Here is a 60,948-nt window from a genome sequence, read left to right as displayed (position 1 = left end):
GGAGGGAGGGAAAGAATTCATCAGTTTATACTTCCCTGCTTGCCTCAGGAATGTCTTTGGAGAGGCATTGATTTTTTTTTAAGCACTTTATTCTCCTGGAAGTGTGTCTTACAGTACAACTTGGCTTAAAAAAAGATCTCTGCATTTATCTGAGTCCCCAATGAACAAAAACCACACACATACTTTAGGGTTTTTCTTGAGAATGCTTAGCTGGCTGGGTCTTAAACAGGAAAGTACGACAGCCGTAATGAATATGAATACAAGGAATGTGTCCTGCAAACAGAACAAAAAAAAAAACATGACCACAGTTCTTTTATGTACGGTTCTTTTATTATTTATGGTGGATGTGTTAGTTAGTTGTCAAGACTTATGTTGCTGTTCAGGTTGAAAGGCTGTTTTGGTGGCTCTGGAGGACACAGTGAGGGGGAAGGCACCAGGTCAGTAGGGGAAGGGTGGAGGGTGATGGAGTGAGGTTGCCCCACATTGCTGATTTAAAGTTCAGTTTGCCACATGATGGTGACGTCAAGGAACAGAGTTGGACAAAAATGTAGCTAAACACAATTCCATATGTTACATGAGGCACACACAATTTAACTTTTGAATATGTTTGACCCCCTCAGATAGATTTTCTCTAATATTCTAACAAGACAGCTCATTAGCTATCTATCTAGCAAGATATCTCTGCAAGATGGCAGTGGTTTACTTTAAGCAAAATTAAGAGTTCCTTGTGTGTTTTTTCTTGTGTTCAACCAGCATGGTGAGTTTCTGTTTTTTTTAAAAATCCAGCTCTGTTCTCAAGAAGGCCAGGAACTAAAGCAAAGACAGCATTCAGAGGCAGCGTCACCCCCGAGAGAGAGAGAGAGCGGAGGTATCCTGTTGCTGAGCGTGAGTGGAGGCAGTGTGGCTGTGGAATCATGTGATCACAGTCGGGCCAGTGCGTCCAGTCCTCTCGTGAAGCTGAGAGATCTTAAGAGCGATGTCGACCAGAGGAGCCAGCATCACCTGGACGATGAGACGACACAAAGAACAAGAGCACGTATCACTTAAGGGCCCTGTGAGAATTCTTTGCATTGCACAATGTGAAAGTGAAAATATAGAGTAGCTCTGCTTTAAATCTCTCTCATATCTAGACATAACCTACTACACATGTAAATCAAACCTACCCGGCGTCGGCCAACTGAACCATTAACCCACTGGCCATTTATCTGTCAAGTTGAAATTCTGAAGCAGTATGTTTCTGTTTATCTATCCATTCATGGTGTCTGAGCGCTGAAGAGGATAAAGGGGCTCGAGTAGAACTTTTATTCACTTTCTTTTTTCTTGTACTACATCACCTCCCTGTCCACACCAGTCAACATGACTTTATGAAGTGTCTCACTGGAACTCACACTCTTTTATTTTCCCTCTGTGCTATATTTCCCTCTCTTCATACCGGCCTCGATAAGCTGCCATAACTCAAGATGTGGCCAAACATCTCCATCATCTCTCATGTTGAGTAAAAGCTCTGGAACTTGTTCTCGGAGAGCTCCACATAAGTGGGCCGTCCTGCACATTAACAGCCAGTTGGAAGGGTTTCTTTTGGGACCTATGTGAGCACACCATTGACTGTGGTCCCCTTGGCAGGTGATGGGGGTGACAAACTACATCATCCTTTTTAATTTAAATGATTTTACACATCCAGATGTACTTGTGAGAAAAGAGGAACTGCTGCTAAATGTTTATTTTCTTATCTGATGACTTCATTCCTTATTCCTCACTGGATCTATCTGGCTAGAATTACTCCTGATTGTCCTGACCTGTGGATCCTGGTAAATTTTCTGAGGGTCCTTCTCATAGCTGTCTATGTAGAGCCTGATGGTTGCTCCAGCACTTCCTGTGCCGCTGAGACGGAAAATGATACGAGAACCATCGGAGAAGATGATCCGGAGGCCCTGAGAGAGAGAAACAGAGAGAAAGACAGGGAAGATGGCGATGAATTTAAGTTTAGTACACTAGAGGTGAAAGATGTGAAGCTACAATATAATGTATGAGGCACAATAACTCCCAATGTTGCATGCCACACATGTTTTTCTGTATCACTATATACCTGGTTTTTGGACACGCTTCCATCCACAGGGTCCGTATAGGCAAAGTTGTCAGCAATAGCAACATCATAGGTCTTATCACCCGAGGAGAATTTCTTTCCTACAAAGGACGGGTCGAACATTGCTGTCTCCAGATCTTTTATCATCTTGTTGGCAGCATCTGAGTCAACCTCTTCATAGTCGTACCTGGATGGAAAGTACATTAACACAAAAATATCATCTGATGTCTAATTGAAATTTTTACTCCAAAAGTTTTTTAATATTTGGAAACACTTTTTGATTTTGTTGCAACAAATGCTGAAACTGTGAAAAAATGGTCTTGACACACTCGTGTGTCAACACACTAGTTTACACGTATGTAGTGCAGTTGTCATATTTACCACTAGATGGTGCCAGAATTCATTTGACCCCCATTATCCCATAGAATTTGTTCTAAAAACCAACCAAGCAAATACCTGCCCCGCCACAATGCTTAAAATGACACAAAACACTCCACGTTTGGCACACACACACACACACACACACACGGTCATGTTTCATCAAGTTTTCTGCAGGCATCATTCCTGACCTGGTGAAAAAGTTCCTGCCAAACTTCTGCCAGTGATCCTTCATGATCTCCTCCACGCTCAGTTTCCTGGTGGCTAAGATCGACAGCCACGCGAGCACGGCCCACAAGCCGTCCTTCTCACGGATGTGATCTGAGCCTGGTTGGTGAGCAGAGAGAAGTGGATGAGTGAAGTGAGTGTGTGAAGGGCACTGCTTTCTTTTACAGCTGAATAAATGTGATGAGTTGCACTCACCAGTGCCGAAGCTCTCCTCTCCACACAGTGAGAGTTTGCCAGCATCCATCAGATTCCCGAAGAACTTCCAGCCTGTTGGAGTCTCGTATAGCTGCATCTGCAGAGCTTTAGCCACACTGAAACAGAATGGCACACATCATAAACCGCATGGGAAAAACATAGATCGATGACTGATGGACCTTTTTTTTTTTTTAAATTTACCCAAGAAAGAAAAACTTTATATTAGCTGTTATGTTGTGTGGTTTTTACTTGTCCAGGGCTCCACTCGTTGGCATGCTGCGAGCCAGTCCTTTGACACCAGTCTTCTGGAAGTAAGGGATGCTGGTAATGTTGGCAGCAATTACAGCCACAGAGTCTGAGGGGTTCACAAAGAAGCCATGTTTACCCAGCACCATGTTGCGGTCCTAAAGTGGAGAAATAAATAAGACACCACAGAGAGATCAACAATCACAAAAGACATACAACACTAAAAGAATCAATTCCTAAGCTGTGGAAAATATTTTTCAGTATGGCGTCTGAGTTTGCCTCACTTAAACCCTTTGAATGAAAATGACCTGGATGACTGAGAATCTTTATTAACACTTTTCAGTATGGTGATTGGTGGCAGATCAGTTTAGTGCTGACCTGTGTGAGCGAAGGTAGCAGAGGAGTGACAAATTGTGCCTTAATAGGTTTTCTAAATGTGGTCTGCTCCTTTCACGAAACATGAGATAAGTGTCAGGGGAAAGCTAACAGCTAACTAAAAACATTCACTGTCCTCATTAAGTGTTGCCAAACTCAAAATGTCTCACCCTGAGACCCAGGCCGATTATTTTGATTACCGACTCTTGACTATTAAAGAGAAAAATAATACATTAAATTAAATTAAAAAACTAATCGGGCCAGACCTTATTAAATGCATTTTATTTGAGCTGACATCATAGACTCAAATCCAGACTCCAGACTCCACACCTCTGCTCTCACCTCTCCCCCAAATACACTGTCTGATTTAACAGCTGGAAAATAATCTTCTTACAAAAGTTACATCACTTACACCATCGCCATCAAAGGCGGCTCCAAAGTCATACTCTCCACCTTTCATGGTGTTGACCAGGTCGGCTGCGTACGTCAAGTTGGGGTCAGGGTGGTGGCCACCAAAGTCCTCCTGGGGGACGCAGTTGACTGCTGAGTTGGCTGGAGAACCCAGCTCTTCACACACAATCTTCTTCACATAGGGACCAACCACTAGAGGGAGGGCAAGAGCCATTAAAAGGGACAACACCATGTTGCTGGAGGCACTTCATCAACTAACATACCTCCGTGCATAGCATCCAGGCGGACATTAATGTGACTGGCTCCAGAGAGAAGCTCCTTCAGGGCGGCAAAGTCAAAGATGCCCCTTAGCATCTCAGCATAAGCCTCAACTGAGTCCACAATCTCCACTGTGACAAATCAGAAGGGAAAAAAACAAGACAGCAGTAGATGTCATGATAAAGAATTTGGACAAAAATGTTTACATTTGTTCTTACATTTTGAATAAAATACTCATCATATGTATTTAGGGTTATGGAAATTACAAGTGAATATTAAAAAGCAACATTAGTTTTAGTTCAAGACCACGCAGAATATGGCGATGTACCTGTGAAGGGCTTGAAAGTTTCCACATCAAATGTCTGCTTTCCGATCTTGGACAGATCCACTTTGAGCTCTGGGCAGATGTGATACTCCTGCAGGCCTTTACTGATCTCAAATATTTTGTTCGTGATGCCCTCTGGTGCAGGTCCTTGGGGGAAAAATGTAAATGTAATGAATATCCTGTATACAGATGAAAACGTTCCCATATAGTGTGAATGGAATGAATCCTAAAGTAACATTTTTCCAGTAAACCTCCTGAAGACGCCTCACCTCCACTGGAAATGTTGTACTTGATGCCAAAATCTCCACTGGGGCCTCCGGGGTTGTGGCTGGCTGTAAGAATAATACCACCCACTGCCTTAATTTTGCGGATCACACAGGAGACTGCTGGGGTGGACATGATGCCATTCTGACCAATAACAAGGTGATTTATCTGCAGGTACAAACACATGTATGGACACAGATGGAAAATGACACTTCAAAAATTTGATTCATGTTATTTAGGTGCTTTAATTTACACCAAGGACTTGAAACACTGTTAATCAATCAAAGTCAAAGACCCATATAGTGTCAGGCAGTACATTTTCAGTACAGATTCAGTATTTTCTAGTTACAGGGAGCATTTCGTAAGGACTTAACACTGACTTTATGTGTATCTTTCCTCCTTTTATAGTTTTGAAATCATGCCAAAATTCAAAAAACCAGGAACACTGTCTATTTGAGCAGGGACAGGTTTGCTTTATGTAAACATGTGAACAGCCGGGCCTCTGTTTCTGCAACATCTATGATACCATTTCCCCCCTGACAGCCCAGTTACCTAATATCAGCTGAAAATTGCAGCCCAGATCACACATCTTTTTATGCAACTGGCACCTCTGCTGAACTTTGCAGAAACGCTGCCTTGCAGATGCCACAACACAGACAGAAAGGACATCACAAGAGAGAGAAGGTCACAACAAACGCGGTCTAATTTTAATGCTTCGGAGCTATTTCATGCATTCACTTGCAAGTGACACTGGTGATGCCATCATTTCAAAATTTAAAGTAAAGCATAAGAGATGCACTGAAAATTCTATTCATGCATTCTGCACTTGACCCAGCAGCTTCCCTCTTATGCTCCAGACATATGCAGGGCAACGTGACTGGCTGCACGTTGCACATCACGCCCCCCAACTCGACTCAAACCGTTGCAGCATCATCAGAGTGAAGGCAGCCAGTGGCATCTCACCACCGCTTATTATGAAACAACACAATCTTTCTTCCTTTTACGCCACTAAAAACCTGTTTTTGCTCGTGTGTAGCGACGCACAGAGACCAGACCGGAGGTTGTTTGCGACATCTACACAAAAACAGTCGTTGATATCAAGGCTAAAAGCAAAGACAGTTCGTGTTAGTGTGTAAATGTCAAAGGTAATCGTTTGATATGCAAGTGCGCTCCTCATCCAAAAGATCACTGCGGTCAAGCAGGCTATCGGAGACCGTAGGAAAAACCCAGACGGCACCTGTTAGAGGGTTTCTGGATCGTTAAGCAGATTTCAATCTAAATGAAATCCTGTATGACAAGTAAAGGCAGGAATGTCATCCTCGCTCTAACAGTAGCAAAAAAGCGTGCAAGAGCATGCTATTAGCTGACAGTCATTCATTACATCACTTAGCATTAACGTCTTAAAATGAAGTGAATAACATTTGGACGCCTCGCTTTAAATTAAAATCACATTTTAGTATCATTTACAATGTAAAGAACAACTTCGCTGTCGGTATTTTTAACGCTTTCCTTTAAAATGGATTGTTGTTGATGTTAGCATTATGCTAGTAAAGTTAACCGACATCGCCTCATTGGCTAATGTTAAAGCTAGCCCACAAAAGTATTCATTTAATGGTTACTGAGGATACAGCTGACAGACTTGACAGCTAGCTTGGCTTAAACCTGCTAGCTAACATGCTATGTAACAGGAGTCTCAGGGTGCTATATTAGCTTAGCTACACACTCAGGAGGGGACTGGAAGGTGAACAATATTTCCTTTTTCTCACTGACCCCGTTGGCAGCTGCAATCTGAACGATCAGCTGAATCGCGTCTTTCATGAAAAACCTGCCGTCTCCTCCCACCACCAGAGTGGCCGCTTGGCGCTCAGCAGGCTCGATGACAGAGATAATGCTCTGGATGAAGTTTTCCGCATAGTGCTGGTTCTGCTGGAATACCGTCACCCTCTTCCTCAGACCGCTCGTCCCGGGCTTCTGGTCCGTGTACGGTTTGGTCTTCACTGTCGTGATTTTCACCATTTTTGACCCCCACTGAGCACCTATGGTTACCCCCCTGTGAGATCCGCAGTCTGGTCCGAGGAGAAGGCGACTGCAGTGTCAGAGCAGCCACGCGTACACACCGGACAACTCCCCCCTCCAAGGCACCCGCCTTCTGGAGTTATTAAAGGGCAAGCAGGGAGCATGGAGGAGCAACACAACGCATTCATATCATCTCACCATGTTTCTAACCCTCACTCTGTGCCTATAATAATATAAACTTATAACATCTATTCCATATTATTATCCTATTATTATTATTATTATTATTATCTTCATTTCATGTTGCTAACCCTCACTTTGTGTCTATATTAATATAAACTTCTAAGATCTATTCCATATATCATTATTATTATTATTATTATCTTCATTTCATGTTGCTTTTACTCTCTTAAATGGAATTCTGAATAATTTATTTGAAAATGTATAATTTTGTTGTCATAACTTTTTGGAATAAACCCATAAAATAAATAATATGTGTACATTTAAAAATAAGTTTTGGCATACTCAACATTCACAAAAACAAGAAAGAAAGAAAAATACTGACATATATTGATATAATATTCAAATGTTGTGTTTAGCATACAGCCATCGTATTCAGTTACAATGGCCTCATCCATGCAGAAATCCACCTGGACAGACTTTTGAACCTTTAAGGTCAAGTAATATGCACAGAAGGGTCAATGACTGCAGGGCTAACCCATACCTTTCTGTTACATAAAACAGATAATGCATAATTAATAAAACATTGAAACAATTCTCTGTGAAGAAAGACTGATTTTAATGTAACAGAGTTTCCTATAAATAGAGAAAGATGTTGCAGCAGTTTATTTCAGTGATCGGGTGCATTTAGCAGAGAGACGGTTGGGAAACGGTCCACTTTGGGTCACTGCTGTTTGCTTGTTGCATCACAGTGTGTTTGATCATCATAAGCAGAACAAAGTTTACCATCAGACCTACACAACAGTGGGGCGTGCATATGTGTGTGAGTGGAGGTTGTTTTTCAGTCATGATATGCATCTATATATAGTATACACATGCATACAATGTCTCTCTTTAGTCTTTAGGACAAGTGTCAAGAGCAGAGATCACTTATTCTCAGGGCTTGTAGTTCAGTTTTAGGTCTGAGCAGTCCAGTGATACTGAACCTCTGCGTTGGGAAAAGAAGAGCAGACAGAAGCTCAGGACATTAAATACATCTCACACTCCATGTGGCATTTAGTTAGTGGCCTCTACTGTTTCAGCAGAAAAAGTCAAAGGGCAAATAATGGCCTGGGAGATATATATAGGAGGTCAAGAGTGTAGTCAGCCAGAAAGGCCAAGGGCAAATAAAGTTTAGACCTGAGTGCAATGCAAAGGAATGCATTTCCTTGCCAGTGTTAAATCCCCACAGACCCATACAGTATTGAGAGTATAGAGACCAGCAGCTACACAGAGATTTTGTGCAGAGCTGACACAGCCTTTAAATACATTAAGAACTTTGTTTTTCACTTGCTAATTGTGGCTTTTAAATGGCTGCATCTCAATGTGAAGCTAGTGCATGTGAATGTGAAGCTTCCTCACATGTTCAACAACTGGTTGTCACCCGAATGTTTTCATATTGCTTTTATATGATCAAACAATGTCTAATTAAATGACAAAGGCACATTTAAGCAACAGAAAAATCAAAAGAAACTATAATAACAATAGAAAAAACAGACATCACTATGACTAATCTGAATTTACATTCATAATATAATGCTTTTGAATATGTATTTGGATAATGATGCTTACCATTGTAACTACGATTTCAGGTTCTAATATAGCTACCTTGCCACAGCTTCACATGCTGGGCAGTATGGTCTCTACACAGTTGTAAGTCCAGTCTTGTTTCTCACTGATGGGCAGGACATGTTGGCACACCTAGTGGAAAAGCACATACATGGTTAACACCACATATTCATTCAGTGTCACTGTAAATGTAGTCAAGAAGAAGAGGTAGTATATAGGAAGATGTCTTACGATCTTTGTCCTGGCTGGGACTTCTACAGCGAACACAGTCATGCCTCTGCTGCTACAGCAGTTCCTGCTCTGCTCATTGTTCACATGGACAGTCACTTTCTGGTTAGTCTGCAAAAAAACAAATGTGTTGGTAATCTGAGCATATGCACAAATTAGCATGAAAATAACAGGTAATTCCCAGTTCACCCCCAAATCAACCTCCACACATGATAACCAGGTACACCGTTTCCACTGTTCAGGAGTTCCTTTATGTCAGCGGGCCATTCTTTCAGAGTTGAGTGCTTGTTGCTATGAGAATGGATACCACTGCTGCATATCAATTACAAAAGGACTGAATGGTCTCTAACATCCAAAGACTGAAACAGTAGCCTGTATAGAAATTAACTGACTCTTATACAAACACCATGTGGTCATTTCATTTACTTATTGTTTATAATGTAAAATACTGTGTGCATTAATAAACATCTCTGTATTATTTATTCATTTAATGTTGGAAAATGCTCCCCCTAGTGACTGTGCTATTGTATTGCTCAATGAGTATCATACTCCATGCTTTAAACCTGTGATGCTACCTGTACAAACAGACAATTATGCTTACATGCACTATGAGGTTTACCTTGTTGGCTATGAGAGAGGAGATCCTGTGCTCTCCCCTGTAGGTGTAGATGAAGACATTGTCCTGTCCCCTCAGTGCTTTGGCCCCTGCCCTAGCTGTTATAGACCTCTGGAGGGCCTGGTTCAGGAGTTTAGGCCCCAAGTCCAGATTGAGAGGCTGGATGGATGGTTGACTGCTTTCACAGTGCACATGTATCTGAAATGGACAAGCCTGGACGACAAAGAAGAAGAAGAAGAAGAATTGAATCCATCAGTCTGTACTGGTTGTGTTTGGGTGTGTGTTTATAAATTCACCTCCACCAGCTCCAGCATACGATTGTAGCCCATAGCCTCCAGTGTGACCCACAAGTCTGTTGAGTCTCCATCTTTCTCTGTGGCCTCCATCAGATTCAGCTCCATGAACCCCTGTCGTGTCAGCTGGTTCTTTCTCATATCAAAGTTTTCTGCCCAAACAAATAACAAGATGGTGGACCTCTCCTTTCAAAACCATTCAACAATAACTTTTATCTGATAAGTACCTTTGCAGATGGCCCAGGCATCCTTGTCACATTTCTCCCCACTGGTCCTTAGCTCAAAGAAATTGTACTCCTCCAAGCTGAGCAATCCATTACCATCCAGGTCTATCACCTCAAAGATGTCAGACAGCACCTCCCTGTGTTAGAAATAGAGCATTACAGAGAAATGTGAACATGAGTGTTTATTTATCTGTCTTTTTCCACCGATAAGGTGTTTTTATTCTAGCAAAGACTGACTGAAGCAGGCTCACCTGAGCTCCCTAGAAAGGTCTAGCTCTCCAGTGTCTGTCCTGTAGACCAGCTCCACAGGTTTATTGGAAAGACTCTTTTTGCTCCTTTTCTTTAATCTGCAGCCACTTGTGAAGGGAAGCAGGTAGTACGTCCCAGCATTCAGTTCTCCTTTCCAAATAAACTTCTGCAGGAACAGGTACATAAATAAATATACATCAAAACAGTTTATTAATTGATGTAATAGTAAATGTACAAGCATACTTCTTTGTCCTTTGACTCTGTGAAACAGACAAAAGTTGAGTCCTCTTTGGTTTCCCCAGCTGTCATGACAAAGACAGCTGTGTCCACTGTCAACCACGATGAAGCCTTATCTGAAGAATACAGCCAGATTTGAACATTTCAGTGCTGATGACTGCCTTATACCATGTGTAATTTTACTCAATAAAAATGTACTCAGAACAATGGGACATCCTAAAACCTAGCTCCTGCTCCAGGTTTATGGAATGAATCTGCACCCTCTTTATAAATTATCTTCTACTGAGCTGATACATGTGGCTTGTTGATTCATGATGTAAAAGACAAGTCAAAAAACACTAAGGTACGCTAGTCAGTCACTTTTTTTTACCTTTAGAAACTAATCGCTAAAACAGTGAAGAAGGACAAATTAGAATCAAACCAGTTTCCATTGATAATAAATATAAAACAGTGCAAGTACCTACCAGGGCTGTGGCTGAGGCTGAGTGGTTGGATGGTTAGGTAGACACTGGTTGTCTGGGGAACATGGAGCTTGTACTGCAGAGAAGCGATGGTCCCATCCTCCTCTACAAAGAAACATCCCTTCATAGAACCGTTGTGCCATTCCTGGAAAAATGCAAAATATTTCTTTTTAACTTAGAGACTCAAAACATTAATGTAAACTGAGGATAATAAACAATGAGAATAACAATTTGTCAGACTTTTATAGAGGCAGTTGTTTACTATTTTAAGCCCGTTACAATACTTACACTATAATTTATGTGTATCCTAATATATTTATTTTATGTGCGGCTGCAACAAATGGATTTGCAATTTGACAACAAAATGCATTTATTCATTCAACAGAAACCAAAACTAATTTGCTGTTCCTATTAAAAAGGGGATTGATCTTGTGACAGGGGGGAAGCATATTTTGGGATGAAAAAGTGAATTAAGCAGTCAGTCGTAACAGCGAAGTGGCTCGCTTGATTAACACAAACTGCCATTGTGATAATTACAACTTCAATTTTCATGCGGCATATTTATTATCACAGTTTATGTCAGCTCGGAAAAACACATGTTGTACACACAGTGATCCAGAGGAGGGCAGAAGAGCCACGCTGTGCTTCTGCTGCAGGCTGAAGTGAATCTCCCTGTAGGACCTGATATGGCGAATTGGAGTCCATTTAACTTTGATAAATACAGCCTTTTCGATCTTGGGCGAGCGGTCATTCAAAACTATCAAGAGGCTACTTTGGCGATATTTATGTATCCTAATATTTCTCTCATTTTGAAATCCTGTTGTTCCTTTGTCTGGCAGCACAACTGAAATGAGGTAATAATTTGAAATTGAACAGGAACATCAACACGAGGAAGTTTTCATTCTGCTCATTGGAGACACATTAAATGAAAACACAGTTGGTGTGGACACACAGTAAGAGGACATTGAGGGCCATGCAAGTCTGGAATAGGCTATATATCCTTTTAGTGGACAAATAAATCACCAAGTTAAACAAAGAAAGTACCATAAAGACGGAGCATGTCACTCCTTTAGAGAAAAGCCATTTTCTCAAAGTATTTATCTTGGGCTGTGAGAGGCATAAAAGATCAAACCATAACACTTCAGTGGTTTGTCCAGACAATATTAAATGAGGGAAAGTGCCATGGGCAGCCATCCACTGCTTAAAGACATCAGAATTAATGCCCCCATAGAGAGAGGGTCAGCCTGCAGACTAATACAGGCACTGTCACCTGCTCCGGCCTCAGGTCTGATTTACTGTTTCACAGAGGGTCGCAGGAAAACCACCCAGCCGCAAACACAACCACACACTCCAACACACACATTTAACCTGCAACCTTGCCATTTTCTTCATTTATCCAACCTACACAATGGAATAATACTCACTGCACAGGTTACTATTCATAAAACACATATTTGCATTCCTCGAGGCCCACACACCGTTACAAAAACACGTCCTATCCTCCACCCACCACCCTCCCAATTATCAGCCTCTGGCAATATAGAAGCCAATACGTCGTGCAGAAGTTCCCCCTCAGAGGTAATCTCTGGACACACATTTTTTTTTTTCCACCACAATGATGTCTGGCCCTTTCCAATCTCAACACGGTGCCTGGACCTGAGAGATGGAGCAGGAGGCTGTTGTGTTTATTTATTTATTTACTCACTGCTGTAAAGAAAACCAGCCGAGGTTAAGCCTAAAAGAGTGAAAACATAGAGTGCGGGATCAATACAGTGTATATCTATCCACCCTGGGCTGAATTCGCCCATCAAAAAGTGCGCTGTGAGGTATGGAAAGTCCTCCTTATAACTCTGTCCCTCATAGGAGCCCACATACCACGACTTCCAGTAGGTTCAATGCAGCAGTTCAAGGCTTATAGAAGATGATAAGCATGCACTGTTAATCTTGTAAAATTAAATTTCCTAATTAAATTCCATTTTCTGTCATAAATTGCTATTAAAGACACATTGCACTGCTACTAAAGATGAGTTATAGATGGTCTTTGGAGCTGAGGCAATGTATCATATATTCAGTTCATCATCTGAAAATGAGCTGGCAACTATTTTGATAATCTGATAATTGTTGCAAAGTTTATTTAAATAAAAATGAAAAAAAAAGTTGTCTAGTCCCGAAAATGTGAAGACTTGATTTGTCTTTGTCTATTTACATGATTGTTTTAGGTTATCAAATAAAGAAAGGCTAGTTAAAGAAGCATCCAATGAAATTTAGCACATTTATTTTGCCTGAAGATTTAAATTCCCTCAGGACAGTCCTGGTTCACAAGAATGTGACTGACCAACAACCAGTAAACAGAAAGCCTCAGGCCAGAGTTGTCACTGCTGCAGAGGTGTACAAATAATGACAAATTAATCAATAATTAAGTAATAACTGGATGTAGCTAGGGGGTTACCTGTAAACCCAGGGGCTCTGGGATTTTGCTGGTCTTCGTGCTGCTGGATGTCATCATTGTGATTGAATTGGACAAAGACGACCGTCTGCTGCGAGCAGAGGAAGGACGAGAGGACGATCGAGTGTCTGAGGAGAAAAACACACACACCCTCGGTCAGAAGCAGGAATATTTAATTTGAAAAAACATACGCAAAAAATCCATGTAAAAATATTGTGGCAAAGCTTGATTTACTGACTGACAGATTAGGTACATCCCTCCCCTCCCACCAAACAGTAAACACACTTTAAAAAGAGAGATGAGGTGCACAACATAATTGACACTGTAATCTGTCTTCTCAGAAGTCCATTCCAAATTTCCAGGGATGCTGGCTGCGCTACATTTGGTTCTAAGAAAGTGTGATTTCAAGTTCAGGCTCCTTTGAATTAATTATGGAGGCTGTTTAAATCACAAATGGCATAACAGCCCCCTATCAAATCCATTATCTCGCACAACTTTTTTCTTCGAACACTAATTGAAGCCAGAAAATATCAATTTACTAATGAGGGGGCTGATTGTTTCCAAGCTTGGGAAATCAAGATGCAAAGCAATGTGATGGGCTTATCAGCAAATTACTGTCACATACAAATAAATAGACCTTCTGTCATGGTATTAGTCATGGATACATTTGGTACTGATGGCAGTATTTTAATCTACAAAGCCAAATGTGGACAAAGATGCACTGAAATGTGGCTTAACAAAAGCCTCAGTGTGAGTTTATATTGAATGCTTCTGTGGTGCTGGAAGTGATCAGAGAAACACAATTAAACAATGAGTTAAACAATCAAACACAATTACACAAGCATAATTACTATCATCAACAATCACAGTTAAAATATATGCATTTCACAGATTTTACTAGAACTATTTTATACTGACAAATGTGAGGCCAAATGAGCAGTCAAAACTGTGTTTGAGCTCCAAGAATAACACATTCACCACATGCGATCATGCGGCATCTCGTGTCAGAGCCTTGTTATAATGTAACGGATATAAATCAATACATGGGAGAAGCACAATAATGTGATAATCCCGACTACTATCTGGGAGCTCATTTGTTTTTGCAGTGGTGGTCGACTGGGCCTCCCCCTAATCCCTCATCATCTCCCCAGTGAGAAGTGGTGGAATCCTCCAAATCAATAACACGAACATGGACTGACCACTTAAATCAACCCCATCTATCTTCCCACCGTGGGCCTGTCCCTGGCTTCCTCATGCTGGATTCTTTTCTGCTTATCTTCACTGTAGTGATTCTAAAGTGAGAAAGAGTTTTACATCCCCTTAAAAAAAGGTAAGAGGAGGTACATATTACTCTATGTCTGTTGTCCAAGCAACAAAAACATATCACATGGAGCTTTAACTTCAAAGTGATAGTTGAAACGCAGTGTCCGTCTGTTAGACTAGACAGAGCTTTTGTCAATCCCTTAATGGCAGAAATGATTACCCAAATCAAAACCCTTTACACTCTCCTCCCTCCAAACAAGCTGCCCTAATTGTGTGGCTATTATGATGTATGGACGGCCTTAATGAGGTGATTTGTCATAGCAGGAGTGAAAAATCGATCAATAACAGAGTTATTATTTATTCATCAAAAATAATCTGTGAGGCGTATTGGGGCAATCGAGGTGCGTATGAGCGTGCATCCAAATATGAGAATCTGGAGAGGACTACCACTGTGCTGCTACCAAAGGCTTCTACCTTAGTTAGTGCAAGACAAGCTGTTATTTTTATTAAAAAAAGATGATGATTGCTAAAATTCAAATATTCTCATTTGTACTAGCTTAGTCTAAGAAGTCAAATGTTGCACCTTTTTTAAGTGTTGTGTCTGGATCTGCCTGTTGAGTTGCAGCAGAGACTTGTGCGGCTGCTGCTGAACTCTTTGGAGGGCTGTATGATTGACTGCCAAAGTTCTGTCTCTTCAGCTTGGCATCAGCCTCAAGCTTCTCCAAAGCCGCCATTTGACACTTCTCTACTGTCGACACAAGCAATCTGCAAAACTGACAGCAAAGAGGGAAAGCAGCAGTAAGAGGATGACACATGAGCAACAAAGAGGGGCACAAATGTTTATAATTTGGATGGATGTCACATTTTAACGTGAGATTATGGCCTTAAATAAAGAAAACTTTTGAAAAGGATGAATCCTAAATGATCAATATATTATCTTTACATAGACTTGATAAACTGTACATGTAGTAAATGGTATGTAAAGTAAAGCAGGAAGGATTAGCAGAAGTCACTTCATGCTCGTCTAAACTTACTTCTTCATAGTCCAGTTTGCCATCCTTGTTGACGTCAGCCATTGAGAAAATAGTGTTTACCTCCTCAGCGGTCATTTTCTCTCCTCTCTAAAAGACATGCTTCTTTTAATTTAAAGAAAGTATCAGGACAAAAATAACAACTTGATTCAACATCTGTAAAAAAAAAAAAACAAAGACAGAAAAAAAAATCTAAAGCAAAGAGAAATCTGTAGCCACACTGTTGCAGATCTGTCAAATACATGACGTTTAGGTTTTATGATGTCTACTTACAGTGGTTAGGGCCTTCTCCAGTTCACTGTGTGAGATGTAACCATCGCCATTTACGTCCATCTTTTTGAAAGCTCTCAGCAGATCACTTTCTTCAGTTTTCTTGTCATTCTTGAGAATCTCACAGAAGTCATCAAAGTTCAGTTTAGATGTTCTGTTGGTCCAGTATTTATTGAGAGTAGCATGAGATGGATTTCTACCAGCCTGCTGGAGAACTGAACAAAAAAAGAAGAAAAAAAACATTTTCTAGTTGCAAAAAGCAGACAGCATACACACGTTTGTCATTTGTTTATGGTGAGAAGTATTTGACTAAAATTGTCCCAAATATAGCACTTTACATATGATTTTATGAAAATGTATTTACCTACACGAACATTTAACATCAGACAGTAGCTTACCGCGACATAACTGCTGTTTCGAAGATATGTTTGTCAAACTAGATCTGAACACAGCCAGGTACGCGGCTCTGCACTGCATATAGAAAGCCTCCTCCTCGTCGGACGGACGGGGAGACTCCTGAAAAGACATCTTTGAAAGGTTTCCACTTGGTTACCGTTAGCTAGGTCTCTCCACCATTAAAAACGACGTCTGCCTCCTGTGGTAGCTAAAACGGGCTAAACTCTATGAGTTTATCGCAATTTTTGGACGGTTAAAATAATCTAAAAACATGCTAAATGTATTTTATTTCCTCAAACTCGCATTAGCAACAGCACTTGTCATCCACGGCTTGTCTGTTGCTAGGTAAATTAAAAAAACTCAACAGTGCGCATTGTAAAAGACACGACGGAAACAAAGGATCAGAACATAACAGTTCCGCTTACTACTATAACTATTGCAATGCTTTTTTTTTTAAAAAAAAAGTATCTATATTATATATACATAGAAAAAAAATATAAAAAATAGATATGTGGCTCATAAAATGTTTTTGTTGTATAGTTTTGATATGTTTTAGCAACCGGAACCTAGTACGTGACGGGACATATTTAGCACGGACTGTTTGAGTGTAGCAAAGGCGCTTGTTTCATAAAGTGGCAGAGAACCGACGGTGAGTTTCTGTTGCATTTTTAAAGTAAAATTACGTGACTATATTTGATTATTACAGCTAAACAGAGATGTCAAACAATTAATACGACTCCAGTGATGTTCACATTGTATGTCACAATGGGGGTACGTTTCCTGAAAGACTTTTACTGACCAGTAACATTAAGCTAGTATTTCGTTGCTCATTCAAACTTGGGGGAAATGCAGCGAGGGGGTCGATATTTTAATGCCCAAACAAGTTTGCAAAAGGGCATGTGTCAGTATAATTAGTAAATATGGTAATGCTAATGGGTTAGTGTTGAAGTGCACACAGATAGTCTCAAATGCCTACTAGCTAAAACAATCTATTAACTGTTTACTCTTGTTTTAACAGTGTCAGGAGACCTATCAACATTAACAATGGTCACAATGTACGGTAAGTAGATTCTACAGAGCCACGGTTATCCCACGGTGTTCCTGTAAAACAGGGTGAAATGTTTGTGTTTTCCCTCCACTTAGCATCCAGATGCTAAAATACCATTAGCTGCTGGAAACCTCCTCAACCTCTGACTGCAAGTTCTCAATCACTTGTGTTGATAAATTGCAGATCTCTGAAAAGATGACCAGTGCTAAGCATGAATCCTTTAAAGCATTAAAGTGGGAAAGACACATTTATTTAATCAACATGGGTAAAACACACTTGAAGCTGCAAAAGTTGCTGGTTGTATTTTTCTATTGGTTTTTCCCAGATAACCAGTTTCAGAAAGTCCAATTTAGTTAAGTTCTGTTTAATTGATATAGTTGTGTAACTTTATGATCATTTTCAATTTTGGGGACAGGGGTGGATGTGGTTCAGGTGGTAGAGTGGTTGACCTGATCCCCCCACCCTGGCTGAATGCTGATGTGTCCCTGGAAAAGACATTTAACCCAAAGTTGCTTGAGGTGCAAGTACTTTGAGTACGGTACCTTGTTTAAAGTGCTATATAAATGTACAGCTTTAGTTGTATAACTTTATGAAACTTAAGGTATATGTGACTGTGAGCCATGGGTTTGCAGACATATATGTTTGTTCTCAGTGACCTTATCTTTATGGGATAGATAATGTAAGCACATATGAACCTGAGACCTTTGCAAAAAAAATATTTTTCATCAGATTAGTTTTTTCTCTGCCGCTGTCAACACAAAAGGATCCAAAGTCTGAATAAAGCACAGAGTTGCTGAGATTTCCCTTTTTATGAGTTGCTATATTTCAATTGCCACACTTTCCTGATGGTCATGATGACATATCAGAATTTAACGACAGGAGACGCGGAATGGCGGGGATCCATCACTGGCCAAATTATCAGTGATTTACATAGCACTAAAAATAGTTGTATAAGAGTCACTTAACACAAGAACCATTTCCTTAGCCGAGGCAGACATTTGGAATCTGGGCCATCCATCAAGACAAGCATTAGTTTTTTAATTTTATAGGGCCTTCACTAATGTGTTACACGAGCTGAGGTTTACAGTACATTCATAACACTCACTTGATTATGTCATATTAAGGGTCATTTGGGGCACACCGGTTATTTCACTTATTACAAGTTCCATGATAAATGTCTTTTTTTGTGAGAAAAAGTGGAAGCCCACACTGCCACATTAAAACCAGATATCACTTGAATGTGCACACATTCTAGTTGTGCCAGTTCTCTGTCGCCTCTGATTGGGATTATATTGAACGGTCTTTCTTTTATTATTTTCCTTAAACTTATTTAAGTTCATCCAGTGATTTACAGTTTTCTATTGTCTCGACATGACAGCGAGTCATTTTTCATGTAGGGCACACTGTCAGACTTTGTTGTTCTGCTCTCGGCCACATTGGACTCCCTGCGATCTAAACTGGTACGATCTGTGAATGCATTTATCAGGGCCAGGAAAGAACTGAAGGAAATATTCTTGAGAAAGAGTCTTTCTCTGTTCCTAAATCTTTAGAACAGGCGGAAATGTCTCTATCTCCATCATAGCTTCAGACTGAGAGATGATGATTTTTATTACATTCTGAATATTCACATCTGACACAGACTCTCATTCTAGAACGGCTGCTGCTCAGAGGGTTGTGTTTTAGATCTTTTTCTTTATTTCCACTGATGCCTGTCTTTTTTTTTTTTTTTTTTAAACCTATTTCTTGTGTATTGCTTTTTTTATTTTCTGTATATTAATGAGTCAGCAGAGGGCAGCAGCGAACAAGGACATTTCTGCTCTTGATCATGCTGATTTGAAAGCTCAACAGACACAGAGGGCAGACAGTACACAAAGCGACTTTCACTGTTGGAAGCGATTGTCAGAAAAATCGGGGCAAAATTGAGGTTGAGTATTATTCGTTCCGATTAAGGATTGAGATTTATTTGTGGCAAAAATGGTAGTAAATAGAAAGCAAACACAGGGATAGCGAGAGGATATCCCCACTTTATAATGATTCTTATAACATTTTTGTCTAAGATGACATGAAACAGCTTTAAAAGACAACCTTTTAATTCTCTTTAAAAGAATTCTTCTTAAAAGAATTCATGGAAAGCAGTTTTGTGACCAATTGTTCAGTTGACTTTGGAATTAAAAAGGAAAACCAACGTTATCACGAGGCTGTTTGATTCCTGAGGACATCCCCATATGCCGCTATTTGATTTGCTTTTTCCTGCATCTTCTTTGCTACTTAACATTAGCTGCATCAATGGATGCTTGTTTAAGTTGTTCAGACAATTGTCTGCTGTGCGACCTTTGGAGAAAAACAACATTTTGTTCTGGTTACACAAACAAGTCAATGAGTAGATTTCCTAGGGAAAGAATTAATTTGATTATTTTAGGCACATATTGTGCCTGCAGCAGAGCAATTCTTGTGATTCAATCATACAATGGCGACTTGTGGAAAATGAATGGGGGTTATTGTCAGGAAGCAAGCTTGTTTTCCGATAAGGTTGTTAGAAATTATTTTAATTCGTTCCAGTAAGGCAGCCAAACATACATGATACATTGTGGATCCACACCCCAGGAATGTCACATTTTTTGTCACATGGTGGATCCGTGAAATTTATCAGTTTTGCATAAACGTCCTTACAACAACAGACTTCACAATGTCAAGGCAAATAGCTGAGAGAGAATTGGCCCTCTATGTGCATTGAGACACACATTTTAAGTAAACAAACTGTTATTCAAAGCTACTGAGGAGCCCTGGCCTATATCTGCTGGGAGTGTGAAATCCAGACAGATGATGTTGATGGTATCTTGAAGTGTGATCCTGCTCTAGTGTAAAATGTTTGTTCAGATAGGCTGATATCCATTTACGCTGTGTATCCATGTGCCAAGCTCAGGGTGCAAAGTGTACAGAATAGTGCTTTATGAGGATTATGTGCTGTCCTTTTCCCTAACTCTACATTATGAATAGAATACTTTCATCCATGTATTACTATATAATTTGTTTATGTGCAAAAATATTTATATTCTAAATATGGGTTTGACTAATTCCCTAGATAGTTTCCATTAAGGTTTATAATACTAATGAAAGTATAGATGCACTGAGGCATCACAGGGCATTTTAAAGTGAAAGTGTCATTGTAAGTAAGGCACAACAGTCCATTACCTGAGAAAAGCCGTTACAGCTGTAGGTCACATTATCATGTGTGAGAAGAGTCTGCATACTTATTGTCTGTTGTTTGTTTGCCTCCTTACCTCTGGACGGAGCAGGCAAACATGCATGTAAACAGACCACAGATGCATACAAATAGGCATACACAATGGTATCCTTTAGAGCATGACTACACTACTTTTTGTATAGCCACAACTGACATCTGTTTGATAATGGTGCATTTACAGACCACTTCTACCTCCACTCATCTGTGCAATAACTGTTAATATGTAAACTGTTTTTGATTCTATTCTATTCTATATTTTATCGGTAGTTTATTTTATAATGTATATATCTTTTCTTAACTTATCCTTTGCTGTCTGCATCTGCTGTTGCAAAAATGCAATTTCCCCATTGTGGGACTAATAAAGGTTTCTTAATCTTAATTTTAATTGTAAATTAAAGAGGGTCAAAGTTATCCACACTGACAACAAAACGTTTTAAAGAAACAAGGTTGTTGACTCATCCTGCTCTATAGGGTGTGTACTAAGTTTGGAGCCAATGAAATGGCCGTCCCACCACCATCTATCTCTTCTTCACCAGGAGCTCTGCCGGCTTTTTAGCCCTGTCACAGTCTGGAGAGAAGAGGTCCTCCATGACAGAGAACGGACTTGTTAAAATGCAAAGATGTCTAACATCAGCCAAGATTAGCTACAATAAGCTATATAGCCTAATATTATAGGTGTGCTTTACTACCCATAGCTCCACTCTTTAAGGTGCCAAGACAAGCCGTTGGCACCTCCACTATGGCAAGGTGGTCAAGTAAATCCTTCCAGACAGTTAAACCTTTAAGACCCTTCTTCCCTGGCCTTCTCTCCCTGTTCACCCTTTTTCCTGCCTTGTCATTCCCCCTTTCCACCTTCTGCTGTGATAGTTAAACCTACCTTTTTTTTTCCTTCGGAGTGAGAGTTCAGCGTTAAGAAGCGCTTACGACTGTCCTTTAAGGTTAACAAAAGTTTCAGTAAGCATTCTAAAGAAGTCACTTTCAGTGAGCAATCAGGCTTGGGGCGAGCATAAATCCTCTGGGTATCATCGCGGCATTACAAATACCCGCAGCGCCTGTATGTGCTGATGACTACAAAATTGAAAAAGAAAGGCCCTAATAATTCTGAGGCAAGTTTCCCTCAGCAGTAGGTATTGATTATTTGTGTGTGGTGAGAGATTTGGAAAATTCAATTAAAGGAGTTGTGCAAAGGATTCATAAATTCAGCCCCTCCAACCCGTATCGAGACATGGTTATGTTCTAAATCAATGCTGCACTTCACAATATATTTTCTTAGGAACATAAAAATAAATAACATTTAAACAGTTCTGCTTACTACAGAAACAAATTTTATTTTCTCTGAAGATTTTTAGCAACAGTCAAATACTGACTTGTGCACATCTTCAGAGGGGTAACGTATTTTTATTGCAGTTTTTCCCATAAGGAAATCCTATATAATATGAATTTTGAGATGACAAAATGAGGGGAAAGGGTACGGCTCAGCAGTGTAAAAATTGATCAGGCTATAGATGGGGCTACGTTGGAGGAAGATTTGTATGTCAGCAGTAATGGGCTGGATTAAAAAGAAGATTCCTTAAGATGTCATAAAAGTGATGGGGCTGTGTCACGGCAGGTCGCAGCCCGGCCAGCTCTGGCGCATCAATCGTAAGAGGACTCACGGACAGATGCCACCTACCCATTGGGAGAGTTTTATGCTTTCTGATTGAACACATGGTCGCAATTAAAGTGGGGAAGAGTTGTATATTAGACTGTTTTGGTCCAACTGAAGCCGGTGGCCTTCGATCGACACAGTGGACTGCAGCGTATGCACTCTTTGTAGATGTGATTTCTGATTTAGTAAACGTCATTGCATTTTATCCTACGGAGCAAAAAAAAATATACCTCAGTGTTCCTTTGAATTATTAGTGTGGAAAGTGTTCTTTCAGATAGAGTTCAGGGTCACAACAATAGTAATTGGCTTTAATTATTGGATGAAATTCTTTTAGAAGGTTTATCTGATATTTAGTGACTTACTCACCTAAACCTAAAGTCATGCATTTGTTATTTGTCTTGTATTTCTGGCATGTTTTTTTTTCAATATTCTATAAATCATGTTCATTCCTCACTTTTCTGACCCACAATCCTCTGCACCAATGAAGTTATGTCACATGACTGACTACAACAACAAGTGCAGCATTGTGAGCTTGGTAAACAATATCATATTGTGTTACACATAAGAGAAACATAACATCAACTGTTTTATCAATGATATTATGTAAGCAAGGCCAGTTAAATGTGCATAGTATGCACAAAAATGCTAATTTCACCTGTATGTATAGCACACAGAGGCCAAGACAGATCGTATGTGTAAATACAAACCTGCATAAGCAGACCGATCCATGGCTCTGAATGCAAATAGATGGATAGCTGTAGTGACTATTCTCACCCAGGTGTAAATAGACAGTCTGAAATGTTTGACTTTCATCCCCCACCAGGAGGAAAAAGAAAAAGCTCCCACAACTTTCTACAATCAGTTGTGGCCTCAGGTGCAATAATCCACTTCAGCTCTAATTTTGAGTATAATCTGAAAAATGACAGAAACCTACTTCTGTATGAACATTTATCTGTTAACAAAAAGCATCAGTTTATGCAAAACATGCCTCTCTCCTTTGAGTCTTGACAGTGTGTGTAATATCACTGGGTGCCAGAGGGGTTACAATCATGTTTTCCCCTCCCATATTCCCCAGGTTTTTGTTAGCGAGGCATCTGGTTGTTGACAGCTAATGGAATTGCTCTTCACCTCTTGTGCGTATGATCCCGCAGAGATAAGGAGGGAGATGAATGTGGAATCTGTGCTGTCAGTTGTGAGGCTGAGATGTCTTGGAAGCCGTCATTCATTTGTAGGCGAAGTGTCTGAAACGGTAGGAGCGAATCCCTCTGACATGTTAGACCCCCGTCTCACCGCCGGAGCCTCTGTCTGGCAGCTGACAAATGTTGATTCTACATTTACCACAATGCCGCCACGCTGTGCAAATAATGTTCTTTCAGATGGCAACCCTCATCCCCTTTATGGCTAAAACTATGCCATCCTCCCCACCTGCACAGTTTAACACCTTTGAAAAGTAAACCTGTGTGTGTGTGTGTGTGTGTGGGAGGAGGAGATGGGAGCAAACTGTCTTACACAACACAGTAGTCTCTTTATTTGGCAGCGCCTGGGAAGGCCGAGGCCTCTCGCTGCCCGAGTCGACCTAAGCAACAGCTGGTGTTCACAGCAACATTTCCTATTTCTGCCTAAGGTGGATCGTGTAACTCTCACTTTATCACCCTTAGAGGCCACGTGAAGGACAAAGCCAGCACGCCCATAAACAAAACTAATGTTTTGATACAGGCCTCTTTAGAGATTGATAAAGAGATCCATGCTGCTTTGAATACCCACAATCCACCACTGACACATTAAAGTCTCTCTGCTCCTTTACACTTAAAAATAACTTGTGATTTTCTTATTTTCCCAACGTTTTTAGTTGTAAAGATACAATATTTACTTATCGGCTGCTACCTACCACCAGGAGCCAGATTCACAGCAACATGATACAGAACATCCTGGGTGGATATGCAGAGGTTAGTTGGTCACATAGGCTTCATTTTTACCGCAGATGTTAAGTGGGAAATATCATATTTGTTTAAATATGTGGAAAAACAAGAATGGACACTTTTATCATAGAGTTAAATGTGGTATTTATGCATCACTTTTACAACTGCAAACATCTTTTCTATTTTTTAAATAACCTATTTTTTCTCAAAATACTAAAATTTGCACCATAAATTTCAAGTATTCAAAGTCTTTTCTTTGTCCGTCCAACAGAAAAATACACAACATTGTTGATATTATAATGATATAAATCACAAAGAAGCAGAAGTTTTATTGGAACCAAATGATGGTGCTTGATTAATAAATGATCAAAACTGTTATTTCTTTATCTCCACCATCTTCCATTAAGTGGTGTCCCCTGACATTTCGAAGCACTTTTTTGACCTCTCAAGCTCAATTTAATTTTATTAAACCAGAAACTGTCATTGCTTTGTTTACCTAATTAAATATAATTGTTGAAATATAAATTCACTCGCATCCATCCAAATGAATGGTCAGAATGCTAAATAAACGTGTAATAGAGGGTCAAGCCAATGCCTTTCACACAACCTCTAATTGGCCCCTTGTGTTTACGTCCCTTTGTAGCGAGAGTTAACTCAGATCTTGGGCTCTTATTTGTCCCCGTACCCTGTTATTGGCTGCTGGCCCGGAGCCTCAGATGCACAGGCAACCCTCGCTGACCTGATAACATTTATAGTTGTAATGGATTTTTTTATGCCCGTCATTAACTCGCAGAGAGATTGGAGAACGAAATTGCTTGTACCTTTTTCTGTGGTATTTCAACTTTATAGCATTATGTTCAGATATGTCACCTTCCATCATCTCTTTTTAAGGCCTCTCCCCTCACTGCTTTTGTTTTAAATGTACAGATCTTTTTTTTGTGCAGGACCTTTGTAGTCTCAAGGACTCGTAATGAATATTTAATGATGTTGAGTAAAAGCTTGGAAAGATATAATTTCTGTCCAATTATTGGCTCTGTCTCTGGCAGACCTTTAGGGGTGATTTAGCAGACTACTTGGTTAATGTAGACAGTTTATATGAAGCTGCTTTGAATCCAATCGTTTAACAATGTGGCAGTTAAACTCATGTTCACTTCAGGACATTTAGAAATTAGATTTATTTTCACAAAAAGTTTGTACAAAATAACTTTAATGATGAGTAAAAATATACAGTTTGGTAGAAAAGAGATGGAATGATCGACACTGTCAGACCTGAGTCCAGTCCATCAGGTGGAAGGTGTCCAATCACAAGTTTTCAAGGACATACTGAGGGTGGACAAAATAATAGGAACACCTTATCTTACAGCATTAAATCAAACGCCAGCCAAAATCAACCTCTCCGGTCCCCCAACAACACCTACAAATTACAGCATGTGTTCCTATTAATGTGGCCACTTACATACAGGCACATCGCTATTCAAGCATAAAAGCTGTCCAATGGCTGACTGTGAGAATAGTGTAATCATCCAAACAAAGACTAATCTGAGCCACTCTGAACTTTGATGACAGGGAAATAACATCCTGTCCATTTCACTGGACGTCTAAACTCCATTTTTGCATTTTCTAATCATTTTTAACTGACACTAGACCTTGGTTTCACAGCGGCACATGTGATAGGCTACGTCCCCCACAAGTGGCTCCATCTTTGGCTTCGATTTAGTTGTTCTTCTTCTGGCTCTTTCTGCTGGATGTCCCACTGAACTGAACAATGTTGAAATATATAAATGTTCCGAAGAACTGCAGGAAAGCAGCAACAGACACCAGGACGGGAAACAAGTCAGGTAGACGTGGTGGCGGGACCAGGACCGCGCTGGCGATGCTCAAACCAGCCATGACTGCAACGCTGATGTAGAACTGTAACAGAAGAAATTTAAATGACACCTAAATGTCAAAATGAGTGATTTATGTAAAATCTCTTCACAGATTGGCAGCCATATTAAAGGTGCGGCAATATCATGTTTAAAATTTTGCAACAGCATTTTAATGTGTGGTGAGACTTGGATTTCTCGGTGCCTTTTTGGACTTTGTGACCCAGAGTCTCTGAGTAACATGGAGGAAACACCCCATACCCACGCCCCCCCCCCCGCCACCCAAAACCCATGAAACCTTACCGCCATCATCGGGGCTCGCTATTTATGCTGCTTGTGTAAATAAATATATCTAGCCAAACCTGTGTTAATGACACGCTCTATAAAAAGACACCTTCTCTTAATCTCTGACACCCTACCGGTGCCCCTGACGCTAAGGGGTTGGCGGCGAAGCCACTTCAGACGCTGTGGAAACTTAAATAAGTGATAAATAATTCTTTGGCTGGCAGCGGCGTTCATCCCTGGACAGCTTACACAGCTTACAGCAGCACATGATATTTATTTATACAGTTGGGTATATCTTCTCACACGGTTGCAATTTAGGTCTAGTGCCACTTTGAAATTACAGGCCACCTGGGATCAGCACCCGTTTTATTATAAATGCATCAGCTGTACATCCTCCTCCACCCACGTACATAAGCAGACGTTAAGCTAATTTAATCAAGGAGCACGTGGCTTCCTTTGAAGAAAACTATAGGGTTTCCACTTTAAACAGGGAAAATGCAAGTATTTTTATCTGTACTATCCTGCAAACCTCTATTAATTAGTTTGATTACCGTTGCTAGGCAACCAAACTATTGTTCTTCACCCTCTTTCTTCTTCTTTTTTATTCTTCTGTATGTTTTTTGGCACAGCGTATCTTCAGCATACATTGACCGATTTCAGCCATTCAACTATCAAAATGTTCATCGCACAGAGGACATTCTGGGTCAACTTCAAGTTTTTTCCAAAAAATTATAGTTTTTCAAATATTAGGCAATTTTGATGTCATTTTTAACATGGCAGTCTATGAGAGAGCCCTTCAAATAGTGTTATCTTCTAAATGTATCTCCTACAAATACCAAGCTACAGACTCCATTTTAGTCTTAAAACGCTCATTAGATGCTGCTCTATCAAACTTGTATTCAGAATTTTCTAATTCCGAATCGTTTCCGCACGCCAGGCTCTCAAAGTTGGAGTGGTTTTTGAGGTCTTCCCCGCTGTTACCATGGTGACAGGCTGACATACAGAGGCATACAAAGCTCTGAATTGCTCTGATTCTCCAGCAATTCAGAGCAATCCTTCACATCAGCGTTCAAAGCAATGCTTCAGCTGCAGCAATCAAACTTGCATTTTCTTCAGGAAATGCCCTTTTCTAGTGTCTTAAGTAATTAGTTAAGAAATAAATTCAACGCACAATATAATAGTTTAGTAACTGCTACCAGTTACTTTCAGCTATACAATTTACTGCAAATCCACCTCTGATAACGGAAAAAAAAAATCATGCATCTGCAAATCAGTGCATTGTGGGAACAGTGTTACAGCAGCACACTGACCTTCCATCTCACCAAACAGCCCAGGTCCATTTTAGGGAGGCAGAAAAGCAGCTTGTTGTACGCTCCCAGTCTCAGCTCATCCTCTGAACAGCGATCCAGTGCAGACAGTAGATAGATGCTGAAGAAGAGGAAGGCCAAGGAGGTCACGATGTAAGGCACGAGCAGGCCGTCTTTCAGAAACAGAGGCAGCATGCTGCACAGATAAAAACACTTTCAGTTAGTCTTCCTGATGCAACAATTTAGAGACAATTTTGTGGATTTAATACTGAATTTTCATATATGTCTAGCGTTACATCATTGAGTTTAGTGTTATATTTGTAAGAGCAACATTAAACCTCACAGCTTTTATCCTGCAGGCCTGTACGAGCAGCCTGCGCCCTGGAGAGGGATGTCTCTGACATTCACGCAGAGCTTATCTTAGTTTAGCAGAGGGGCATAGGCAAGAACAACAGTTGACTCATAGTAAATCGCACATCACCCCAGCTTATAAAAACCCATCCACTCACAACAAACTGCTTATTCAGATTTTTTTACTCAAACAAAAAAAAGTCTTATTCAGCAGTTAAATGTTTAACATTTTAGAAATACATACTTCCTTCATTTAAACAGACTGGCAGCATTCAGTCCTCTTAAAATGTCCATGCCTATGCATTCATTCAGCCAATTATGCAGACAAAAGATGTATTTTTCTTTTAATGACAGGGTCTGTAGAGGATGCAGATAATGTGAAAGTCTAAGTCAGACTGTACTGGGAAGCAGCTACAGAATGACCTCCTGTCCCTTCACAACACACACTTAGACGGCAGGCATGCAGACTATGCTGTGTAATCCCCAGATATCCTTATACTAAACCACACGCACAACAATTAGTGCTGCCGGAAGAATTTAACAACAGCTGGTGAAAGTTAGATGGAGCATTTGCAGTTTGCACTACTTGTCTTTTCCATTCATGGTGCTCAGCTGACATGTACCGCATCGCTCTTTATTCTGATTTTCAGGAGTGTTTAAACATTGACATGACAGAGATAGAAATCACTGGGAGAAATATAGTGAGATGACACGTAGCAACGGAATGTGCCACAATGACCGAAAAGATCATTTTTTTAGAGCAAGATTTATTTTCTTTTGCCTTTTTGTGTGTAATTTGTGCTAACATTTGGTACTTAAAGTGACTGGGCATCCCAGAATAAGTAAGGCAACAGTGGTAAAACCTCTGCAGCTGCAAGAAGGGGGTTGTGTGATTTCTTCTCTCAGGAATAACAACATATGTTTAAATTATTATTAAGCCGCGTCTTTCTTTGCTTGATTGATCAGTCATGGCAAAAAATTAAAAAGGTGTAAATGCTAATTGACATAATTCTTAACAGAAAAAACAGCCCAGATACGTATTGTCAGATATATTTACTAAAGTGACAAAGCTAACTTGCTAGCCATTGTTCAGGCTGATGCATAATACTGCTAGAGGAGAGATGGGAAGTCCATCTCTCCTCTAGCTTGCCCCCAGAGAAGAAGATTTAGTGCTGCCCTAAGAGCTATGAACAGCAAGGCCGATTGACACTTGACGTGCTTCTAATTTCTTGCACAATGCTAATGTTGTCCCCTCCACCAACGTCAGATGGTGCTAAGGACAGGAAGTCTGGTTAGAGTTACCATTGATCATTGGTTCTTGGCTGACTGTCTTTACCTGAATGTGGAGGCCTGTAGGAACCATATGACCATCAAGGGGAGGTCGTTCAGCAGGAGACAGGCAGGTCTAGAAAAGATCAATGTTGGATACACTTCTTTTAGGACAGGAAGTAAAGTCATGTGATATTGTGCATGTAAAATATTAAAGCTATTGATCCACTGTGACTATATGAATTGATTATTGACAGTTGCTCACAAGGCAGTCAGAGTTTGTCATGCCACATTATTTTTATAGCAACACAGGCCTCTATGTTTCTGTTTAAAACTTAAAATAACTGTTGTAGGAAATTCAACTCCAAGTAGCTACAGTAATAAATTGATGACGGCATGTGTGCGTCGGTGGTACATTTGTGCATAAGCCTATTGTTAATTGAAACTGGTAGCCTGCACCAGTGGTAGTTGTTACACTCCGCTCCGAGGGGGGCACTTTCCATCGGTCCCTGAGCCCATAATTACAGTCAGTGCTCTTTGGCGATCCTGTTACAGCCCAATAATTGATCCTGCGCAAACAACACCCTGAGCTGCCGCCTGCCATTCTTTCCTAATCCCTGGACATGCATTACTGATTGATTCAGGGGGACAGGTGGGAGATATAACTCAATAGTTAATAAAGCAACAATCTACCCTAATCTAGATTAATAGATGAGCCCAGATCTAGGAACCAAATCCCTTACTGTCAAATCTATCCTGGGTTTTATCGCTGAACCTACAGCTTTATACATATACGTGGGTAAAGAATAATGAAGCGCACATGTTGATGCTTACAAACACTGTTAAAAATGACCCAACTGTGACGCAAGCAGCACCCAATGTGACAATGGGAGCTGCTGAGTGTGATGACAGAGGTGAATAACCTCCCGCTGGCAAGTCTGTATTTAAAAAGAGTCTTTACTTTGCAGGGGGTGCAGCAAGCAGATGATGCATACCACTTCATAACTATCTGAATTCAATTCGCTATCAACTAGTGAGAGAGATTTCAAGGCGTCGTCTTTACTTACAAGGCAGCCAACAAGATGGATTTCTCGTGGACTTGATAAGAGAAGAGGAAAAACGCCAGAGATGAATTGACCTAAAAGCAAAACAGTTTGACTTAACAGCAGTAGGAAGGGAACACGTGTATAACGGAGGTATTGCAATCGAATTATTTGATATAATGTTCTCATAAAAATATTAAATTATCTATATTATCTCTGAGCCAACATGGCTGACAAACAGACCTTGTCTCTCAATGTTCTGACATTAGCTGGATGCCAGAAAAACTTACCAAAGCCAGTCTGAAGTGCCAGAAAGTGGGCTTTGTCAGCAGTCTGATACAGGAAGGCAGAACTGCGAGCAGAGTGCAGGCAAGACTGAAAAACAAACGACAACGAGGAGGTGATCAGATAACAGATGATTTTCATGTCCACAGACTATCAATACATTAAACCAAAACTAATATGTCACTTTGTCAGTCTACTATATGGGAACCAAACTAATAATGGCCCCTTCTTAGGGTTACCAGGCATTAGTTTAACCCCTCAATTGTCACCTGCTGGGGGGGAAGAGGCACCAGAAGGGACTGACTATGTGCTGAGAAGTCAGGCAGCAAGATAGTTCAAGGTGTCAGGGCAACAATGTGTTCATGCTACAAATATATAAGAGAGTAGTGAATATATATGGATAGCCAGATGAATAGAGAGAGAAATATAGATGCTAGTAATGAAGGACCAGTAAGTGGGTATGAAAGCGGGTGCGTGTGTTATGCGTAGGGCAGGGTTTTGTGGTCCGGAAGGACATGGATCACTTTTCACAGCTGATTCATTTTATGTACACAGTACACCCACACCAGAGCATTTAGCAATCCACTCCCTGTGCCAAAAAGACAAGAGTGTTTTTCATTTGTTTGAAATGCACTACAGTAAAAGAAGTCCAACTTGATCCCTGGACTTAGCAGTCTGGCAGAAACGTGTCCATGCTGCGAACATAGGACCCCTAAATATAGCGTGCCGGGTTATTTCAGCAGGCTCCACCATGATACAACTGTTGCATCAAGTTTTTTAATGCTGTGACTGCACAGGACCTCAGCTTTAGAGATGTGTGGGGAAAAAAAACACATGATCTAATAAGGCACATGATCCATAATATTTGTGGAAGAATATCATGCTGTGAGATTGATTCACTCCGCTTCAATCTCTTTTTCAATCTCTCTTTTTTTTTTTTTTTTTTTTTAAAGAACTCATCCTCAGCTTTGTGGTTAGACGTTTACCATGAGATGTTTCCTTCAGGGATGATCAGTGTTTATTCCCAGGGCCTAAGCTTGGGTTGAACATAAAGTGACACTTGTTAAACAGATAGAGGGATTACCTGAGGTAGAGCTGAGTGTTGGCAGACAGAATGGATCTGATCTTTATCAGGGTGTTCAGGCTGCACCATGTGTTGGCCACCTTATCCTGCACACACACACACACATCACTTGGTTAAATGAGAAATGATGTCAGAAGAAACACATTTTCAGTTGCAACATAGGTTTTAGGGCCTGTGTAAGAAAACAACTCCGCTTTCCATTTTAAAGAGAAAGTAAATAAGTGGAATTGCTGTAGTAAAAGTAATTCATTCCTCACTGAAAAAAAGACACAAAAATACTTCTGAGGGATTCCAGAGGGACATTTGTACGTAACCCTGTGTTGTAGATTTACTTCCGTGTCAAAAAAAGCATGAGACTTATTTGTAAACTTGCAGACATAAGGTCAAGTGTCAGCTTGGAGTAGTTTCTGCACCACCAGCAGATAAAGACCAACCGCAGAGCACTGGTTAACTGACTCAGAACTGGACAGATTTATTGGGTCATTGAGCAAAAAAACAAATCTTTAAATTATTTTCTTAAAATAGTTTTAAGTATCAATTAAGCTGCATGATATTTATAAAATGTTAGAAAATATAAAAATAATATTTGGAATATGTGCTTCTCTAATTATGAAAATACAGCATGTACTTTCATCACTCTCCTAACTTTTTCCTCTTATGTTAGATGCGTGTGCTTCAGTAGATTTAAGTGCTTAAGCAGTTGTGCTGGGATATTGAGGCCAAAGCCGCTGTGATATCACCCAGCACAGAGACGGGATGTCTAGATCAGCATTATTATTCCACTGTGGAGGTTTTCAGTGTGCGGACCCTGTCTAGAACATCTATTTCTGACCCCATCTCTCTCTCTCCTCTGTGCTACAGCTGCTCGCTGCACAGCTGTGTGGATCTTGATGGCAGCCTAGTCAGCATGCTGTCCAGTGTTGTGTTATCTCAGCCCCATCCCTCTCTCTTTCCTCTTTACTTCCATTTCTCTAAATAACCACACTAAGGGAATGTTCCTGGACACCGTCTCAAGGCAACACATGACCAAGGAGGGGTGTGATGGTGGTAGTGTGGAGGAGGGTGGGTTCTAATCGGCAAATGTTAGTTAGGGAGTCTCCTTCCTTCACCTAAAAGCTAGATTGGAATTTCACAGGGAGAAGCATTTGGTGCCATTTTTGTGAGCAGGCAGCAATGTGAGACGCTAGAATGCAGCTCAGTGGGTAAACTTACAACTGCTCCCTCCCAGAAGCCACCAGGACCACCAGTCACCAGCCCTCTTCTTCCCCACCGCCCCCTTCTCGCCCCTGTCCCCTTGTCCAACGCGTGTGCTTACGTGCACAATTTCACAATTAGTTCAGGACGCCTCACCCCCCTCCCCCTGCAGCCTCTCATGCTTTCGTCATAGGCGAGTATAGTTTCTCTCACACCCTGTGTATTATGTTTGCATCATTTCGTTGAACAAATACTGCCGTGGTGCACGCTGCCATCCGCTCCCCTGGCAGAATTTTCAATTACTTCTCACATCCATGACACCTTGTGGAGGGTGCCACGTCGGGGACTAGGACAAGAGGGGGGGTTACAGGGTTTCAGAAATGAGAGCTGTGACACTCTGCTCCTGAGCTGTCAGTCACACAAACGCACACAGTTACTTTTACCTCTGCTGCTTCCATGACACCTTTCAACACTGCAAGAGTGCTTCAAGTACTCTTGTTCACTATCATCACTTTCCTTTTTTAATTAATATCATATTCCAATGACCACACTATAACTGAGTGACCACAGCAAACAAGAACGTATGTGTGTTCTTGTAAAACAGTCTAATGCACACGTATGTGTCTGTTTTCGAAAGATGTAGTCGGTAGCAGGCAGCAGTTGTCAGACGTGCTCTGATACGCCTGTAAGTGTAGAGTTGGCCCCACTCATCAGTCCATATGGCAAAAACATGGCTGTGCAATGAAGTGCTGAAAACGACCCGGCCATAAATTAGTGAGATTTACTGCATCTATATCCTTCTACTGTACATCCTGAACCCCGACACCTCCCAGAGATAGAGTGAAACTGATCTCTTGACCTTTCACCATTTTATTCCACTGTTTTCTTTGATCCTGCGGGGTATCCATTTCCTAAGCACTGGAGGCTGGAAGAGTATTTGCCATGCTGAGCGTATGCGACAGCATGAAGGGAACGAGGAGTGGCGCGCGGGCTGTGTTTATAAGGGCTGGGCCGTGCTATTAATCGTAGAGAACCATGAAGTTAGAACTGAAATTCTTGTCACCTCTAAGAAAACTAAAAAAATCACACTGCTTTTAATATCAGCCTACATGTCTCTTCTTTTTCTTTTTGAACACAAAACCTATATTAGATCTTGAAAACCCTTGATATGATCAATAATATTTAGCCCTTATTAAAATACATTTTGAAAAATATGTCAAAAATAAGAAGGGCCACTCTCCACACAAAGCTACATATATTAAATAACAATAAAATCTAGTGAGAGAAATGTGAGCATTAGGTGTGGATAATATCTATATACAATATACACTATATTTATAAATTCAGTTCTCAGCCATATCTCAGATTATAATATCATTAATACAAAATATATAAATTAACTACCCAGCGGCATCTAAAGGCATTCAATTTACCCTCCTTTTTATGGACTGCAACAGTAAATATAATGTAAACATAATTATAGCTATTGGTGTTCTAATAGATATTAAACTGGCATTATAGATCACCTGACTTTAAGCCTTTTTATCTGGTCCATTAAAGCTGCCACACACCAATGCCAAGATTCAGAAAGAGATTAAGTTATTGATACCCAACCTAGCTTTGGGGTACACAAACAGAACAGCAACTCTAATGGTGCATAACAGTACAAACAACAGTGTTATATATTTTATCTTAGAAGCGATTCAAAAATCCCTTAGAACATTTTTATTGTTTGTTATTAGTGGTTTTTGAAATTTTGCCGTATTTGATTACTATAAATTAAATTTCCCTGGGGCACACATTCCTAAGAGTTCAGAGGGGTGTTGAGAACTATCTGTGCTACCTCAAGGGCAACATGGACATGTGACTTGTATGGATCATCTAACTGCCGAGATGTTCAAAATCTGTCAGGAGGTGTTATTGTCAGTGTTCATCTCTGAAATTCTGAGAGGAACGCGGCTATTCTTAGAAGCCTGCATGACGAGAGCACAAAGGTTTTCTTGATAAGAGTTGGTCTCAAGGGAAGATGAATCCTCTCAAATGTGGTTTTTGATTTGAGAAACTCTACTGTACCTCAAACAGACCACGAGCCACGGGAAAGATCCTCCTGACCACCTGTAAGGCCTGGCCGGGGTCAGACAGGAAGGGCAACCAGCAGAGGGCAAAAGTCACCAACACTGTTGCAGCAATTCTCACCAGCAGGAAGAGCCTACATGAAGAGAGACAGGCATCAAGTCTCACAGTGAGAGGTAAAGATAAATAGAGTAAACAAATAAGTACCTCTTAAATAAGCACTAACTACTACCCCAAAAATAAAAATACAGATACGAGCATGTAACTCGAGCATGTCTACTGAGATCCCTCAAACAATTAGTACATAGTGTCTGCATGTCCTAAATTTGGGGTTTGACCCTTGTGCTGAGGAATGCAGTGAAAGCCATGCATCAGCTGAAAGTCTTCAGTGTAGGTCAGGATATCTTGTCAGCTGGAACTGTGAAGCTGCTGGTTAAGTTGCACACACGGGCATAGCTGAGGAGTTTGGGCATGGCGAGAGTGTCATCTGGACATATCTTCCCCCAGGGCCTTCTAATCCAGCTCTCCATTTGCTACTAAATGCCCTTGGTACATTGTTACTAGATAAACAGACACTGGACACACTGGTAACAGCATCCAATCTGATTACCTCAGTCATTCTGTGACTCTACTGAGGACACTGCTCTCTGATATACTGACATTATAAATGTGACAAGTACGCACAGTTTGACAGACAGATGCACTGTTAATAATCACAATTTCAGACTCTTTATGTTCTCTAAATGGAGCTTGGCTTCCATAGCTCTACTCTTCTGTGACATCTAACATTATTAGCATTTCGGTCAAACTGCAGTCTCATTGCTTTATGCTCTCTAGTGCTTATAATTTTGGAGATCTTTGCCTGAGCTTATAAAAGTTGCCGAAGTTATTACAGTCCATCCCGAAGGGGACATGATTATCCAAAGCCCATTTTCAGAGCGTAAGAGAGAGGAATAATTAGACTCACCCTCGCCCCATCAGGCCCACTTTGATGCACTTTCCCAGCAGGTAGCAGAAGAAGGGCAGAGCATGGTACAGCTCCATCTGTTTGTAGTTGAGAGCAAAGGAGAAGGCAATGGAGCCCAAAGCATCCCAGCCAAGGCCCAAAGCCAGAATCCCCCACAGGGCAAAACCAAGGCTGACTCCATTGTACCTGATACTGTTAAGGCTAATTCTGAACATTTGTGGAAGAAAACAACTCATTATTGCTAACATTAGAGAGCCAATCAAGAAAAACAGTAGCTGTAACTGTAGCAATAATAATAATTGCACTGAATAAATAGCAAAGATCCGCCTGTTTATTAAGGATACTGGAAGTGTCCATAGTCGATGAGGGTTAGCCCTGGGTAGAGTAGAAAGCAGAGCATTGTGGAAACCTGGTGGTGAAAGAACAACAGAGTTTTTTTTGTCACAACAGTGTTTTTAATCAATTACACAAACTGAAAGGAAACATAAAATTAAAAAAAATATTTTTTAAAAAACACCACATTTTGTAGTTTTTAACTAATTCTTTAAAGACGTAACAGAATCAGAAATTATCCTCCAAAAATCATTGTGCAGTAAATGTATGCAGACCACTGAAATGTAATAACTTCTTGGAAATGTAATAACATCATATTATACTGCAATAATGACTTCATAATTCCCCAATTTGGAGGACTAGAGCTGTAATCTGTTTTAATCAGGGTGGGTCCCCAGACTGAGACAGAGCTCATGTGGGTCTTTAGCAAAAAACTGTTAAGAGGAAATGTTCAGCACGGCTCTCACCTTCTTCTTAGAGGACCCATCAGTGAAGTATAGACAGTATAAAACAACTGCAGGGATGTAGATCAACAAATCTGCCACCAAGACTGAAACAAAACAAAACGAAAAAAACAGAAAATATAATACCTCATATTATATTATATATAACAATAAAAGCAACTGATGATAAGGTATAACTGCTTGATATTATAATAACAGTCAATTATTATTGTAGATATAAGAACTTTCATTTAAAAAAACGTGTTATTTGCATACATTAGCACAATATTATTGGACAATCATTCATGTAACTTAATGCCCATTTGCAGTTGACCTACTCTTCACACCATCATGTACCTGTACTCCTCATGAATAACTTGTGCATTGGACTTTCATAACCTCTGGACTTGTGGAGCTCCACCCATTCAGGATTTATCATCTTGGCTCTGTGGAGAATCATGTGCAACTTAGAAAATCAGAAAAAAAACATTGGCTGAACTCTATTTTTAAATGAATGTTGAAGTTTTGTCACAAATAGCTTACACATAGGCACAAATCCAGCTGTGGTAGGCAGTAAGGGGAGGGTAGTCCAGACCCCAGTAGTTTAAGTCGTTATTAGTTGTGTTGAAGTACCTGGGGGGAGCACAAATTTGGGCTGCATGATTTCATAGATCCTACTTATATTTCATTCATTATATATAAGAAATGCTGTAGTTGTAGTTCGAAAACTCTAAAGCGTAAACTTGTGTTTTTAAGCCATAGAAGTAGGACAAAGAGTCCAGGGACTGCAGTTCAGAGATCTTACAATAGATTCTAGTTTCTGAAACTGGTCCAGTGAGTGAACACCTAAACTGTGCCAGACTGACCATTGGTGGAGTGGGAGGTTGTGGGTCACTTCTTGCCAGTGTCTCTGGGCTTCATAATCGCCAAACATGGGAGGTTTCCCCGCCCCTGAAGGAAATTCATTCAGCTGTCAGTGTGATGAACGTGAAACTAGCTACATCAATGAATGACAACAAGAAAGCACAACACAAACAACAGTGAGCGTCTTTTAACACCTAAGAGTAACACTATGAAGCGTTTAAGACACTTTTATGTCAGCCGTTCCAACAAATTCGAATGAGCTGCACTCTAGTGAATGCTAGTGTAGCATAAAATCACACAGAGACACATTCCTACCTGAATATGAATTTAACGACACTCCCCATCGCACTACAACGCCGAGTAAGACGCAAATCGATACGAGACTCCACGTTTGCATGACTCTGGTCGGTATAACACGTTCTAGGACAAGAAATAAACCATAAATATCGGTTCATTGAGACAATTTTGAAATCTGTTTACATTTCCTGTACACGTCACTCACTGAGGCTTCGTTTCAACTGCTGATTGGTTGTAACACACTGACGTTGCCGCTGAGCGGTATGAGACGTTTAGGACCACTAAGGAAAAAGGAGCATTTTCTCATTTCTCGAACTTGCGCACAGTTTGTGGGTCGCAATAAAAACTTTAAAGAGTTTTAAAGCTTTCCAAAATAACTTTGCGTTATGGTACATATTTGCTGGTCTATGTTCAAATTTGAAATGATATATACAATCAGGTAGCCCTATTTTCCCAGGTTCCGGAATGCATCATTGGTTGAGATAGGATTTCTGCATTATTGAGTGACTTTCTTTAGTGTTGTCATATTTACTTGCATGTGGATGTTGTTTTTAAATGGCAGGTGTGTTTTGCCTGGTAACAAACGAACAGATGAATGCTTAATACTAATAATAATAATAATTAGACTCTAAATAGACTAACATAATATGTGGCAAACAACACACACAAAGAAACATTATATTTCTTTGTAATTTGTACGTTCTATTTCTGGATCATAAATTCCTTTAATACAGTTTTAAAAATAAGAATATGTAATCACTATGAATACAGAATGTGTGTTTTCAATAGTTTTTTATGTCGAATTAACATAACTGTTTATTAAAAAAGCAGAGATCTCAATAACAATTCCCATCAGATGTCAAAAAAATATTGCAAATGCTTGATTCTAAATCTTTGCTAACTTATTGCAGCAGCATTGCAGTTTTCTCAACTAAATTTAGGGGGGTTTTAGCCCACCAATCAGTGCCTCTTGTACACAGATGTGTGTACACTTATAGCGTCCCTTCTCTTCCCCTCACGATGAAAATCTGAGCCCAGGGGCATTTTCTCCTCTGTGACCTTTTCTTCTGTTGACACCATCATCTTTGTTCCCAAGGTGTTGGGATTTGGTGGCTGAGACATGTTCCTTGTGATTCTGGGCATCAATTATGCATAAATAATAATAACCTCGGACAACTGCTGATTTGCAATGACACTTTCATTACAACAGCAGCAGCCTATAACTCACTGGGTACCCATTAGTTATTAATGCCCGGCCACGCCAGCTTTACTTTGTCATTTATTGCTTCATCTCTATGCCTTTTTAAATATTCAGTAACTGCTGTACCTACATTTACTGTCTGTAATCTCCGCCCAGGAGAAGGCTATAGCTTGTGGTGGAGGATGACCTAGTTATTATGGAGGTCTGGGCCTTGCTTTCCAATGTCACTGTAGTCTATCATAGCTACAGTCGAGTCAAACTTGATCCTATCTTCTGTTTTGTCACATGTTCGACACCTGATGTCAGAACAGACCAGACCCATAATTAACAACTTGGTAAGATGTTGAAGATGTGTTTTCCACTCTGAATTTATGAATCAGGAAGATCATTACAAATTAATTGTGTGAAAATCATGCACAATTTCAGTTTTCTGAGGATTTGTGAGCTCAATCTTTCTATATTCCAGATACATCTGGTGTTAAAATGGACAATGTGGTTCTAAATCAATCTCTCTCAGAGACAGTCATTGTGCCCTCTCTGTCCTGAAGGTCAAAGTTCACCTGACAAATATTATCACCTTCAAATCCTGTATGAGTCAAGTGAACTAGGACTGGATTACAGCGTCCATCTACCAACAAAATGTGAAGTTTGGACATTTGACTTTGCACTATGAAGTAGTACTACATCCTATCGCACATGGCCATATCAGTAGAACTATTTGTACATGATTAAATTATGTTTTTCCACACAGTACTTCTTTTGTTTATTTATGTATTATTCCCCTCACCAGAGACTATATTAATGAGAGATTTTATGTCTACTTTACTGTCCTGACAACTCATATTTATCGCTAAGAAACCTCACATAAACGCTGCCCAGTGTAAAGTTCTACTTTGCTTTGATCTGAATATGTTTTTAAGTTGGACATATAATCCAATTAGCCCTCAGCTAAAGCACTTCAAGTTTCAATCGTTACAAATCCTGAAGGAGTTCAGTGGAGTTGTTTATGTGAGAGCTGCTGAATTGTGCCTCTATTTTTCATTTGGTTTACTCAAAGTGCAGCAGAGCTGAATCTCTGTAAAGCACAGATTCTACCTCTGCATCATTAATGCATTTGTTTTAGGGTGAATCTGTTCAGTCAAACAGAAACAAATGACTCTCAGCTTACTGATTACATTTCTTTAATATGTCCATAATCCCTGATTATTTTTATAATTACTATAAAAGATTGCTCTTTAAACAACTTTCAATAGCAAAACGTGCAACTGATTTCTGCTCAGAGTCAGAAAATATGATAGATTAAAGCAGGTCTGATGATCCCAATCCACACTTTGGAACTTTATTATATTTGCTGCAGGAACTATAGCTGTACCACCTGTTATAGTTTGAAATATACACACATATATGTCGTTTGTGACATCTTCTTAACCCCTAAGTCAATATATTCTGTCTGTATTGATGCAGCATCCATGTTTGTGCATTTTGTAAATACATGCAGGTGGCAAAATATTCATGCCTTTCATACACTCATATTTACAATCACCCATGGAAACATTCACAGCCCCATTCTGAGGAAAACAAAGCTCCGAACAGTTTGCATATTCAAGCTCTGTCCATTGGTGGAAAAACACAAACACTGTGTGAACTTTATTTAGAAATTCAGAGACTGTTGTTGGGGACTAATATAGGCAGTCTGGTGGAGCTGTGGGAACCACAACCCAGGCTCTTCTCCACCTGTGCAAGAGCACGTGCAGCTGCATGGGTCATTATCAGATGTGTGTGTGTGTCTGTGTGTGTGTGGGCGCGCTGCTTGCTCTTCAAATAAGGGTCTCCGTCCAGTCAGCACATCGTACAATTAGCGACATGAAAAAAAATATAAAACAGAACCACAAAAATAAAGGGTTAAAGCATGGATTATATTGATAGGTTAAAATAAAATGCAATAATAATTATTATTATTATAATTATACACGGTGCAGAATTCTGTGTTTTTGGCTCGGTTGGTATTTCCCATTCTTGTGCTCCTTAATTAATATCTGTAGTTTCAGTTGCCATCAGATACATCTGATCTTACCTTAGAATAGAATAGAATAGAATACACAGGCTGCCTCTGCATGCTATCAAATAGATTTATACTAATCTGTAAGGATGTAATCGGACCAAAAATATGCTAAAATAAAAAGGGTTAAGGTTAATCCGCCACTATTTTTTTCCTAAATGTGTATTTTATTTTTTCTCTTTAATCTAGTAGGAGGAGTGCTAATGAACGCCCCCTAGCGGCCTAAATCTCGTCTCTTCCGAGGTGTTGCAGCATCACCGATGTGCTACATTACACACTGACAGTCTGCATGTGCAGTTATAGGATACTACATACACTCTTATCCTAATAAAAATGCAGCGTGGCTTAATGCCCCGGTGTGGAGGCTGATCCACATGCCTCCACCAGACATCTATAAATCAGACAGAATATGAGAATATGAGCGTCAAACATGTTAAATATGATCCTAGGTTATCTTCCTGCAGGAATTTCGGCAGAGCTGAATTTGCCAACATTCACAGAGATAAAAATCTGGTTTGTTTTTCTGTGCGTCTCCGGATGTCTCCTCCACACTTTAACCGGCTTCTTTAAATTCACACCTCCTTCATTGATGTGTTTAGAGTGGGATTAAAAATTACAGCGGCAGAAATAATCCAGAATAAATCACAAGAGCCTTCATTATTTCGATTAAATGAATTAAAGTGATGCACGGCGATGAGAAAACAATAATAATTTGTCAGTAAAAGCAGTTTCTACAATATCACAAATGCTGCATTGTTAATGTAAATTAATAGTATTAATATTCTGATAATAATAGCTGAAGAATAATAATGAATTCAGTCCGTGGAAATGCCACGGTGACATTGGAGCAGCCTTTTGCATCATCAGCACCTTCTTCGGTGTCTGAAAGTGAATTGAAGCAGAGAGAGAGACTCCTTTCTCTTTCCCATGGGGATCAGATAAATATAGCGCCTAAAACCCCTGCTCTCTGTCAAACACACACACACATTCACACACGCACACACACCATTTGCTGTTTGTGTAAAAGTGATTAGCCAGACACAACTGCGAAACTGTTACCTTTATAGTAGCCAAGCCGCAGAATGTGCTGTAAAACGATACAGCAGTGATGTAATGGTAAATTAAAAGGTGTCCAAAACTGCGACCTCTAATAATGCAAAAAAAACCATAATCATACACCTTTATTTTTGTTTAGCCCTTAAAATATGAAGCCAATAAAAGTTCACTTATAATAATATATATTTGCACTAAATCTGTTTTAATATATGTAATATTACGGGCCAATCCTTTATTTCTGACACGCATTTTTTAATTTAAATCTCTCACCATTTCTGATTTGATTCAAAAAATAAGTGACATTAATATAATATTTTAGGATCTCAAGCGGAAATATAATTTAATTTCCCTGCCTCACACCCAGTCGAATATTGTATTAATTCAAATTATTATGAAGTTAAAATAAAAATAAAACTGTTTCTGAACCCGTTTAAACTGAAACTATTAGAATAAATTAAGATATCACAAGAATAATGTTTAGTTATAAGGATTAAATTTTTCTCTTTTTTTTGTACCTCTATGGCTTCAAAAAATGTTATTTATCGAAAATGTTTCTCATTGATTCGCTGTCAAACAATGTGAGGATATTAATAATAATAATAATAAAATGATTTTAATTCTTTCTTAGATTTATTTACAAATTCAGTTTACAACACAATATAGCTACATAGAATTACATATATTTGTTTTTATTAATAATATTATTATAAACAGTCTATTTTTCAGAGCTTTTCGTGTCTTGTATGAAAGGGAAGCAGAAAATGTGTGTCCAGTTGAGCTTCCAATACAAAAAGGAACAAAACAAAGTCAAATTAATTGTCACAGATCTCAAACAGGAACACGTGGAAGGAAAAAAAAGAGAGAAACATGTAAAAGTCAAACTCGATCTCTTTTTACAAATATTTACAAATGTTACCTGTACAGAAATATCTTCCTTTTCTTTTTTCTCAAACAGTCTTTACATGGCTTTACAGTCCAGTGCTGCCTATTGATTTGTGCTCTTCACATTTCCCGGTAATAATGTCTCTATATAAAAATAAGAGTTTATTTTCTCTGTGTTCTGAGTCACTGTGAAGACCACTTGGACACCGCCGCCGCCGTCGCTGAAGGTAAAACGTGTCCAGAAATAATATTAGAAGGAACACTGAGGATGGGAGCGATAGCGGCTGATGTCCGGGACAGAGACAGGGACTGCGCGCTCAGCAAGGCCGACTGAACTGTCACAGGAGGCCGCAGGAAAGCAGCAGCGCCCGGTGAGGACGAAGAGGCGCTGGAGACCCCGATGATATTCTCTATACTGAAAGACGGTCTGTTCGAAGGCTCTGATTTGATCATGGACGCCGTGCTCAGACTGTTGAGCTGGAGCTGGAGACTCGGACTGAGCTGAGAGTTGAAGGCTTTTCTGTTCAGCTCCGCCGAGGGCAGGAGGGGGACACCCGGGGGCAGCATGGGACCTACAGGGGGGATGTACGGGTACTGTAAAGCGGCCGGGTGAGAATACGCAGCCGGATGGATCCCGTAGTGTCTCCCATAAGGGCCCCCAAGGCTGTAAGCCCCGAAACTTTGCATCATGAGCGCAGTCTGGTCCCTGAGCAAGTCCGGCTGAACTCTCTTGAACCTTTTCCTCCTCCTGAGGAAGCTGCCGTTGTCGAACATGTCCTCTGAAGCGGGGTCCATGGTCCAGTAATTGCCCTTTCCCGGGTTGCCAGGTTCCCGGGGGATTTTTACGAAGCAGTCATTGAGGGATAAGTTGTGGCGGATGGAGTTTTGCCACGCCGGGAACTTCTCCCGGTAATACGGGAAACGGTTGCTGATAAACTCACAGATCCCGCTCAGGGTGAGCTTTTTCTGCGGGCTCTGAAGGATGGCCATGGTGATGAGGGCAATGTACGAGTAAGGCGGCTTTACCAGACTGCTTTTGGGTTTCTGGATGCCACCTCCTGCCGCTGTGCTCTGGTCGTGACCCTCTCCTTTTCCGGTGCCCGTCTCACCCTCACCGGAGCTCTCACAGCACGGGCTCCCTCCACCGGACCTCATCTCCTCCTTCTCCACCTCGATCTCGTCTTCCACCTCATCATCATCGCCCGTGTCTCCTCGGAGGTCGTGCAGGATGCCGACCCCCGGGCTGTCGCAGTCGCTGTCCATCCTCTCCATGCCCTCCTCGTCTCCCTCACCCACCACGTCGATATCCACGTCCTCCGCTGTGAGCACGGTTTGGCCGGACATGTCGCTGGCTCGTTCGCTGCCACCAGACAGGGTCATCTCACAGCTTACTCACACTCGTTTTTAAAAAAAGTCAAAAGTCTACAGGAGCCAAAAACACCCGAGCAGCCAGGCGTGCTGTGTATAGGTGAGACCAGGCGCAGTCAGTGCGCACACACGGCAGGTCTGCTGGTCAAGAGATCGGATGTCTCCCAAAATCTAAATACGATTGTACCGGCAGCCTGCGAGTCCAGCGAACGACAAACCCTCAACTTCTTCAAATATTTCCCCACTCGGTAAGTGAGCAGGGCCCGGGGAAAGCGGGTGCGTCTTGCCTCGAAGTTGTTTTGGAGACAGCGCGACTCTTGCGCTCCGACGTCGCTTCTTCTCGGCGCGTATATTTCCTAGACGCTTGATATTTGGAGAAGCAAGTCGAGATGACACATGCTGCTTTTAAAGGCCAGAGCTTTTAACAGGACTGTCTGATAGATTACTTTTCCCAGTATAAGATATACTATCAGCGCTGGACACGTGGTTTGGTGACGACAGACGCCCCCTCTCTCCTCTTCCCTCCTCCCTCCGCCCTCCTCTCCTCTCTGTTAAACCATGCAAACTGGAGTTGTTTCATGGATTTGTCAACAATGGGACATCAGCAGTGCTGCTTTCCGCTGATTTCTGTGTTCGTCCGTCATAGACCATTTAACGGTGGCAGAGGGAGGAGGAGGAGGAGGAGGTGGGGGAGAGAAAATTGGCCTGATTGAAAGATCTGATGCGCAATAATGTGGCTGCGTAAAAAACAAATCCAAACCTTTAACTTTGCTAATGCGAACTCAGCTGCAGAGTGAAAACGACGACAGCTAAGTTGACGGAATCTTCCTTTAAGTTCTTTAATGTATTGTTTTGGGGGTTTTTTGTGCATGCATAGGATTTTTTTTTCTGCAGTTTATTTTGAGCCGTGCATGTTTCACTGTGTCGGAGCGTAAAGGATAAAACATTTTTTACTTTGTTTATTTGCTGCTGAAATGCATGCCTTGATATTCCCAGCTTTACAGCCCGTCGTGTAAATCCAAGCTGCGAATGCAAAGCATGAATTCAAGTCTATTTATTCCCGCAGGATTAGCCGAAGGTGGGAAGGATATTGAGCAGCAGCGGCAGCAGCAGCAGCAGCGACATTGAATGGAGAGAATAAAGAATTTCCTTAAGAGTTTGGAAGAGGTGCTAACGACCCCAATCATTGCTGTTTTTGCATTTGAAAAAAGTAGGAAATGCGGGCAGCGGGTGAATGCAAAGAGAGCGTGTATTCACAAGCATGAAGGTGAGCGGTGCAGGCTGTGCTCAGGGAGAGAGAGGGAGAGAGGATGTCGGATCCAATACAGGAGGGTTCCTGCGCCGTGTGAGAAAATGTGGAAAGACCTGGTGGAAGAGCAGGCTTTTGTCTTTAGGCTAATGTTCAAAATGACTCATAATAGTGTTTGTATTGAGGGAAAAAAGCGAAATAACAACAGAAATGTAGATATTTTAACATGTGAGACAACAGAAGAAAAGGCTCAATTGATTTTATCGGAAGTCTTTTAGGAGGTTAATGAAAATATCTATAATCAACAGCAGACCGTGTCACACCGCTGTGTGTTTTTTTAATAAATAAGAACTTATTTAAAAAAAATATATAACAATTATACAATTAATTATTTTTAACTTCCCTGATTTTATTACTATTATTATTATTATCATATTTCCGTGCGTAAAACTCGCTCCTCTGTTTGTATGTTTTATTTTTTTGGGGGGGTAAACTTGATCCTTTAATTGCCTCCTCAGTGCGCAGAGCTGCTGTTTCTGCGGCACCTCTGCTCCTGGGATAAAAGTAGGATTCATCAAACGCTATCATTAATAATGCGCGTATGGGTCAAAGGAGGGAAGCGTGGCTTCCGATCAGACTCGCTTTGCGTTAAGCTCTCGGTGACCTGTGTGATCTGGAGGCCCGTCAATACGGACTACTTAGCAGATGAAACCACAGTCTGCATTAACTTTTATCCCGCTCATCCGCGCCGCGCATGTGTGTTTAGGAGTCATTGCTTTGATTTCTGTTTTCTTTTACAGGCTATGAAGCGAAAGATCAACTTTTTAAATGTACATTTCGTTTTTTCTACATTTGCATTTCTATTTTTTTAATATTTCTTGGATTTAACAACAGGAGACCACACTATTTTCGTGTTAGAGACGTGTATGCAAATGATTTTTGTTTTATTCGCACATGCAGATTTTTACCAAATCAAACATCTTTTTTTCGTCTTTTAACGCAAGAAATTGGACAATTTGACGACTTTCTGACTGTTTAGAGATATTTTAAGGACTCAGATGTCTCTACAGCAACTGTCTTAACCTCCCCCCCCCTGTCTTCCTCCCTTTCTCTCTCCACCATGTGTGTGTTGGAGAGACAGGTGCAGCCACTCTCCATTTAAAACAACCCCAGAGTTGCAGTGTTGTGTGAAAGGCGGCGTAACTGCTGATATAAACCTGCCTGCAACAGCACCGAGAGGGGGGTTTCAGACCCGTCCTTCCTGCGATCTTTTGAAGCCTCATAAATCCGCTTTTATACCGCCGCGGTTTGTTAATGAAATGTACGTTTTAAGCACACATGCACGGCTTAGCGCGACAAAACCTTTTAGTATAATAAGCCATCTCGCTCCTGCATGAAACCATTAGGGGGAGATAGACGGAAAGAGACGGCAGCAGCAGCAGCGGCAGCAGCAGCAGCAGCACAGGTGATGGAGAGGAAACAGCCACCACATGTGATCCCTGCAAACTACCATCAAGGTCACCGAACAAATAATTGTGATCATAATAATGTGACGCTCTGGTGCTTTTTGAGGCCTGGGTATCTCTCTCTCTCTCTCTCTCTCTCTCTCTCTCGTTAGTGTCAGAGGTCAGGGTCACCTGGAGAATCTGGGAGGATGTTTGCTCTTCAGCAGGATGGGTGGTTGAGACATGATTTGTCTGAATAAAGGTGGGAGGTGATGAATATTATTATCAAATTATAAGGCAACAGAGGTCAGATCACATCTGCCCCCCTCCATGTAACAGTGGAGTCATGAGTTTTATATTTTAAATGTACTGAAAACAAATAGAGCCATCACAAGCACATCTAATGGAAAAATAAGTCAGAACATAAAAATATCAAATATGGGACTAAGTTTTGCGCAAATAAAAAACAAACGTCATTTGACATTTTGATAGCAGTTGTTCAAAAAAGCGCCATCACTGTAGTAAACATTTGGAGGATTTGTGCGTAAAAAATAACACATTGACGCACAACATTGCAACATCTGAGCAGTTAGAGAAGCATAAGCAGGATTCTATTGGTTTCTTTTGAAGCGTTTTTTTGCGCAATGGTGGAATCAATAGAGACTCATCGCTCCCCTCCCTTTTTAGAATCTTTTCATTTATTAGAAATTGCAAAAAGACTTCTGGCATTTCATCTCAGAACCTAGAATGGAAGTGGGATGTTTTTTAAAAAAGGCTCCAAATACAAACAGTGTGCACATTCTTGCACTGAAATCCGTTTTTTTTTTTCTAAAAAGCAGATTTTTGAAAGGCAACTCATTTCATTAATTAGGTGAGAGAGCAGTTGGGGTTAATGCAAGTTAATGCATTGTTAGCGCGCCTGTAATTGCGACCATTATGTTAATTATTTTTACACCAGTAGCCAAATCCTCAGCTTGTCAGATTCAATAAAAAACAGAAGAATCTCCGCATTTCAGTGCGCCACAAAACACAGTCATAAAAAACGAAACAGAACCGAATAAGTGACTTTTTGTTGGTGAACAGAGTGAATTCTGCAGAAGGGGGACAAGAAGTCTGACATGTGTGAGCTCTCAGTTGTTTTCGTTTCCTCTTCTTCTTTTCTGTGTGTGTGTGTGTGTTTTTGGGGCAGGGAAATCACCATGTTCAGCCCTTGTCAGAGAATCCACTCTATCAACCTGCGTGTTTGTGTCAAACAATATGATGGAGCTCATTTTTAAGCCTCCCTGCTGCTGCATCAGCCGCAGCCAGAGTCTCACAACCCCCCCCCCCCCAACAAAAAACACTGTGTTAACGTGTGTGTGTGTGTGTGTTGAAAGTCCATTTGACGCCTTTGTGATTTTCAACAGGTCAGACTGCAGCAGGTGATGCATTAAAAACACATCGTGTCTCACTTTTCCTTCATGACACGCTTCATATTTGTGGACTTTGATGGTCCATGTAGTGACGGACTATCATCTGTGTTGGGTAGATTGTAGACACTAGTGTGTATATTCTTTGTCAGAAATAGTTATTAATTTTTTTTAAATAGGCTATATATATTTTTACAGATAGTTTAGATTTAAAATGTAATTTTCTGATGCTAATATGTTGGCCTCTTAATCCTGTACATAATGTGGGGTGTGTGTGTGTGTGGTGAAAAATCCCCATAAATTGATCATAGTGACGTCAGAAAATCTAACGTTAAAGTCTGAAAATCTCGTTTTTTTGTTTTGTTCGTTTTGTCTATTTTCTGTCTATTTTTATCCAATTATTTATTAATTAAATATTTATTTCAATTAATTTGCAGCTTTGTTTTTTATTATTATTATTAGGTAAAATCAGACTGAGCGCAGGTCCATCGCTTCCCCGGCCTGTTCCTCAGGAGACCCGTGGTGTTGGGGGGGTGTTGAGGAGTTTGTAGTGGGGTGGAGGTGGAGGTGGAGAGGCTCTGCTGCTTTCCCTGCTCCATGAATCTCGCGGGTGCTGGTGGGAAAGTGACACCTCCAGCTAAATGCAGCTGGATTACCATGCCAATGTGTACTTGTTAAATAGCCATACGTGTCATGTCAGCCCGTTTGCAGGTCTGTGTGTGTAGTTTTTTTGTCATTCAGATTGTGGCTTTGTGAACTGCACTTGTCAAGAATATAACCGAGTTGTGTGAGCGCAACGATTCAGGCCCCTAAATGGTGCAAATAGGCCCTATAAGGGCGAACAGGCGTTTAGAGCGGTGTCAAAAACACATGTCTGCGTCAGAAGATGGTAAATCTGAGATTAAAGGTGAAATAAATGTCACAGGAAATCCAAGAAAAATCCACAAAAAGTGTATTTAAGATGAACAATCCGTACAAAAAATGAAGCTAACGTCATTTTAATTAATCAATACAACTGTGGGGGGTGAAGAGGTGTCCAAAAAAAATCTCCCTCCATCAATATCAATGTTTGCATGTGAAGCAGCTTTTCTAATAATCCACATGAAAAGAAGAAACTCTCATTCAGCGCGACCCCTGAACTCAATATCCTCCTGCCTATCGATGCATATACATATATGTAACATCACAGCAAATTACCTTCCACACCCCGCCCGGCCTAGTGCCCATAATAATATTCTCCCTCACATAATCTGTCAAGTTCCTCACTGAGACACTTTACCTCTTCTCGAACCCAATTATTACAGAGACAGGGGAGACCTGCAGAGATGTTTGGATTTTAGGGCTGATAAAAGTGTGTGTGTGTGTGTGTGTGTGTGTGGTGGAAGATAAAACGTGTCTGTCGTCATGCAAAATAAAAGAAAAAAAAGCATAAATATACGTCTTTATATGCTATATAAAGCGTCCTTGCCTGTTATTGCAGTGTGCACATCACACACACAGTCTAATCAAAGCAGCAGTGCTGTCTATTGAAATTAAGGACTGCTCCTTTAAATTGTCAATTACTCTGAGGTTAAGTGGACTGAATAGACCCAATGATTCAAATCAGGTGTTACAATTTACTGCACACATCTGACACATTCATTTTATTTTGGCCCCGGTGTCCAGACTATGAAGGGCAGGTCATCAGGTCCATGTTTCTTGTTCAGTAACACATTTTTACATGTGTTTTTTACCTAAATTCTAAAATTTCCCTTTTTTATTTTATTTTTATTTATTTTATTAGATCTATCTATCTATCTATCTATCTATCTATCTATCTATCTATCTATCTATCTATCTATCTATCTATCTATCTATCTATCTATCTATCTATCTATCTATCTATCTATCTATCTATCTATCTATCTATCTATCTATCTATCTATCTATCTATCTATCTATTGTTTAGAATTTATTAGGTTTTATTTTTATTTTACTCTTACTACTTTACCTTATTTTATATTTCTAACCTGTTTTCTTGAGTATACATGGAGCACCTGGAATGAAAGCAATTTCCCCCTGGGATCAATAAAGTATTTCTGATTCTGTTTCTGATCACACCATACAAACAAATATTTTAAGTTCAACTTAAATATGTGTTATTTTGCATTAAAATGCTAATTTCATCTGTACTCTAATATGATATTGGACAGTTTGATCTAAAATCATTGATCATATTTCATCAATATCAATATCAATATTTTCCTTTAAATTGAGTATAATTAGCCTATGAAGTAGTAAATTTATAAATATAATAATAATAATATATTTGCTGTCCATTGCTATGTTTTAATAACAGAAAAAATAACACAAACATGTTGTTGTTGTGTCTGTGTACATCTGATCATATTTGATTTTAACTACTGTAAAAGATGAAACGTCTGTAAATGCTAAAGTTAACAGCTAAACTGTGTTAACGCCCAAACAAAGTTAGCACCCTCTCACACACCCATGCTGTGAGTCCAAAGTCAGCCACACAAAGCATCAATATTTTACAATCCCTTCAAAGAATCCTCTTTAAAGATGCAATCAATGCCTCCTATTCATTATCTATGTGTGTGTCTTCTAGGTATGGCCTTTGTCATTAAGCAATAATTCTCCCCTTCACAGTCCCACATTACTCCGCCGCTCCATACTTTTACAAATGCCTCGGGGCTATAAATACTAATGAAATCTCTTTGCTTAATTTGATTTTGCTGGTACACTTGCAGTTATGGCTGAACTTTCCCACGAGAGAAGCTGATTGAACACTTTCAAGTCCTTATGGAAGCAGGAAAACATTCCAAAGAGCTGGGGAGATCATTTCCATAATTACCCCGATTGGCAGCCTAATGACCTTCTGTGACAATAAAAAGATCTCTTGTTAATTCCATTTCTGTCGCTGACATTCAAGAGATTCCTATCTTACATGTTTGAGGGTTCACAAGATAACAAGTGTACTTTTTTTTTCCTCCTCCCCCTTCTCTAGTTTTCAGTGAGCAAAAGAGCAGCTCCATTCAGTTGTGCCACGAACCCCCTTTTCCCCTCCACACCCCTCCACACTGCAGTGATGTGGCTCTGCTGTGAAGAGGGATCTGCTTGTGCCTGCACAGCTCGTCCAGCCTGCCCCAAAGTTGGATAATTTATGGGCCTGAGGGAGATTATAAAGATGGATCTTTGAGGCAATCAATTCTCATGTTGCGTTTTGAATGGTGGGATAGAAATGAAGTGCAGAATAATTAAAAAGATCACAAGTCCCCCCTCGCATGTAATAATGAGTAGCTCCAGAGGCGGTGGGTTCTGCTACAGTGCCGGAGGAAGGGGCGCCTTTGATTTGAATGAGAGGACACCCGGCCCCGGTCCAACTGGGGGAGGGAGGCAGGGAGGCAGGGAGGAGGTTGGGGGTCTTGGGCTTCACTCGCTGCCACACACTGAGGCTGCATGGCTGACTCTGTGACTGTTTGAGGACTGTGTGCTTGCAGATCATAAGCACATACTGTAGTCAGAGGAAGCAGAGATGGGGTCAGGATGACTCAGAGCTGGCTCTGAAAGGGGGTGGGGGCGGTTGTTTGGAATATGTTTCACAGTGGCCACAATGCTCAGAGTGTTGTGGGATGTTAAAATAAAATCCATCAGTTCTTTGCATATGAATTGGTGTCAAAATGTACCATCAGACCTCTGCATGCATAACTGTGAGCTACTGTGCTCTGAAGCCTTTTTTTATACTTCTGAATGCATCAGACTGAATGTGAGATGTGCTTTTGTAGTCGGGCTTTGTTGACTGACAGGATGCTTTCCTCTGAGCCGCCCTGCGAGCAGATGGCTGCACGTGTGCCTGCTGGACGGAGACGTGTAATGACACCTGGCAGCAGGCTCTCACTAAATATATCTTCTTCTTCTTTTTCTTCTTCTGGTCACTTGGTCAACTCAACATTGGCACACGCTGCACATCTCCAGAGGCGTGTGCAGCTGCAGGTCGAAGCTGACTTAGACTAGATTTCCCTTGTAAAGGTGATGAAGTGTGACGAGGACTTTAAACATGGTTCTGAGCTTTTGACCCATGCACCATGTTGTAGATTAGAGATCCTGGAGTCACAGTTCTCTTCATGTTTTGTCACTTAATATTAAAATTCGCCTCACAATTGATGTTTTCTTCCTTTTATATTGTTTTTGTTTTACCTAAGGGGAAATCCACTTGTGTTTCTATTGCTTCCATGCGTGCCTGTTGCAGTATGTTGCTGGAATGCAGCGTTCATGGACACTCATATCCAGTTTGCAGCACAGCAGGTAACCATCCTTTCTAGTTATTTACATCTGTCTAGTATAATAGTCAAACATAGGTAGGAAAAGCACATATTTCCCTATCTTTTAAAGGGAAGTTGGCAGAAAGTGGTCCACAGGAGCAGTCACATCATCATCACTGTCAAATCTGTGACCTGTAATGACACATCTCTGTCTACCTTTATGAAATTGTCAATCAGACTTTGTATACATAGGTGCTCAGATGGACAAGTTCTGCCCTGTTAGACTCAGCCGTACCACATCACCTGCCTCAGTACAGTCCCTATAGGCCTAAACTGGCACCTACAGGGGCCCCAGATCTAATCTTAATGTTAATGATATGTGAGTAAAACTGTCTGTTTTCAGTGTTCTGCCTCCAAAGCATGGTGTGTGCTTTAAAGGCCATTACATGGTCGACTTTGTGAGCAATTATTGTAAGAAAATGCCTTTTTTTAAACATGCATTTGCAGCTTATGTTAAACATTTATTAGAATACTGCAGCTGCATATATTAGTGCTGCACAAATTGTATTACTTTCCAGTTAGAGGTCAGTGGAGCAGCATGTCAGTGTGTGATATCTTCAAAGTGATTCATGTATGAACCTCCGTCCTGCTGAGGGCACAGTTTCATGCCATCTGTTGGCTAGAACAGGTAATGAGAGCATAATGCACGGTGTGTGGGTTTCCTGCTCATTGATGTATCTTCTAGGTAACATAATAAGTGCAAAAAGGTCACTTTAAATCAACTTTAAAAAAGAGAGAGTGAGAAAAAACCACTGAAGCTTTAATGCATTTCAACACATTAATGTTATTAATTCAATTTATCAAAGAAACTACAGGAGAGATTTCTGCCACTTTTTTAGAAAACTAACACATCGGTTCACTGGAGAAACAAATCAATTGTTTCATAAACATGTTACAAAGTCATCAAAGTGCTGCGGTTAATAGTTATTTGGCCGGCTTCGTCTCGGCCTGTAATGTCACAACTGAAGAACCAAAGGAGACGCTAAACGGCTAATGGGGCCATGTGACTGGACTTGAGAAAAGCAGCTCAGAACAGCAAATTCAATTATCATGTTAGAATTCTGCATGAAAACAATCTATTCTAGAAATTAGAGGTATTCCTGTCAGATGACTTGTGTTAGTGGGGCTAATGTCATTTGGAAAAGCCTTACGCCTTCTTTGAATGTTATCAAATGTTTACAAAAGAGCTTAATGTGCTAAAATGCAATCAGAGAATCGGCCGCTTATTCTGTGCCGGCATCGACACTGAGCAGTGATTTTCTTGGGTGGCTTGAGAGAACTTTACAAAACACTAAAAATATGAGAGCCAAGTCAAACACAGTGGATGAAATTGAAGTAAACATACATTCAGCATTTTTATTTTGGTAATTTTTATATTTAATTTGTCTAATGACAATAATGGTGTGACTGGGTCTCGTGTGGCAAAACACTTGAGCAGGACCCCCTGGTGTGATGTCAGCAACGACCATCCCAGCTGATGCTTTTCAAGCTACCCTGTTTCCGAACTTTCTTCACTTCTACAGCACACATACATGAAAGGGTTCAGGTTTAACGCTGCAGACGTTGTAGCAATAAGCTACGCAGCGTCGGCTTGCTGTGCAGGCCTCCGGCCTTGATGAAGTGATTACAGACAGAAAGATTATAACTGTGGATGAGGCTTCTGTGACTTCACCCACAGGTGAAACATCATTTTGTGGGAGGCTCTTATTGTTACCACGTTGCCAGCATCACTGTCTGAATGACTCCAAATGCAGCCAAAGAGGTGGAGCGCTAATAAGCAGGCAGTTCTTATCAAAAGAGACCAAAACCAATTTTTGTACCAAGATGCAAACATGTTTATCTCTGCTGTAACGTTGACCATTTTAACATAGCAGACTATGGGGATTGACTCACTTTTGGAGGCAGCCCCTAGAGTATGCGAGCTGAACTGCAGTTTTAACACTTCTACATGAGCTTCATGACCGGTTCTGTCTCAATCACTGAGCTGTTTTTATTGTGATGTAGGAACCACCACACTCATGAGCTGATATCTTTCTCCTATTTAGCTCCTATCTTTTTCATGTTTCCCTCTTTTTTTCTTAGTGGTTAACTCTTTGAGCTGTAATGCTCATGTTGTCTTAAGTGACCTTTGACCTTTAGTTTAATTCTAACAGACTCTGCAGTCTTTCAGGGCTGCTCAGTAGTACCTTTTTCCTCCAAAGAGCTCCAATGGAAGAGTTATAGCAACAATGTGGGCAACCCTTAACTGTGTAACGGACTGATGGTCTCTTCAATAGACATTTCTCTAACACAGTAGAAGCCTGGGAGATGATGTCATAACTGTGACTACTTCAAAAAACATTTTTTGAATGAAGAAGATTTTCTCTTTAAAACTGTCTCTCCATCATAGATGATTTATAAGATTGAAGATCATGAAACATCTTTTTGTTTTATTTCACCCCAGTGGAGTCTGAAGCAGCAGCAGCTGCAGCATCTTTGACTTCATTCTGCTGCTACAGCAGAAATGACAAATGACCTTCATTCCTCTATCCAGCCATAAAATATAATATCACGGACATGAAATAATAATGATGATATGAATGAGCATACATATGTGAAGCCCCAAATATGTATTACCGCACCCTATTTCATACATCTCTGACACTCTGCTCACACTTTTCCCAGCATGCAAAGCATGAGTACTCTTTTAGCTTGCACTTCTTCTGGTCATTAACACACACACACACAGACACACACACAGTTCTCCTGGGTCAGGTTTGCTGCATCCTTCGAAGGGGCCTTCAAATTTCTGGATTCTCACAAAGACCCCATTCTCCTCTGTGTTGCTCTTCTTCATCACCCAGCTCCAGGGCATAGCCAGATCCGCTCAAACCCTTGTATTGTCTGGGCAAAACCACATATTAAATTTGCCCCACATAAGCCATTTCATTGAGCTGCAGCAGGAATTCCTTTGCTGGGTCATTCATCTGTGTACATGGTTTGGACACACATTTGAAACAAAGCGAGCCAGTCAAGGATAATATTGAGGAAGTTACATACATTTCGAGCTTTGCAGCATATGTCATTCCTGTTTCACGCTCTTTTGGCACTTTAGAGTTTATCGGTGCAGATTCATGCAGCCGGAACACTGCCAGTAGCTGTGAGCAATCCAAAATTTCTTCTTGTATATGTAATGTTTTGCTCTTCATTAGGAATTCTGGATTTTCCCCATCAGGAATGTCAACTGGGTAGAAAGAGAGTGAAGCTAAGAGAGCGCTCTATGCACAGCTAACAATCAACAATGAATAATAAAGACAAAAAAAATTGATTCAAGACAACCAGTGTTCTTGTGGATAATTCCTCAGTTCTGTATGAAAGCGTATCTCTGCTTATCGTCTGTATCTGTTGCTTTATTTCTGCATCACTTTAAGCACATCAATGATTTATGTGGTGCAGCTTGTTTTTACTGTAATCACACCAGTAGAGGTTTATTAGCCATGCATAAAAACCTGTGATGCCTTTATGATATAAGATCTTAGAGCTTAAAAAGATTTTTTTGGATTATTGATTATATACAGTATAAATTATTGTCAGATCAGATGAACCATGCACATAAACACACAGCAGAACACTGTGATTTTACCATTCAAGTTTTATAATGTAAGAAGTAAGGCACAGCATAGAAATTAACCAAATAATCAATAAAAATATGAAGAACAGTTAGGTTGTGATGTTAAAGCATGCTAACCTACCATTACCATAGTAATACCTCTGTGTACCACAAGATATGATAGTGAGTCATTCTTTCATTTGATCTACCTCCAGTACAAACATGGCTGAAACTGTTGCTGAGCATTAGAGAGTGTCAGAAAGTGCGTTTGTGTGTAAAAGATTTCCAGGAAAGGAACTATTCCTCAGCTCTTCTAGGTCAACTCAGGTCACATACTTCCCCCTAAGACATGCACTTGTTACTTTTTAATAAACTGGTTGCAAGATGGGAAGTATTGCTCAAGTAGGCTAAATACTCAACATAGGTATAAGACATAAAATATAGCAAACTAAATAATAACACATAAAATATAAATTCCCAACAAGAACTGGATTAAAAGCTAAAGTAGCCAGTTAGCATTTAGCTTTCAGACTAATGTGGAATTCTTACACTGTGCACCCCTCTCTCAACCAATCAACCACAGCAAACTAAGATTGTGGTGCTTGAGGAGTGCATTATCAATACCTCTGGACAAAGTATCTGTGGCACCACCCGTAGATTTTCATAAGAGTGATTTTCTCCTGCAGGGCAAATCACTGTAGGAGACTCATGACTGTTGCCATGTTGGCCGCATCAACCAGACCACTGCTTATTGGTTACACCAGCCTATATTTTTCATAGCATAGCATAGCATAACATCGTATCAGCTGTTATGTTGCCTCATTACAATAACGAGCCATTTTTGTCCTCTGCAGTTTGTGCTGCATGTTTGTTTCTACTCTTTCTCATTTTTCATCCTTTCTGTTCTCTCCATCTCCTCTCCTCCAGCCAGGTCCTCTTCATGGTTTCTTCCTGTTTGTCTTCAAGTGCTTGCTCGGGGGTCTCTGTAAAGCACCTGTAGAGACAATTTTGATTGTAAAAGACGCTAGAGAAACTGCTTTAACAAAAGGTTTACAAATTGCCAAGAAAGACCAAGAAATACCTTTTATTGACATTGCATCTGTTCTATAGAATGAGCAGTGAAGTGCAGGTGAATAAATATGCAGAGAAATGGAACACACACTTTTTTTAGTTAATGTGCTTTGTAAACATTGTTAGAGTGATGTATCCGATGTTTGTGTTGTCATTGTCAAACCTGCGGTGGTTGTCTCGTGTGTCTGTGTGTTGAAGTTGTTAAAGTTGGAGCTCACATAACTAAGTAAAGAAACTCAGAGACCACCATAAAAGAGCGTCTGTACACACTGTACACGCTTTCATTTACAGCACGGCGAAAAAGGTCAAAGTGAGACTTGAATGCCGCTCATTTATCCAGCCAATTGGAAATCATGACAACACATATCACCACTGTTGTGTTGTGTTACAGTGAACTCAGTGTGCGTATTCCTCCATGACCCTCACTTATCGTCCCCAGATCCCCCCCCCCCCCCAATTTAGCACATTTATCGTTCTGTAAACATTTGATTTATTTCAAAGACACGTCCAGTTACCTCAAATTGTATTTGCCTGAAACCAAAGTCATCTGACAGGAATTTCTCTATATGCTGCTGGCACAGTCCAAACACACACTTAATACAATCTAATTATCTGTAGCAGCGGCAACACAACATCTGAGAGGTGAGCCGCCGCAGCCTGACCATTATCTCCTCACATGATGGGCAGCCTGTTGTGTTTGCAGATCAGTGGTGTTTTACAATAATACATTAAATTTAAGCCCCAACTTATTTATCACTGGCCAAGCAGTAAAGTAAATGTAATTATGCTGGCTGAGGCTAAACTTAGAGGAATCAAATAAGAGCTGTTAAAGGCTACAAAAACACTACGGTTTCAGAGGCCAGTTTTATTTCTCTGTGCTCTGTTTACAGCCTATTTTTTGACCAAAGCAAGTTTATGTAGCTCGTCTAAGTGTCACTTGAAGTCCAATTAAATTAAATTAGATGTCTTCTCCAGACTGAACAGTAAAGTGATAAGATGGTTTGTGTAAGTGTCCTTGGGTCTTTCTTCTTTGACACATTTCTGATTAGGAAAGTCTGTATCCAACAACGAACCAACACACACACACACCAATACAGTCTGAAAGTCACATTAAATAATCTATTGTTTAGTGACACCAATTGTCCTATTGTTTTTGTCCATCAAGTCCCACACATGAGACAAATTGGTATCTCCATATGCCATCACCGTGAGCGAACACAAACTTGAAGCATTTGTCATGATCCTGTGTTCTGTTGATCAGGTTTTCTAGTTTTTCCTATTTTTATTTTTTAGTATATTTATATTTTCATAGTTTTAATTTCTGTCATTGGGTTCCCCGTGTGTTTGTAGTTGTGTTTCTGGGGTTTGGTCTTGTGTCTGGTCTGTTTTGCTACCTGTTTTACCCCTGTGATGTCCCTGTGATGTCCTTGTGATGTCCTGTGCTATGCTGTGTTCCTGAAGCTCCTCTGTGTTCCAGCTCCCCTGTACCCCTTCATTTGGGGTACTGTACTTGTGCCTTGGTTTGGTTGCTTTCAGTTTTTCTTTGAACTCTTTTGTTTGTACATGGATTTTGGATTTATATCGGCTGATTAAAGCTTTTATCTTCCTGAGCTCAACCTGACAGCATCTTTCTAACTAGTATTATCTGTTGTGTCAGTCCAATAAGAGAGTATTTGTGTGGTCCTCCTTCAGATTTGGTGCTGAACTACAGCAGCAATCTGCCACCTTGTGTCAACACTAATGTCCTGTTTCACTTTACAGTGTCCACTGGGGACTCATATGTCCCTCACACTGGTCTATTCAGTTGGCATCTGTCCCATGATCCCTCAGATTCACAAAGTTCACCCAGTGCTTGTGTCCGTCTGGTGTGTGTCATGTTCTACACCACAGTAACCCCAGGAGAATGACCACTGCCACTGTGTGTGTGTGTGTGTGTGTGTGTGTTACCGTTCTCTTTACACTACACACACAAGCGTTTCTTATCTTTCTTTCTTTCTTTCTTTCTTTCTTTCTTTCTGTGTGTGTGTGGTATCATCTCCCCAGTGTATTCTAGGCCTCTTACTCAACTCTCACATGAGGATGACACGGGGCTTCTGGTTTCACAGTAAAATTAGGTCGACATCGATAGAGCCACAAATGTCACCATGTGGCCCCTCTGCTCTTCACTACAATACACAGACGTTACTGTAAAGAGACGTGACTGCAGCTTTTCTCCCCTCCTCTCTGTGTGTCATTCTGTCTCACCAAAACAATTAAATCATTCTCTTGTTTTTCATCATAAATTCTAACGATTTAGGGGAAGTGTGTGTCTGTCATTTAACGAATGTGTTGCATCCCCTATACCCGACCTACATCTTAGAGTGTCCATGTGAAGATGGAAGAGGTGTTTCCCATGTTTCATGTTTGATTAAACTCACGTTTGGCTGGGTAACTAGCTTCAGGTTACTTTAGAAATATATACTGTGTGATATCTGCTCATCATGGTGGTGCAGCACTTAGTGCTCTTAGCTGTATGGATTTTGCACGTTCTCCCTGTGCTTGCGGGTGTTTTACTCCAACTTCTCCCAACACACCAAGGACTTGCATGTTAGGTTAATTAGGGACTCTAAATCGGAGCATACATGTGAGCATTAGTGATTGTTCATCTCTCCCTGGCGACCTGCTCACCCATCAAAATAAAGGATTCGCTGCTCCTGGGTGTAGGTCCGGGTGTCTGTGTCTTTCAGAGACTGATGCTGGGCTGTAAACAACATGGTCTAAGGGCTCCATTTTTTTATGTTGGTGTGATGTTTTGTTGGATTGCACAATGTCCCAGAAAACTGCTCTTGTATCATCAGAAGGAGTCTTTTAAAAAACAGGAGTGCCCAAAGGTTTCAAACCCACTCCAGTAATACAAAGTAAACCCCAGCAGCTGAGTAGGGTTGCACTGCTGGCGGTGAGTTGTTGCCCCTCCCTGGCCAGATCATTTGTTTCCAATGGCTGAAGGTCTCTGTTGCCCAGTCTGTGGCAGGACCAAATTAAGAGGTGCATCCGGGATGGATGAGCACAGAGCGAATGAAAGATTGGCGGGCAGGCTGAGATTTTTCCCATTTTCTCTTTTCCTGTTGCTGCCTTCTGTCAGATAGATGATGTGAGAGGGAAATATTATTTGTTCTGTTTTCACTGTTGATTCTCTCGTCCTCCTCGCTGCTGCTAACTCAATTTTGATGACAGAACCAAGAGGTGAAGCCAAAATAGAGGACTTGCTGAAAGGCTTGTAGTACCGTAGCTCCATGCTTTACAAATACAGTTCAGATGTGTTATTCCACTTTTATTCTAATTCTGCTCATTTCATTAAAGCAAGATTTTTGGGCATTGAGATGATTAAACAAATCTGAAACTTTGATAGAATATTAGCTGAAATCTGCAAAAAAACTTCCCAAAATTATTGTAACAAAAAAAAAAAAGAGACAAAGACAGAAAAACAAAGAGGTGCCGCATCATCTCACACCAACATT

The 60,948-nt window shown here is 40.5% G+C and overlaps 4 protein-coding genes across 4 annotated transcripts; all 4 read right to left on the bottom strand.

Annotated features, from left to right (window-relative positions):
- Positions 1-308: 308 nt before the first annotated feature.
- On the bottom strand, positions 309-6,900 carry pgm1 (phosphoglucomutase 1). The gene is made up of 11 exons (XM_028404383.1): positions 6,534-6,900; positions 4,769-4,931; positions 4,503-4,646; positions 4,180-4,305; positions 3,918-4,108; positions 3,134-3,288; positions 2,885-3,000; positions 2,653-2,788; positions 2,087-2,270; positions 1,797-1,931; positions 309-1,002 (listed from the first exon to the last, which is right to left on the bottom strand). The coding sequence occupies exons 1-11, from the start codon at positions 6,777-6,779 to the stop codon at positions 913-915; spliced, it is 1,686 nt and encodes a 561-aa protein (XP_028260184.1). The 5' UTR covers positions 6,780-6,900; the 3' UTR covers positions 309-912.
- Positions 6,901-7,619: 719 nt separating this feature from the next.
- efcab7 (EF-hand calcium binding domain 7) lies at positions 7,620-16,613 on the bottom strand. Its single transcript, XM_028403905.1, has 13 exons — positions 16,284-16,613; positions 15,889-16,100; positions 15,619-15,705; positions 15,168-15,357; positions 13,325-13,449; positions 10,879-11,020; positions 10,421-10,530; positions 10,180-10,343; positions 9,932-10,065; positions 9,708-9,856; positions 9,415-9,624; positions 8,799-8,906; positions 7,620-8,699 (listed from the first exon to the last, which is right to left on the bottom strand). The coding sequence occupies exons 1-13, from the start codon at positions 16,411-16,413 to the stop codon at positions 8,619-8,621; spliced, it is 1,842 nt and encodes a 613-aa protein (XP_028259706.1). The 5' UTR covers positions 16,414-16,613; the 3' UTR covers positions 7,620-8,618.
- Positions 16,614-25,330: 8,717 nt separating this feature from the next.
- alg6 (ALG6 alpha-1,3-glucosyltransferase) lies at positions 25,331-37,993 on the bottom strand. Its single transcript, XM_028404583.1, has 14 exons — positions 37,819-37,993; positions 37,506-37,590; positions 37,183-37,272; positions 36,997-37,085; positions 36,664-36,746; positions 36,208-36,272; positions 35,864-36,049; positions 34,897-35,032; positions 31,630-31,715; positions 30,551-30,635; positions 30,285-30,355; positions 29,285-29,353; positions 27,601-27,793; positions 25,331-26,051 (listed from the first exon to the last, which is right to left on the bottom strand). Exons 1-14 carry the CDS (start codon positions 37,898-37,900, stop codon positions 25,854-25,856), a joined length of 1,518 nt encoding a protein of 505 aa, XP_028260384.1. The 5' UTR covers positions 37,901-37,993; the 3' UTR covers positions 25,331-25,853.
- A 4,841-nt stretch (positions 37,994-42,834) lies between these two features.
- On the bottom strand, positions 42,835-44,829 carry foxd3 (forkhead box D3). The gene has a single exon (XM_028404584.1). It carries the CDS (start codon positions 44,376-44,378, stop codon positions 43,182-43,184), a length of 1,197 nt encoding a protein of 398 aa, XP_028260385.1. The 5' UTR covers positions 44,379-44,829; the 3' UTR covers positions 42,835-43,181.
- Between the last annotated feature and the right edge of the window lie 16,119 nt (positions 44,830-60,948).

Source organism: Parambassis ranga, chromosome 4 (assembly GCF_900634625.1).
Source record: "Parambassis ranga chromosome 4, fParRan2.1, whole genome shotgun sequence".
Classification (NCBI taxonomy): Eukaryota; Metazoa; Chordata; class Actinopteri; family Ambassidae; genus Parambassis; species Parambassis ranga.
This window is presented reverse-complemented; position numbering and strand designations above follow the sequence as displayed.

Coding starts and splice junctions, on each gene's coding strand:
- pgm1 (XM_028404383.1), bottom strand. CDS start 6,779: ATGGTGAAAATCACGACAGTGAAGACCAAACCGTACACGGACCAGAAG. Junction 4,647..4,768: donor GTACAACATTTCCAGTGGAG/GTGAGGCGTCTT, acceptor TTTTCCCCCAAG/GACCTGCACCAGAGGGCATC. Junction 4,109..4,179: donor CCTGGATGCTATGCACGGAG/GTATGTTAGTTG, acceptor CCCTCCCTCTAG/TGGTTGGTCCCTATGTGAAG.
- efcab7 (XM_028403905.1), bottom strand. CDS start 16,413: ATGTCTTTTCAGGAGTCTCCCCGTCCGTCCGACGAGGAGGAGGCTTTC. Junction 10,531..10,878: donor CAGCCTCAGCCACAGCCCTG/GTAGGTACTTGC, acceptor TGTATTCTTCAG/ATAAGGCTTCATCGTGGTTG. Junction 8,700..8,798: donor TCCCAGCCAGGACAAAGATC/GTAAGACATCTT, acceptor CTTTTCCACTAG/GTGTGCCAACATGTCCTGCC.
- alg6 (XM_028404583.1), bottom strand. CDS start 37,900: ATGCAAACGTGGAGTCTCGTATCGATTTGCGTCTTACTCGGCGTTGTA. Junction 31,716..34,896: donor TGGCTCGTGGTCTGTTTGAG/GTACAGTAGAGT, acceptor GTGTGTGTGCAG/GATAAGGTGGCCAACACATG. Junction 30,636..31,629: donor AACACTCAGCTCTACCTCAG/GTAATCCCTCTA, acceptor TTTGTTTTTCAG/TCTTGCCTGCACTCTGCTCG.
- foxd3 (XM_028404584.1), bottom strand. CDS start 44,378: ATGACCCTGTCTGGTGGCAGCGAACGAGCCAGCGACATGTCCGGCCAA.